The 72,089-nt window shown below is 39.7% G+C and overlaps 2 protein-coding genes and 1 long non-coding RNA gene across 3 annotated transcripts in view; 1 reads left to right on the top strand and 2 right to left on the bottom strand.

The window, feature by feature from the left end:
• The window catches only part of CCDC88C (coiled-coil domain containing 88C), an 87,555-nt gene extending 60,157 nt beyond the window's left edge, over window positions 1-27,398 (bottom strand). Inside the window, exons 1-3 of the mRNA XM_026046588.1 lie at window positions 27,339-27,398; window positions 26,890-26,990; window positions 20,217-20,325 (exon numbers count right to left, since the gene is read on the bottom strand). Of these exons, the coding sequence (XP_025902373.1) occupies window positions 20,217-20,325; window positions 26,890-26,990; window positions 27,339-27,398 (270 nt within the window). The remainder of the gene's footprint in view (window positions 1-20,216; window positions 20,326-26,889; window positions 26,991-27,338) is intronic.
• A 622-nt stretch (window positions 27,399-28,020) lies between these two features.
• Window positions 28,021-29,098, top strand: LOC112953826. Its single transcript, XR_003250624.1, has 3 exons — window positions 28,021-28,150; window positions 28,304-28,451; window positions 29,073-29,098. It is a non-coding gene; the product is annotated as an uncharacterized LOC112953826 (long non-coding RNA).
• Window positions 29,099-34,843: 5,745 nt separating this feature from the next.
• PPP4R3A (protein phosphatase 4 regulatory subunit 3A) lies at window positions 34,844-71,676 on the bottom strand. The gene is made up of 15 exons (XM_026046623.1): window positions 71,535-71,676; window positions 64,217-64,272; window positions 54,806-54,904; window positions 52,495-53,112; window positions 45,192-45,269; window positions 44,974-45,090; window positions 44,524-44,640; window positions 43,500-43,631; window positions 43,295-43,397; window positions 42,426-42,584; window positions 41,277-41,446; window positions 39,565-39,707; window positions 37,158-37,348; window positions 36,529-36,755; window positions 34,844-35,627 (listed from the first exon to the last, which is right to left on the bottom strand). Exons 1-15 carry the CDS (start codon window positions 71,674-71,676, stop codon window positions 35,514-35,516), a joined length of 2,466 nt encoding a protein of 821 aa, XP_025902408.1. The 3' UTR covers window positions 34,844-35,513.
• Between the last annotated feature and the right edge of the window lie 413 nt (window positions 71,677-72,089).

Below are 72,089 nucleotides of genomic sequence, written 5' to 3'. Positions count from 1 at the left end.
TTTTGTTTTTACCTTTAAGTCTGTAAGAGACAGAAAGGAAAAAAAAAAAAGAAAAAAAAAGTCACAGAAACTAACAGCAGCAAAACTAGTACTAAACAGAACAGAATAAGGTAGCATAAGGACATGGATGCGATGCTCTTGGGGAAAACCTTTGGTATCTCACCACTCCTTGTCTGGAGAAATTTTTTCTATGCTCATTCGTTTCCAAGAGCAAAACAACTTGTCTGCAGAGTAACTGTGCACCCTTCAGCAGAGGCAGAACTTGCCTACAGGCAGCGCATACAGTCACTTACAATTGACACTTAGCTATTCATAGTTTACAGCCAATAATTTGGATTTTTGCAGAGTCAGGCATAACCCACACCCAGCGAGCAGGTTAGATTGCCAAGAAAACAGATTCCTGTTTTCCCAACTTGTTGCCATCAGAACAGCTGCAGGAGAAGCCTCCCTGCCTTAGTCTCACTCCAAGGAAACCTTTTCCTAGCATCTGGTCACTCTGTTCATTAGCAGCTTCAAGTTACCATGACAAAAGTGACGGTGCTTCACCATGGATAGCCCTCAGCAGCCAGTAAATGCAGCCGGGGTCCAACTGGATACTCTGGGCCACACAGAATCAGCCCCAGGCCTGTACTAAGAGCTACCTGTTCTAGTTCCCCAGCTGCCCTCCCCTTTAGGGAAATGGGAGTATAACAAAAACTACTGTGCTTTAGAAATAAGGGAGACATACAGAAGCCAGCGTTGTTCTGAGAAAGATTCTTCTCTGCCTATTCTCAAAACCAAATGCAGAGTGGAAAGCTGAAGTGAAACAAGCCTATTTCTCCCTCAAAAGCTTAAGGAAATAACTGGCAATATATAGACTAACCCTACCATGCTTCGTATCACACATGCATAAAGAAAGGAGAGATAACCATGACAAGAGTAATGTGTTAGCAATAGGACTTCTCTAATTTGCTTTCTCTTTCTAAGTATCATCACAAACTGCACAGGCAGCCTGCAGCCAACTCAATTAACTGCAGATGGCAAAGGGAAATTCTTGAGACAACAAAACGCAGGAGGAAGTGTAGACAAGGAGTAAAAGAGTAAATCATTAACAGTTAGTATTTGATTTCTTATCCGAGTTAGTCTGACTGGAAACTAGTGGCTGCAAGCTGCAATTCTGGCACTGAAATTGTGAAAATAAAAGTCCCTGTAAATGTCAGGACTAGAACTTCTGATGGCTCAAACCAAAACTTGGTTTAAACGGGTGATACTGCACTGACAGTGGCGGGTACTTCCTGCCACCCGGAACTCGCACCCACAGCAAAACGTCCTGTTCGGAAGCGCCCTGGCCAGCGAAGCTCACATCTCCTACAAAATTAATGCATCAGCTCTGGCAGACAGCACCCTCAGGAATCTCCTTCCACAGACCCCTCTTTAAGGCTGCCAGCAGCACTGATGGCTACAACAACCTACATAAAACCATTTAAAACATTCTTTATTTCCGATATCCCCCAAAAGAAATTCAGGGAAAACAGACAGTAAGAACAAAGTGTTAATTCCCTACGGAGAAGACAAGATTTTAGAGTTCTGTCAGATATGCCATGCAACTACTGCAATCATCAGTTTGTCTTTCATTAGCCTGTTACTTTGGCCTTTTGCTAACAGCAATGAACTGCATTTCTTCTGGGTTAATCCACATTAAAAGTATTTTTAATAACTGCCTCTTCTACTCTTTACAGTCTTGCTAGTCACTAACAGTGCCCCTTTAAATATTTGAAGTGATCAGCCTCACTTAATGCAATTTGTGTAATCTAGTGTAAATCTTGCAAATAACTCATAACTGCTAACATTAATTAAACTCAGCAGAGCTTTACCCTTTTTGCTCCCTACAGCCTCATACCACAGACCTCAACATAAGTGGTCTCTTTCAGAACAGCACCAGCAGACAGCTTAGGGGCAGTTAAGCACCAACAGTGCTACTGGTACACAAAATCCCTAAGTAATTTATGTGCACTTTTAAAGGAGATTTTTCTCTCTTTAATTTTGACTTTTTTTTTTTTTTTTTAAATCAATACATGCTGGTAGTTACAACATGCTAAATAGATACAGATCTTGAGACTAACCACGATGCTGCGAGGAACGTGAAGGTTGCAGTTCCATCCTAGAAGGTCCTTTCTTTGCACCATCTGTCACAGAGACAGAGGTAAGCTGGAGTACTATGCAATTATCAACATCCATGAGAGATTAACTATCTAATATTCCTGCTAGGCCAGTTCTAAGGGTTTAGGGCATGGGATTTTCCATGTCAGTAAAACAAAATTTCATCTTATGTTGTGATGTTTAGTGTTTAACTGAAAGTGAAGCTCAAACATTAGGCACTCGTGTTAACTGCGCCAACCACTGAAATTTTGACCCGAGATTTGATAACGTAGCCCTAAACAAAAAGAGCTGCCCTAGCTACAGGCAGAAAAAGATAAGCATGTAACTTTATGCATACTACCGAAAGCCTTCCGCATTATAAGAATTATTTTTCAATTATACTAAATATTCTAGGTCTCTCAGTGCTCAGAAGTGGCAGGAATATAGTTTCCTTACCTACCTACTCTACCTCACCAGAGCTCCACTTTACTGCTTAAACATGATCAACAGAAACAGAATACAACGTATCAAGTGACCTGCGCTCTCCATCAAGGAGATCACAGGACAACAGAAGCATAACCGTGATGGGGTGACCTCTCGGCTAGCTCAGAAAAGAGGGAGGATTAATTCCCCGGGAGAACGCTTCAGGCAAGAGGGATTCAAGACTGCGTGGGTCAGCTCCTAGGTGCTCTGTGATGGAGGATTTCAAACACACAAGCTGCAATGCTGTGCAACAGCAACAAGAACCATGCAATGAGAATCAAAATGTTTTCACACAGATCCCTTGCGTTAAGCCAGAAGAATTATACATGTGCTGCTGAGCCCTTATCAAAACCACTGGTCCTTTGATAATGAGGACATGCAAAAAGTTGCTTGGGTGCCTTCTGGCTATAAAGATGCAACTTTACACACAAACTAGCACATTTAGACTCTAATTCTTTGTAAAGATTCCTAGAATTTAAAGAGAAATAGATTACATGGAAGTTTGCACTGTTGCCATAACTCCCGAGCAGCACATCCAAGGCTACGGCATTCAGGGCCCACCAAACAGCCTCCCTCCTTAGTCTGGAGTTCTGGAGGAAGTCTGACTCCTAGGGGAAGTCTCAGCGCAAGATTTCAGGGGCACTGCAACCACAGAAACACGGTAAGAGCAACAAAGAGAGCCTGACACCTTTTACCTCAGTGAGGCACAAAAGATCCCACCCTACAAGAGGGTAACAAGAGCAATGCTAAGCCCACTAGGAACTCCCACATGCTGACAAGGTAAGTGGGGGAGGATTGCTTTGTTCCCATTTACAAACGGCTTTTCACATAACTTATTAAAACTGCTCTGCAGCACTGTCTAAATATCCTCTGGTGGAGGTGTCAAGTTACTTGGTCAAACCTGTTTCTTGCCCAGAGCATCCTGAATTGGTTGACTGATGAATGGCTGATCAGAAACTGGAGCTCTATGGGAATTAGCTTAGCCATTCACCAGAAGAAATGCCCCACTAAAATAACCTGTGTATTCTTCAAACCAACAGCATAAAATAAACTGTGTATTCTTCAAACCAACAGTATGAGGTGACTTTTTCAAGCACGCATGCTTTAAGTCAGGCATCTGAACTAACAGCCTTACTTTTCAGTGCTCAGGACACATCCAACTAATTCTAAAAGACAGAAGCAGAGGTTCATCTGGACAAAATTAAAGAAAATAAAAATCAGGAGCTACAATGAGGTACCTGAATGTGAATCTGGATGCTGATGCCTCAGGAACATTAGCTGAAGTTCCAATTGCCTCTACCTCTCAGCTGAGACTGTAGATTTTTGGCATCTCAACAGCATTAAGGCTTCTAATCCATCTGTAAATACAGCGTCCTAAAAATCAGGTACTTAAGTTTAAATTTTTCATCCCAGAGCTAAGGAGTTTTTACTCACAGTGTACCTATGGGGAAAATCTGCAAAGCCTCCAAAATTCACTACTGAATTGTTACCAGAAAACGTTAAGAAAAAAAGCACAATCACAGATGCCTTTTTCTAAGCAGTCCCACAGAAACAGGCATGACATAGAAGATGAGAGAGTTTCGTTTCCTGCATTCCACTAGTAGACACATGATTCCTTGGGAGCTTTGACAGAAAGTCAGTCTCACGAGGCAGCAAGAACAGCCCTTTGAAATGGACTCAGCACAAGGCAGGCAGCACTAAGCAAACTCCAGCAGCTCTGCCAAGGTAACTCGGGCACAAGCTGCACAGCTCCCGGAACCTCCCTCCAAGGGGGAGGCTGCCCGTTCCTCAAGGCTGTCGCAGGCAAGTCTGAAACATGCACAGGGCAGAAGAATGAGACAAACCTCACAAGTCAAATTATATAAGGTTTGACAGCACCCTGAAAAGAAGTGACCTATTCATGCTCTTTCTTGACTCTCAATAAGCAGAAGGTATCCTGCATTATACTACACATGAATTCCCTATCATGTACAAACCTGAGCACCATGTGAAACGCTATGGGCAGATGGACAGCACAAGGCACCCATCTCCCCTCTAATGCAGGGGAAGCAGCACATCAGAAATGTGGCTGTGCTGAAAGCCACAGCTCTGGCACATTTAATCTCTTCCTGTTCCCCATTCTACCTCTGTAACAGAGAGCATGTGGATCAGTCAGGAAAGAAACAAGAGCAACTCCAGGTATTTTTTTGCACTAACATATCCCCCTTCAAGTAGCACCCTCATTTTTACAAGAAAAGCACAACAGGTCAGTAGCTAATGCTCCACTAGCAGAGCAAACTAGACAGGTATTGACTCTGCTCTAAGGGCACCGTTCAAACAAAGGCCCCATCTTGCAAGCTGTGGTTTTAAAATAGCCTGTTCTTCTAAAATGGTTCTCAAGATGTTAAAGCTCTTCTCAATCCATTCAATTTACCCTAGGGCAAAAACCATCAGAAATGCTAAATTTGCACCAATTCTGTGTGGGACAGGGACTGTTCTGGCAGGCGGGTCAGCAGCCACCCACTCCAGACTCCGACACATGCTTGCTCTCAGGTGAGACACAGGAGAAAGCAGAGTTACTTTCATGGAAGGGAAGGAAAGCAACACAAGGGTGCAGAAAACTAGGCTTTATTAGTTCCCCCAACTAAGCTTTTATTTATTGCTTTGAACAAGGAGGTTCTTGTTAGCAACTCATGTATTCCCCAAGCCTTGTGGTATCCTTGCCACACCACAGATGTGAGCTTCCTAATTGCATCTTTGGTGCATAAAAGCTATAAAATCATCATGAAAAGATGGCATGAAAGCCTTTGGTCATAAATATGGAACAGCCTTTCCTTGGGGAATGGCTAGTAAAGTGCACGTTCACAACGTATTTCTGTCCATATGGTTCAAAGCACCGAATAATAAATACACTTTGGAAACAAGCGACAAGAAAGACCCAGCCCCAGTGCTGACAGTGCCTGTGTACTGACACATCATACAGAACAAATAACAGGTGGTGACTGGAAATGCATTTTTAATGACAGCCTCTTCCTTCATAAAGGCCCCAGCGCAAAGTGGTTTCCAGTGCTACAACTCCCTGCTAGGGATTCGAAGTGTAGAACTAGAAGTGTAAACTATTCACTTACCACAAGGACATTTTGGAGACTTTTTTTGGAAGAAAAAAAATATATTTGATAGTGAAACAAACTTGAAATTCGGAAAGAACACTTAGGTTCGCTAATTAAGTTAGTATTAATTAAATCAGTAACTAAAACACATACTTTGATGTGTTTAATGCATGTGCCTTCTAACGCCTCATCAGAATTGCTACTTCACACATGCACACTAGTAACTGAGGAAGGCAGTGCAGAAGACAGTGTTTGGGCTCTTGGCATGAAGAGGCATGAAGCCCAGACTGAGAACAGTTCTTCAAAGGGAATCACAGCTGCTCCCGAGTTCTTCGCAAACTTGCCTGCATAAAGTCCTGTGGCCAAGAATAAGACATTGCACTAGAACAGGACATACTCCCATAGCCCAGGGTATTAAAGCACAGTAAGAACTATTCACCAGAGTTACTTGTCCAGCTAAGGGAAAGCTGAGGTTGGAGAAAGATGCTAGAGAACAGTTAGCTTGACCTATGCAGAAAGCAAGGCTGCTCTTCTAGGCAAAGTCTCAGGCAGTTAACGTAGCCAGGATGTGACATATCTACATCGGAACTATAGCATAATTAGAGTACGTTAGACTAAACCTGTACCATGTGCTGCCTCAAGGGAAGGGCTGCACTATCTCAGAGGACAGCGACAACAAATTAAGTGGCTATTCAAGTTTGAATCTTTTCGCAGGAAGCTCAATGCGAGAGAACATGAAATAAATGTAGTTCTCCAGTGCTGGAAGATTCTCATTAATCAGAGATGACACTCCTCATATTTCAGTCACCACTTTAAAGTCCAATTTACAGAGGAAGGCTTAGAAGCACACAGCAGGTTATTACTTTAGCAGGTTGCTTATTTCTACTATGTATAATACTCCCAACAATTCGTAACTACTTTCTCCCTTGAGGGCACACAGCATGTGCCCTGAGAACTGGAACAGACTTGCTCTGAATCTCAAAGGCAAACTAATGACTTGTTTTTAAAAAGGTGAGAGGTAGTGGTTAAACCCTACCCTCTCCTATCTGGTCCTTTGGAAGGATAGTAACTAAAAAACAAAGTATTTTCCTCTGCTAAATGATTTTTGAGATGGTACTTTGAAAGAGATGTTTGTCCCTGCAGAGATGATTTTGGGCTGCTGTGTATTTAGTTCTCTACTGCATTAGAGAGTCTGGCTGCCCTTTTAAGTCAATGCATTACAAGCTTTTTACAGCTTCCAAGTGCTAGGAAACCAGTTCACTCCATTCATAATTTCTCTTTGACACAGCAGCATTGTGTGCCAGAGACACGGGAGGCAAAAGGGTCTGTGTCACATGGGGTGCAGGATGATGGAACAAAATGGAAGTTTAAACACACCACACAAAACACACAACTCCCACCAAAACAATACAAGCTGCTCTCCCCTCATCCTCACAATGGGAAGTTTAGTGAGTGGATCTCAGTTAACATTTAAGGGAACTTCTGCCTTCCCTAAAGCCTTGATATTTGCATCACCAAGTGCAAAAATATTCTACATCCTTTCCAAAACTAAGGCTACCAGAAGGAGCTTTGAATACCCATTAAATAGGCTTTTCAGAGCACCCAGCAAAAAGCATTGCACTAATTCCAGTAGGACTTTTGAACATGCTTACAGAATAATTAAGCAGCAGACATTTGCTAGCAGGCTGAATAGCCACAGCACACAAGGCACAAAGTTTCACAGTTTACATACAGAGAGGGTGCCTTGCTGAAGCAGCTGGCCATGACTATAGTTCCTCACAGTCACATCCAGGAAAAAACAGCTTCCTTCTGGACTGCACAGCTGATAGCAGAAAATCAAGAGGTTAAGCACAAGAGGGAAGACTAGTCAGAGAGCTTCCTTTTGTGCTGCAAATCAGCAGGAAAACAGAACTGATAGTAAACACCCAACCTCCAGAGCCAATACGAGCACAAGTACACATGTGGGATGACCTTCCAAGAGAGCTGGCTGTATCTGATGGTCACTTTACAAGAAGGTCACTTCTTGTAAAGGCTGATTCTTTGTTGCCTGTGTCCCTGTCAGGATGATTCTGTTGGAGACACTTTACACTCACCATGCACTCACTGAGGTTACTGCACATCTGACAGATGAAACGACCTTCAGAACTGAGAGCTTACATTTCCTACTTTTCCCAAGTGAACCTCTCAACAACTGGAATATTATGGGATTAGGATGCTCAGTCTTTCCCTTGGAGAATTGCCCCATTTCATTTATTTTATAATTCACATCTGCTTCATGTAAGACACAAAAACTTCAAAATCACGTGTAAAAACTGCCCAAACAGCGACTGAGTCACATGCATGACTCTGCCCAAAATACAGGCTTAATTGATCAAAGACTTTCAACTCCCACAAGAAGCAGAGAACTCCACTGCAACACAGGGCACATTTGATGGACAGGACAAACTTCTGAGTGCTCAGATGCCCTCTTGCTAACAGAGGGAATTAAACCACAGTTTCTCACAAAACAGACAAGTGCTCTCAGACACACTACTAAAGGGAGAAGTTCCTTCTCCTTTGCTTGTTTCTCCTTGTCTTGTAGCTTAAGAAACTTAAGAAAGCTTCCTTTGTTTTTCTTACTGCATCCCAAACACTTCAAGCCAGTTTAAACATTCTGTCTAGAGCCTGGGAAAGTAGGACAAGGCAAATCACAGCCCCATCTGAAAGTGGAATTAGACAAGAGTTACATTAGTAAAATCACCAGGTTTAAAGTCTCATAGAACTTTCTTCTCATCACAGTATGTGAAAAGAGGTAATAAAAAAACTATATCTTTGCTTTTCTGTAGAATCATGAATTGGTATCCCAAACATAAAACAACTGCTGCACTAAATGCCCAAATATCTTCTCACATCTGAGCTGATCTTCATGAAATATTTCACTTCTGTATTGTCCCCTCTCAGACTAACTCAACAGAAGTTCAGTGAACCTCCATAGCAAAAACAAACAAACAAGTTTAAACTACCTCCAGACTTGCACGCGTGCCCATTTCACAATTTGCTGGTATTACATAGGCCTGAAATCATTCCTCATCATTGCAAGGAAACAAAACTCATGGTTGTATATACCAGAGAACATTATGGTTGTCAACCACACCCCATCCCTGCCACTAGCAGACAGAGAAGACAAACAAGGAAGCAACTGTAAGGTCACAGCACGGAGCTACAGTGTATTGACTCCTACGTGAAGGAAATGCCTCCCTGCACAGTGATTTTGGATATGTCTTTGCCTTGACTTCAGTGTGATGTGTTTCAGGAATTTTTACCTCTCTACCAGTTACACTGCACCAAACCACAATCTGCCAGAAGGGCAGTGAAAAAGGGACACTACTATAAAAAGACTATGCTGACCTAAACTTTGTGCCAATCTGATAACTCACTTTGGCACGCTTTCCATAGCGTTTGGCACGCTACGCAAAACCGATGCAACTGGAAAGCTATGGCCTCTGGTTTTGTGGTACTGAAGCTCATTAAGAGCTGTCATATTAAAAAGCTTATTTAAATTGAAATACTCTAACATATCTCCTCCTCCTTATAGAGCCATATATTTAATACAGCTGGCAGCAGCAAAGTTATGGCTTACAGTAAGTGTTAATTCAGAATCATGTGTAACCTGTTCCTAAAAAGGGGAAACCCAGAACTTGTTTGCATTTTGAGTATCATTTTTCAGAGTTAATCAATTAAAATCAAGTTCTTCACTATCTTTCTAAAGTTACAATGAACTTTAGAAAGGATTTTAGATTAATGCAGCCTAAGGAGAAAGGCTCCCATATGACTAAGATGAAGGTTTTCTCTTTTAATGGATTTGATACTGAAGATAAACTCGAGATTCATAAAGTCTCTGGTTAGAAATTTATTTCTACTTACAGGGATGCCAGAAAAAGCTCAAGTGATCTGCCTTTTTAAGTGGGTGTCAGAGCACAGGCTTGACTGCAAGGTCTGTGAGCTTGGAAAGAACAGGTCAAATTTTATAAAGACAACGACATACCATCTTGCCCATTCATCTCTCCTCTGAACTACCTCTCCTGCCAGGGAGCTCTGACTCTTGAATACCAGATACGCTGCTGGACTCAACACTGGGAACGCAAGTAAGGATGGTTCTACTACAGGTATTCAAACGGTTGCTATAAACACTGAAAAAACTCCAAGTTCTGATAAAGTGTGATAAATACCTTGACACTGGCAAAGGCTGCAATACACTGTCAAGGAGAAGAGCCAAAACAAACCATGCCCTGGCAAGCAGCTCCAATTTCACAATATTTGAGGATGTCAAAGCAGAACTGCTTAAAGACCTTGCCATGCAATATGCTCAGGATCTCATACTCCATTAAATCAGTCTGAAGAAGTCAGTATCACTTCTAATCGGGCCCTACACTGGGAAAAGAAAGTGCAATTGCAAGTTGAGACACTTTAAGAATACAGAAGCCCAAGCACTGCTAGCACATCTTACATAGGTTAGTCTGCAAGAAATAACAAGATCCAGCAAATTATAAAGAAGTAAAGTTAAGTGAAAAGGGGAAGTCAAAAATCACCTCTCAGACCAAAATCTTGAATTAAGCTACAAAGGAAATATTTACCCAGAGAAATGGAGGGCAGCTTGAAGTTTGAGAGTTAAAACAGAGCACTCAAGTTTTGTTTCTTCTGCATGACTGGGATCTGGGAACCGAATTAAACGCCAAAGCATTGAAGTGTTAAGGAAGGCTTCTAATAACAGCAGCTTCTGTGGTCCTCTAACGTCAACTCCCACTTTTTGCACATAAAACCAGGAAGACACATCCACATGTGTTCAGATAACCACTAGTCTCCAATCCCCCAAAGACAAAAACGTGATGTACTAACAGGGCTTTTCCACATTCAGGAAAAGCAAAGCAATGTTTTGTTTCCTTCCTCTGAAGGCTCAAAATCTAAAAAGTGACCTAAAAACATATATGAAAGCACAACTTTTTGTACTTGCACTATATTTTTCCATTTGAAGAACAACTATACAATTTTAAAGAGACTTGAGGATTTTTATTTCTCACTTACCATTCCAAGTCTACTCTCTCTACAATATCTTTTTTTTCTCCTCATTCTCCACTCTGCAAACTCCATGTAGCATCCAGAAGTTAATTTGTTTGATTTCTGCCTTGGATTTCAGCACTATAAGAACCAGCCGGATGGGGAGGGTAGTTATACTTTCTCCAGTTTCAAACACAGCTACATCTCAGAATTGATCCTGTTCTTTTGCAATCTATTTTGACAAACAGTCCTCTACAAATATGTAGTAACATTGCATTTAATACCTAAATTGAAGAAGAAATTCACTTTCTTCCACTTTCTACCGGTAATCCTTAGGCCCCTCTGGGACTGCAGCCACTTAGTTTTACCATAACACAGCTGTTTCAAAATAAACTAGTCATTAACCCCAGTAAGACCCTATCCCTTTTCTTCTAGCACACTGCACATGGAGGGATTCAAAGGAGCAGATCATTCTATGACAGAAGCTTGATGCTGGACTCCCTTCCAATTGCCTTTCAGGTAAGAAGTGTATATTATACATGGGGTCACTATTTTTTTCCTAAGAATCTTCAAGGTGACACAGAACTAGCTTTTTTTTTGCTTTTAGGCTTCACTGCAATTTAGATATCTTTGAGAATAGTTCTTCAATGTCAGGTACTTAAAGGCAACATTTTTCCAGAAGAAAGATTAAATCCTTTAACCTACAGTAGGTATTAAGACACCAGTATATTGCCATTTTCACAAGATATTTAAAAGGGAATCTATATACAGATCTTACTTGTGCAGAGACCAGCAGTCTTTTCCCCAAGCTCAGCAAAGGAACAGATGTCCATCACACTTACCCTGATCACCTAACGGGCTCTATCAATGCCATTCTAAGTCTAAATAAATAAATACCTAGAGACTTCTAATAAATGCCAATTATGAAAGAGAACAGACAGTGACAGCTCCACAGGGACCCATTCAGTCAGAGTAGATTTTTATTTGGACACTTCTACTGGCCACATGAGGACCCTGCAGAATTTAAAAGCTTAACTCCTTCAGCACTCTCTTGATTATGAAGGGAAACAGCAGAGGCACCACCTCACACAGAACCTCTTCAAACAACCCATCTAAATAGCTGCTCAATCTCCCTGTGCTTGCTTAAAGTACACACACAATTTCCTGCTTTATTTGCTCTTTAGAACAAGAGCCCATTTTAAAAATCCTTCCTTAAATACATATTTACAAAATCAACCTACTTGCAAATGCAAAATGTACGCATGCATCAGCAGTGACAGCATCTCCATTTTGGTGCTTTTTTAAGTCCTCCCTAATTTGCGCTGGTGCAAGACACACTGCGTATTGTTAAATGAACAAAGGAAAAAACCCAAAAAAGGCAAAACAAAACACCCTTTCCTGTGATTTGTCTCAGGCAAAGAAAAAACCATTGAAGTTTCAGTTGAAGATTCCTCACGCAGCCAATTCTGCACCCTTATCACTTTTAGAGCCACACTCTCAAAAGTAAATCCAATCTTTCTTAACCAGGATGGGCAAGTGTGCAATCTATACACCTATTTCTTTGAACAAAAAGATTCATATTTGCCCAAAGTATTGGGTAGTTACAATAAAGCTCTACCACCCAGTCACCATGAAAATTGTATTTTATTTTCAGAAGATGTTTCATCTGAGATCTTACATACAACTCAAGTTGATAATCACTCCTTTAAAAGGACTGCAATCACTCTTTTAAAAAGATAGCCTCAGATTTTATCTGCCTCAGATAAAATATGATAAAGTTACTATACACTGGTTTAATAAATCATTAAAAAAGTATATGATAAATTGAGAGTTCTGTAACAAGCCTTTATAAGGAATGCTATTCACAACATCACTAGAATAGAAAGTCTAGGTCTACTGCATTAGATGTGTTAGGTGCCAAGAGACACCTTCACTCATACAGTGCACAGCTCAGTCACACCTGTCTCTGGGACTGGTGGAAACAAGCCATCACACTAAGCCTTAAATCAGAGGCCGAGACGTAGAATTTGGAAAAGAGTCAGTGTGCCAATACTCTCAAAGAAAGCTATCCTGGATTAAGTGTTGTTATTTTTTCCACCTCCCACAGGCAAAATATGCAAATAAAATAAGAAAATAAGCCATCTTAATTTTTCATCTGACATTATAAACAGAAATCTCTTGCTTAGGGAAGGGCTATGCAGTCGGAGGATTTGTTTTATTAATAAAACTTAGACATTTATAGAACTCATCTTTCCCTCTTTTTAAAAGATTTTTCATGAGGAACAGCAAATTAAGCAGAACACATTAAAGACTGCTTTATTGCTTACGGTTCTGTCACTTACACATGCTATTACCTCTTAGCAAGAGAGCAGCTCATAATAGCTTTGAGATTCATGTGGTATGAAGACTACGTAAGCTTATTACTTATTAAGGCAGGGGGAAAAAAAAAGGAGGAAACATAGACCCACGCTTGCCAGTTTATTCTCTCCTCTCCCATATTCCAGCTCCATGAAATTACAGGCTAAGGCCATTAAGAAGTTTAAAAGACAGCCTATTCTTACCCATCTGTTTGAGGTCACTGTTTCACACAGTATTAAAATGCACGTTGAGCCTCAGGGGAGAGCACTGACTCTTGAAGCTCTGTCTTCCATTAAACTTGAAAACAATTCCGTACATCAGCTAAAACGTATCCTAGAATCACAGCCAGCAACCTCAGCGACGTGCTTGATGGCAGGCTTGTAACCACCTGCAAGGGCAGCTCTCACCGCACAGGCAACTTTTCGAGGGAGCCTCCACAGAAACTTACCTTGACCCAGGGAAAAAACAAGTTATTCTGTCTACTTTCCTTGGAAAGAAACCAGACATTTCTCACCAAAAAGCAACAGCCTGTGTCTCTGGTAGCGATAAGGCACCTGGCTCAGCGTCTTCCTTACTGAAATGCTTAATAATGGAATCTACAGTGGGACCACTATTTTCAGTGAAGAAACTAAATCAGTACTTCATAGGAACTCGGTGCCAAGGTAGCAATTCATTTAGCTGGCACCCACTACCATGTTATCCAAGTGTCCTCAGTCTATTCGTCTTGCATGCAATTCTCCTGTTTAATGATTGTGCTACAGAAAATTTAACTAAAAATGTTTTATAATTAAGCCTTGTTGAGCTAGGTACTGCATAAATCCATAAAGAGATGGTGTCTACCTTTCAGCAAGTTAGGTGCTTCACCTAAAACAATACAGGTGAATATAAATATGGGATTAATAAGGCCATATTATAGGTCATGCAGTAAGTCAGTGGCTGAACAGCAGTATCTCCTCAATCTTCCTGAAACACACCTTCACAATACTATCTTAGTACTAACTCCATTGTACAGTAGTAAAAAAAATCCTGGATTAAAAACACACACATACACACACCACACACCCAGCAGCTGCTGCTCACTTATTTCAAAATGCAGCTGCAACACAAGGCCACAGAAACCTGTATGCTACCTCTGGTAGGTGCAATGACAGAACTGCAACTGCTGAAACAAGTGACTGAGCATACAGTTCACTCAGCTGCCCAGGAAAGGGAGAAAACACACTCAGGAGCATGTGAAATCAGCAAAATATTTGAATTGATAGATTACCTGTTAAAAATCTGAGACCTTGTTCTTGATAAAGTAGACATTCTGCATAACAACCTACAGAATTTAAATCTCCGGAGGAGGAAAGGTTCACCTCTACGCAAGTTCCTAAATGAGGATATGTAGGGAACAGCAATCCAAGGAAAACAGTCATTCTGGCATGCTGTAGCTTAACACACCAAACAGGCAATACCAGTCGAAAAAGAAATCCAATGAAATATTGTATTTATCATCTAATTCAATAGGGCATTGTAGGCAAGATTTCTGGCTCTTAAAACAGAGATGCTTTTCAACCTCGGAGTATGTTTATGCATGTTTCTACAATTTTGGCATTTTCTCTGCTAAAGATTGGCTTGCTAGTACACTAGAATTATCCTGCCTAGTAGGGAAAGATTTCAACTCACAGAAGAGAACATTGCTACTTTCAGAACTTTATTTATAGCTTGAATACAGCTGCCAATTCATAACTTGTGCCCAAATGTGGAGATTGGAGTTTGAATTCCTGCTTGCAATCTATTCAAGAACTTTTAAGTCTGACTGGATGCTTCAGCTACAGGAGCAAGAGTGGTTATTAATTTGTAAGCTACTGATATTTCAAAACCTCAGCTACAAAAGATTTCAACCCCTGCCTGAGCAATTGGAAAGACCAGATTCTGCCCCAGGCTGAGGACAAAACTGTTCCTCTTTCTCAGGTTGAAATCACAGTTGTGGAGCCTCAGTACTTCATGGCAACAACCAGTTCATTGCATTGAAACAAAATACAGTCAGCTCCTGTACAAAGTTAGCTGAGCAGCTGATAAAAAAAAAAAACACTCTTGATTGTCCTTGCTTTATACAAATATAAAGTAACTGAGTAAAAAGCATAAGGACACAAGTCTATTGAAATATACCTTAAATAAGGCACCTCATTCACCTTTATCTCTAAAGCCTGCTAAGTGATTTTAGGGAGAGGTAGTAGAATTAGCAGTGATCTCTCTCATTTCTTCATTTGAAGAAATAAATGCTAATGAGAGATGATTCTAAAACCAGTTATGGCTGTGTGGCTAGTGCAGTGCGGCTTGTGCAGCTTTGGTGAGAAACTTGTAACCTTTAGCATTTCCATTAAATTAGCATGCAGGGATGTAAACGTGGAAGCCTTCACAGAAAGGGGAAAAAGTGTTTATTTCCAGCATATTTAAAAATATGAAGCCATCTGTTAAGCATTTAGAGGACACAACTATGGGAACTACAGGCAACAAAAACACAGCTATGACCACACTTCCAACAGCATTTCTCATCCACATTCTCCGGATGTGGCCTAAGTATACATCCAGCGGCTAGACAAGTGGTGATAACATTTGTTTTCTCCTCTTCTCCACCAGTCCCAAGATTTTATGCAAACATGAGCATTTTTTTTGTTAGAGTGCAAAATAGGCATTTTGTGTTATTACTGGTATTTTTAAATATTAATAATCTACTTGACATCAGTATGGATTCATATCTTCATCTAGCTCTTTATAAATTTGAAGTGAGGGTTTTTTTAAAAAAATCACCTTTAAAAAAAAAATCAAAGTAAGGACTGACAGGAGTGGAGGAAGTACAAAGCCACTCCAAGCTTCCCCTGCCAACCTGCCTTAAATCTCTTCTAAAAACTGCACAGCTGAACAGGCACTGGGGAGACCAGGGGCAGTTGCTCCAATACTGACATTTCAAAAGCACCCACAGGATTTAAACATCTTCTACAGCATGGCAAGTAGATAGGCCAACATTCCAGATTTTCTGGCTTTCTCCTTCCATTCCCAGTAGAAAGAGCAGCAACAGCAACTTTTGTACATGTCTCGGTGTTAAGCAGACACCGCCAGAAACAGAGCTACTGGGACATCACCACAGAGATTTGCCAAAGCCGAGATTAATGAGCACCATATTTGAAAAAGCAGTATAAGGGCCCAGGGCAATGAAGACCAGAACATTTTTACTTCATTGACACGGAATATTATCTGGCCTTGCCAACCCTCACACCTCAATGCTTTCAAGCTGACTGACTTAGGACGGTGCCATTCATTAGTGAAGAGCACACCAGGATCATTTAAAGTGGAAGCAGAATTCAGGATAGCAAGGTAACATTTTCTGCCATCACTCGAGCTGACAGCCTAAGGACCAACGTTCCCAACTACGTTATCAATCGATAGGCAGCAGCTTGAGGTCAGTTAGCTCCACAAAGGCCGTTTAGCTACAGTACTTGGCAAAGACATCATCCTTTAAGAGAAAGCACATCTGCCCAGAGAGAAGTGAATGAGTTCCCTTCTCTGATCCATTCACTTCTCTCTAGATTTCTTTAACAGCCCTTTAGAGGCACAACAGAGCACAGTCAAATCTCCCTGCGCTAAGTTATATATGCAAACTCAGAGCAAGAAAAAACATGAACTCGCAATGAGCAATCAGCGCATTCTGCTTCACTTGGTACTTCACAAAGATGTGGTAGGAACTCTAAAATATTTTTTACGACCAGGCACTTCTACAGCTAACCAGTGCTGTAACAGTTATTAAATGCAATTAATGACAGATTCTCCTTAATGTCCAAGAAATCCCACAGCAAAATGACGCATTTGCCTGATTTAAGAGGAGCCTCTCAGCCTCAGAGATGCTCTCTCTCCCTCTTCTCCAGGGACCTGCAAAGGTGTGGCTGCTCAAACAGTGGGAAATGTCAGATGTTACTGCAGCATGACTAACTTTTTATAGACATTATTAAAAATTAAAAAAGATCCTGCAGTAATCACTTTTGTCTTCCATTTTACTTAAGTCTCAACACCACCGGCTCTTTTAGCAGCCATCAGCAAGAACATTTTTGCAATTGTAAGACTTGCCAGAACTTAACCCTTTGAATATTAATGGAAAAAAAAGTGAGCAAATTTCTAAAAACACAAGCAATTCTACCTAGAAAAAGGCTTTCCCACTACATTCACCCTTACCAAATTACACCTCCTGAATCAATGATAGAAAGTGAACTTCATGGCTTGACCCAAGTGTTTAAAAAAGGGACTCATGCCTCTGGATCAGGCCTATACCTGTTTTAAGCAAAATAATCTGTATTAAGAATAATTGTTTTAAGAAAGAGATGTGTTATACAGATATATTTATGCTAGACAATTATATCTTAAATGTCATTAGGCTTCTGAATATCAGATTCAATTTTAGTAGCTACTGAGGTCACATTCCTCAGACACAGGGATTAGAATAGCACAAACTCAAGTCACAGGCTTAGTTGTTCCTGTCCAGTTCAAACAGGCAGAAGTTTTTCATAATATCTATCAGTATCCCTCAGTAAAATATGAGGGCACATCTCCCTTGCTCTAGGAAACCCAACCCATCTCTCTCTGTGACTAAGCCATGAACTTGAAATTTCCTTTCTCTTTCACTGCATGTATCCAAGCCAAGGCCAACACTATTTCTGAAGCTTTTGTTTCTCTTGAGGAAGCTGCAAATTCATGTTGCTATTGTTTGTCAGGAACTTTCCCTCCCACTTCCAGCCTGACCTTAAATTGATCAGGTGTTTTCTGACAGGAAGACACTACCCTGACCTCAAGCTGAGTTATAGGATTAGTATTACGTACACACGCCCACAACTTCAAGCCATTTAAATTCTCCAAAAATGTTTTTAATCCAGAAGAGATTAGATCTTCAATATATTCCAGAATTAACCTAATATGAATATTTTAAAAGCTAGTTAAAATTACGTATCTCAGATCTTAGATAAAGTTTTCTTTGCAATTTAAGAGACACATACAGATATGACATTATACTAAGTAATGAGGTACAGAACTCAGTTACTGCATAGGTGACATGCCATACTGCTCCCAAACTGCTGGGTCAAACGTTGCACAGCTTTATATGAAAGAGGAGATTATCATCAAGATCCTGAATTTGCCCTGAACGCAGGGCTGTGACAAGCATAAACAAATTCTTCACACAGTATCATCATAAAAACATGACTTTAAGCTTGGTCACATTGAACATTTTCAGGACCAAAACTAAAGAATGATCAATTCCCATAACCGTTCTACTTAGGTACAGTACATACAGTCAGATTCAGTTCACATATGCAAGCACACAGTTACAGAATATATAACAAGACTTACAGCATAGTTCTGGGACTAAAAAACCCCACACACATGACTTAAGCCCACTATGGAAGGTCTCAACTATGATTTCCTAATGAAATCCATCCCTGTGTATTTTAGTTCTGCCTTGCTTTATGAGATTGGTTAAAAACAACAGTTAGGTCAACAAGTCTAAAAAAAAAAATGACAATTCTAAATCACTTTTTCCCCATTCCCACCCCCTTCCCAAGTCTTATCTCTTCTTGTATGTAGTTAGAAGTTATGTAATAATCTCCAAGATAAAGAAGTCTCCTGAATCAAATTTTGCTTCCAACACCTGAAGGACAAGGGTGTTGCAGAAAGTATAGGAAATAACATAGGCTCATCTCCTGCCCTCCCACAGGCCATTTTCTTGCAGACTTCTCATATGGTCATCGGAAAACAAAAAAACCCCAAAACAATTATGATCAAATTAAGCTTCTTCTTTGAAATCCCAAGTCGCAGAAATCCTATTAGCATCTCCAATCCCATCAGCAACTCCCATGCTCAACACCCGAGACATAGGTCAGCTGTGTTTAGATAAACCTCTTGCACATCCTCTCAAAGCTAAACTATGGCAGACAGCTACAAACCGTAGACATTAATTCCACATTACTTTCAGAAATTCATCTCTTTTAAACTTTCCTGAGCAAATCCAGAAGTAGAAGCAACAGTGGCAGTAACGCTATCAGTACACAGCTCTAAGACAACAAATGACATCAAGAGACACTACTGCAGTTGTATCTCTTATGCATCCTTACATCTCTGCTGTATTTTGAAGGCAAGAATAATACATAATCTCTTCTATGCATGCAGGAGATGAAGTGCCCAGGATAAGTAAAGACTATTTATATCAACTACTACACCTTAAATTTCAAGACCACATTTGACATACAAAACCATTTCAATAGACAAGTGTTTAAAGTCTAGTTTATACTGCACTGCAGTTAAATTTGGCAAAAACTGTGTAAAAGGAAACAAAAGGACAACTATCCCTTTCAGTAAGGGGTACCAATATACACCAAGGTGCTCATACAGAAGTTATTTATGCAACTGAGTCACTCCCTATGGCTTTTCAGCAGAACCCAATATGTATGCAGGCCTATCAAAGCGCTCAGCTGTCCCTAAAGCCATTTCAAGGGAGCTATTACAACCCTGAAACATCGAGAGGTCAGCTCAAGGACATTATTTAGGAGCACTGTTTGCCAGGCTCCAAAGCCATTCCCGCACTTGAGTCTGTTATAAAGGAAAATGATCAAAACAAACAACTAACACCAGAAGGAGGTGCCTTGAAGATATGTACAAATTTGTTTTTTCTTAATTAATACTACTTTGTTTTGTGGTTGGTTTGACAGCACTAAAAGTAGTTCCTTATAATTTTCTAAAGGCAGCCCCTTTGAGAGAGGGTAACCTGTTTTAAACAAGTTCTATACCCCAAAAGACTATTCTAATTTCAGTAACCCTAGAGGGGTCGGGATGCACAGCCTTTTTGCTACACAAACCTTCATCTGCTATCACTGCCTTCAAACACAATTTCCTCCCATTTTCTAAGAGAGAAAAAGCAGCCTCTGGCCATGAGGGATAGAAAAGGTAGCTGCACTGTTTCATAAAGAAAGCATGGCTGAAAGTGCTTTTATACAGACACAACCGCCTTTCCATTTCCTGTGGCAAATTTAACAAAGTCACCAGCTTCTGCACTATCTGGAACAACGTAACGATCACCATAAACCAACTACTAGGGAGCAGAAATCTTACCTGATAATAGGTCTTAATGCTTCTGACCAAGATGGTCAAGTTTTGAACGCGAAGATAAATGTCATTATTTACATGCTTGTTAACACGTTGGTTGGTTGGCCGAGGATCTCTATAAAAAAAATATATATATATATATATATTTAGTTCCCTTGGTAGTAAGAGTTAATATCCTGACAATGCACCATTAGGAAGACTTTTAACCATTTGTGTATTAAATGCACTGACATAATTACACACAGTGCACATTAATTCCAAACCCAAAAAGCACATTACCTTTATATCTATATACAACTTGAAAATCTTTCCAGTGTACCACCAGACAACTAGTTCGGGTAACCCACACAGTAAATCATGGCAGCTTCCCTCCTTATTTCCTTGAACCAAGAAGTATATTTAGTTTGTGTGCACTAGACCATGTTCAGTCTCTGAGAACAAAGATTTTATCTTATTGGAATAAACGGAAGCCTAGGAAAGATTACCATATACTGGCTTTAAGGAGCGCTTATCACTTACTTGTGATAAGTCCATTATTCAAACGGCAAAAAAACCCCAGATACACTCTGTACTTAAGTGGTGAAGGGAAGACTGCACTTCATCATACCTATATCATGTTATCACACAACTCTCATATGCCGAGTATTTACTGAAGAACAGTTCTCACTCTACAAATAGAATATAAGCATGGGTGCACGTACACCCATTAGAAATAAAGTGCAAAGATTAGGGAGACGGAAGGCAACTAATATTTAAAATGAAACTAAGCAAACCAAAACTGTACTCAAAGAAACTTTATTTCCTAGGAAGGGAGAAGGTGGAAGTCAACGGCAAAAAGCTGCAAATGATTAATATGAACATGTACCTTTAGATTCCACGTATGCCCTGCAACATGCTGCAAAAGTAGTTGTCTGAAAACCTTATCTGCTAGTATCATAGATCAAAGCCATGCATTTCCTCTATAATAAACTCTATCAAAAGACTCCTACGCAATCCAAACACTTGCCTCCCAGAGCTCTCCTCTTGTTGTTAATTAAGCCATTCACAGCTCTTTCGAGGCCAAATGCTGAACTTGAGTGTTGACAGCGAAATAAAAGAGGAAATGATCCAGTATTTCATTTAAAAATGTATCTGACAAAGTTTACAGAAGTATGCCAAGGTTTTTTTTTTTTTTTTTTTTTTAAATGCAGAATCATCCCAAAGCATCTAATGAAAGCAATGGTATGTACATAAATACGACGGTGTATGTAGATATTCCCCAGAGATAGTGAGAGAAGTGGGCAGAAGATAACATGAGACACTATCTATGGAGTAAGGCTTCAAGCAAACAGAAGCACAGAAGTGATCACACAAACAGCAGTGATCAAAACTCTCCCAACAGAAGCCAGTAGGACTCTCCCCGGCTTTTGGAGCAGCAGTGGATTTTGTATACCACTTATCACATCCCGAAGAGGCAACTGCAAGAAGCTTTTAGAGTACAGATAGTAACAGGTATGTAAAGTTTCTGATGTCTGCTTTTACATTAAAAATTCTGTCTTACTGATGCACAGATACGACAAAGTGGAAGCTACACATACCAATGCAGTTTGATGACACGGCTCTACAGCAACACAGCAAACAGCGTAAAGGGCACCTGGGCTTGAACTTTGAGATCCTGGAGTACCCTCCTCCAAGCAGATGGTGACAAGCCTCAGTGCTGCAGCAAGGCAAATCTTAGCCTCTGTAGGCAAACTCATCCCAATGAGCTGGGAAGCTAAGAGGGAAGGAACTTGCAATAAAAAGCTGACTGAACAGTTGGGGCAACTTAAAACTCCTTTTTACACACAAATGAGCTTCTACACCCAGCAAGCAGCCATAACACTGTCACACACTGACTCTGCTCTAGAGCCGGGAAGAAAAAGGCTTTAACTGCTTGGCAGTGGCTGCTTTAAATGATGAGGGGGATATATTATATTTTATACATTATATATATAAAGCTATTTCTACACATACAACCTACACATTGCCTGTTAAAAACTAAGCCACTGCTATGTAGTAGCAGTTCCACTTAACCTCCTCATACTGCATGCAGTGTGGAGATAACTCAAAATCCCCTTTCCCTCGCAGCTCCTCTGCCTCCTGACCCTTGCCAGCTTGCTTCCTTTTCCCCAGAAGCTTTCCTACCCTTGAAACCCATCCTTCCTACTTAATTCACTGCCTCCAAAACCCTTTGCCTCTGCCCCTGAGTGCAGAGTGAGGCTGTGCGCACAAAGCCCTTCTACGGGTCACAGCACCACTGCAACCACCATTCAAACTGTGAGATGTACCAGAAGCAGGACTGGGAAAAACGAGGCAGGACTGGGAAACCTGCCAAGTTCCCAGTTCCCCAAGAGCTTGCTTAAAAACCCAACATACCATTACCCTCCCCCCAAGCTCACACAAAACAGAGCACAAATACACAAAGTACAGCCTGGCCAAAGCAAAGTGGAGGCAGCTTCTTCAATACTTCTAGACAGACCTTGGATGAGGGTGTATTTTTTTTTGTTCGTTTTTGTTTTTAAAGTACATAGGCCATGAAGCAAGTCCTGTCTTGCAAGAAGGGTTTTTCTGTCTTTTGCCACAACAAAGTCATAAGTTATCTGTTCAAGGGCACAAGCATTTACATGGAAGGACTCCTAGAAACAGTTCTGAAATTTTTTCATTAAAGGTAATTGATTGCTCTAGTACCTTCAATTCCATTGACCGCAAGTTCCTGTTAACCTGGAGCCAACCTGCCATGCCACATTATCCTATAAAGCCTGCCTTCTCCTCACAGGCATAGAAGAGAGCCTTCCTAAAAACATTATCCAGCCTGAGAAATGACACATCAAATTGATGCACCTTAGGTTACTTCAGGGAACACCCTTTGCAACAGTAAACAAGTAATCCACCACAATCTCTGCCCGAATCCAACTAAAAATAACTGAACACAACCTTACTGTGATTTTTTTTGGTCTATTGATGGTTCATCTTTCTCTTAAAAATAAATATATAAAAATTGCACATTTTTTTTAAAGTAAATGTCTCTTATGATCAAAGAATTTCTCTAAAAAGAACTAAGGTGTAACTGAGGGCAGTCTTCCACAAACAAGCAAAAAATAGCCAGACCAAATGGCCAGAAGTCTCAAACTTTACTATACATAGCCATTTTAAAGAGTATCCCGATTTGTACGCCATCCTTATGGGCTTGGGGGTTGAAGGCAGGGGAAAGAAAAGTGTGTTTAATAAATAAAGCTGAGTCACAAGTTTAGAATGCAGAGGGCAAGAAGCACAACTGCTTGCATCAATTAATAAAATAAAAATTAAAAAAAGCAGAAAAAATAAGTTTTCTAAATTCAAATTGACAATCCTATTTAAGCAATTTCAGACAACTAACATAGACAAATAATGGGGAAGCCCTTGAAGTGGCCCAAGGATGATTGTGTGTCAGAATAAATCAGTTTTACTAGGTGTTTCTAACACTTCATGGCCCTTGGCTACTGCCTGCCCTCTGTGCTGCAGGTAACTCACTAACTGAAAAATGTACCACTAAAGAGACCTTGATCACTCTGCCTTATTCATCCTCCTCCTCCTCTCATATTAAAGGGAGTGAAGCCATTTAAGGTGAATTTAAGAAGGATTGCATTTTAAACTGCCTCAAAAATGGTAAAAAATAGATACTTATATGTAGTTTTAAGCAACAGTATATTTAAACAAATACATATCTTTAAATCTCCATTACTCATGATGTTTGCTGCAGCCCAGAAGCAACAGAGATGAACAGCTCAGCAAATCCTGCCAAATGCTCTAAATCAAAGATGAAAGACTGAAAATACCACAAACTATGACAACTGTCTTCAAAACTGGAAAACCTTCATTTGTGATTTCTTATTGTGTGGCTTAGGTGCAAGTTGTCATTCTTGTATTTGCAGAATGTTTTAACAGAAATTCAAAATCCACAGAGGCCAACATGAACAGTTGTCTGCATGTATATAGTCCTATCACTTTCAGAATAATCTCTCTCTATAGAAAGAGAAGCAAGTAAATATTTGCCTACAGTAATAAATACTATACCCCAGCTGCAACTGTAATGCTGAAAGCAGTCAAGTGTCACCACGTGTTAGTTTCATACCAGGAAGTGACACACAACCATCTAAAAACTTCTTCAAAGTTTTCCCACAGAAAAGCACATAATTTCCCATGAAACACAGAAGCTCAGAACACAACAGTTGCACCGTGAAGATGACTAAACGCTGTTGTATGCAGAACATCAAGACATAACTGCAAATCTGCAAGTGCTATCAGGTTAAGGTGTCTACAGAACACACAGGAAACGACTCATTTACACCAAAATAAGTTGAAGAGAGTTGTCAATTTTGTTTAAATTGAGTAGGAATATAATGCTGTTGTCTGCCTCTTCCTTTTGGACTTAGCTAGCTAAGCACCACAATTCAGAGACAAGTAATCCCTAAATATCTTAAAAACAAATAAACAAAGCCACAGTTTCTTAGGTATCACCTAAAAAGCTGTGCAGCAAATCCCAGCAGCTAGTTATCCAGTGACCAGACCATGGCATTTCCCTCTTCTGCCCTTTAACAGCAGCCACATTTGTTGTGCCCAAACAACACATATTTTGTTCACTGCTACAGTTCCTACGAGCATTTCTTTTCTAGAAAGGGGAGAGGAAAGACAGCACCCCCTCACACACACCTCCTTTCACATAGCCTACAAGGGACCCAACATCCTGCGCAAACGATACACACTACATGCATCTCAGGAGGACGGGATCTTGCTTCCATCAACATGGCTATTTAAAATACATTCACACCATCGAGCAACAGAGAACCTCTGCACCCATTCTAATTTGTCAGGGAGCATTGAACAAAATCCAATTATTACTATGGGAACTAGAGACTCAACTAAGCAAAGTCCATTCGACATCTCAAAAAGTTAAAGCTTTACTTTTATCCCGCAATCTCAGCATAGGTCTATCCGGATTCCTTCACAGGTAAGACACTGCTTTATAGTCATGTCTTTAACTTTAAAAGATTTTCAAGTAGTTTACACACTTTATGTTTAATAACAGCATTTTAGCCACTTCTTTTGAAAACTTTGTCAAGAGAAAACTGTTCATCTCAAGCCAAGTATTGCATCACATGGTAGCACAAAAGATTTTCAAAATCTGACCTGCTGTTTCAGTGTAAAGTCACATATCTGGCTATTTGTGCTCAAATAAGCAGGCAAACACATTATTTACCCTGAAAAGCTAAGAAGGAAATAACAAGTGAGTAATAAGGCAGCCATCCACAAAGGGGATCCAACCACTTTACTCCATTACCCCTACTTACTGCCTGTGTGTGCATGCACACGTGTGGCTTTCGGCCATCGCCTTTCCTGCAGCGTGGCACGTCAAATTCTATAGAGTTGCCAAAAGCCTTCGTTAATAAGACTTCAGGAGGAAGAGATCTTAAGACAAGCATTGAAAGACAGCTTTAAGGACCAGGACTTGGAGAACTGATGAGTAAGCACTTTTGAAACATTTATTTTTCTTTTCAGAAGGCTTTGTTGGGCAGAAATACCCTGTGAAAGGCTTTCACAATTTACATATACACAATAATTGCATTGCAAGTTCTAAAGGCTGACTCAACTGAAGCTTGTAGACAGCACCTCTCCCAAGCACCCTGCTGAGCTGGAATACACAAATACAACTGTGATCTTAAACAGTTTCAAGCTCTCTGCAGAAAGGTCTTCGTTTCAAGCTCCTAAGACACCATCAGAAGCACTGCCACAGCTGCCCAAAAACAGAAAAAAGCCACATGTGACTACTCTAATGGGGCAGTTTCTGACTTCACTAAACTTGTGCTTCTCCCACCTATGCTTTCTGGGTCTTTTTTTTTTTTTTTTTTTTTTCACAAAAAATTGCATAAGAGAAACAATAGTCACCGATTCAAAAGTTGTCTTTTTCGGATCAGCAGTGTATTTTTTTTTTTTTTAAAAAAAAAGGAAAAAAAGAGAGAGAGAGAGAAGACAAAAAAAAAAAGGAGGGGTTAAATTTTTTAGAAAACATTTGCATCTAAACCATTTACCATTAAGTTTATGGAAGCACTCCGACTTGGCCAAACACTGCAAATCGCCAGTGAAGCCTCAGTTAGATCAATGCAAAGAGAGGGCAGTACCACAACTGAGTTTAAGATCGTCTCCATAGCAAACCAAAGACTCATCCACGCTAATTCTTTATCAGATGCATTTCAAATTCTTAAAAGCAAATACAGAGATGATGCAATGGAGTCAGAAACTGCATGCAGCAGAGCAGTAACAGGAAAGGATGTGGTTAAACATCCTTTAGAAAAGTTTTGGTAACAAAGCATTTTAATACTAAAAAGAAAAATTAATTTCAATGCTTGTTCTTTGAAGTTTAGATGCATCTCTACAGTGTTTTCTGAAAAATACACCAACAAAGCTCCCTATTCACCAACTTGCATCTTCAGTACCAAAGTTCACAAGTAAGTGGAGACACTCCAGCAGCAAACCCTCACCGAAGCTTCATACGATGAAGTGCTTTCATTCCCTTATTTACACTGCAACATATCTTCCCCCAAAACGCATAGGAAAGGAACAAAACTCTCGGGGGGGTTGGGAGGGACCGCCGCGGTGCCCCTTCCTTCCCGCCACGGCCACTTACATCTGCAGCATGATCTTGTTGAGGAAGACGCCGTCCACCAGCTCCATGTACACGCCGAGCCGGTCCTCGCTCTCGCTCCCCAGGGGCCCAAACGTTTTCACCTGCCGGCAGAGGGGCGTTAGAGGCGCCTCGCGAGGCCGGGCTGCCGAGCGCCCCCCGCCCCTTGTCTCCCGCGGACGGCGGCGCCTCGTGCGTTAACGGCCGTTAACGGCCGCCAACGGCCGGCGCAGGTGCCGCGGCGCGGCCAGGCGGCCCCGGAGACGCTCGCAGCCCCCGGGGGCAGCTCGGGCCGTTCTCGGTCGCGGAGGGGAGCCCGGCTCTCCGCCGCTGCCCCCCGCTGCGGCCGCGGGCTCTCCCGACGGCTTCTCCTCAAGCACCAGCCCGGACCGGCGGCTGGTGCCGACCCCGCGCGGGGGCGGCCGCCTCCCTGCCCGCCGCCCCGCACTCACCCAGGTCACGAGCGGGCTCTGCAGGAAGAGCTCCAGCAGCTCCGAGATGGTCACGTCCATGCTGGCTGCCGGGGCGGCGGGGCGCGCGGGGCTCGCTCACTCGGGAGACAAAGGCGCGGGGCCCATGGCCCGCGGCGCCGGTGCCCGGGGCAGCTGCCTACCAGGGAAACAATGCGCAGCGCATGGCGCCCTCCTCCCCCCGCGCCCGCGGGCAGGGGCTGCGCGCCCGCCCGCCCGCCGCTTCCTCCTCCTCCGTCGAGCCCTCCCGCGGCAGCAACAGGGCCGCGCGGCCCCCGCCGGCTGCGGCTGCTGCGGGCGGCGCGTCCCGGTCCCCGCGCCCCGGCGTGAGCGTCGCTACCTGTGGCGAGCAGCGCCCGCGCCCCGGCAATTAGAGCGGGGCCGCGGCCGCCGCGTGACGGGCACCGCCCGCCGCGAATGGGAGGCGGGCAGGGCGGCGGCACTGGCCAATGGGGGCAGCGGGGGCGGGGTCTCCGCGGAGCCCTCGAGGAGCCGCCCGCGGCGGGTGGCGGCTCCGCGGGGCTGCGCGCGGCCCAGGCGGCGCCCGCGGCGGCGGAAGGTTCGAGAGGGCGCCGGGCGCGCGGCGCGAGACGGGCCGGGCCGGGCCCCGCGTCCCGAGCCGGGTCCCGCGGCCCGCCGCTGCTGAGGAGCGCGTCCCGGCCAGCACGGGAATCCCCGCCGCGCTCGAGCGGGCGACGCTCCAAACGGGCTGAAAAAACTGCTCTTTCGGCGTGAAAACGCGAAGGGGGAAAAGCGATAAAAAAAGTGCAAGGACTTGTTGAACTTTTTAAACGGTTAGAAAGACACGTGCATTTTTTAGACGAAATACAGAAAGGGGCAGTTCTGCCAGGGCTGCAGCTGCAAATAGGCACAGTTCAACAGGCGAGCCGTGAGGGATGGAATTGTTTTCCTTTGGGCAGAATCCATTCAACCTCTCTCCCAAACAGGAAAATGCCCCAGGGACACGGACGTGGCTGTTTCTGGATCGTGTCTGGGTGATGCCGGCACCCACGTGCAGATGCTCGTGCAGCGTAACTGTGTGACGAGGCTGAACCTGCAGCTACAGCGTCACACACGTAGGTGCGGTGTTCCTAGGTTGGTGTTTCATGGCTTGCTCTGTTTTTCATGTCTGCATCTCCTTTAACTCGGGTATTTAACTCAGGTCTTTCCATCAGCCACTTCTCAATTCATTCTGCCTATACCTACACTTTTGTTCAGTCACACTGAGCTCACAAAATGAATTTTGGGTAAGTCCAGGCCTACTATATGTGAAGTTCTATTTTATTATTAACCACATATTTGCAGCTGACAGACATTTCTAGCAGAAGAGGAAAAAGGAAAACGCTCCCCATGTTAGACAGTGCCGAGATGACCCGGAATGGATCATCTTTCCTCACCAGTCATTTCAAGGCTAGGGCAGCGAGGTGGAGGATAACTCCCTGTTTGCACGACCCTTGCTCATTCCCTCATTCCATCAGCCCTGGAGGGAAAACACGCATGGAGGCAAATGTCTGTGTTCTTATTAAAAATCAAGAGCAGCCCAAGCTTCAGTCTGTGTTTGGATCATTTTGTTATTGCATAGAAATAGCCCTAAATTACGCAGCGAACCAGGTCGCAAAGGCTGCTGGTGTGTTCCCTGCGTGTTCCCTAGGCTGCTGGAGAGGAATGTGCCAGGCGGCGAGGGGGGTTAAACTGCACCTCGCTGTGTCAATGCAGGAGTTACTGACCCCACGGAGACGGACGCGGCTGCGGCTGGAGGGAGCATCACGTATCCCGTGCGCCCCAACAACCCCTGCTCGGGAACGGGGAGAAAATTCAGTCGGGTTAATAATTTCTTAGCCCTTCAGCGGCCTGGACTATCAGCATGTAGCTTACTGAAACCTTGCAGGCTCCTGTTTTGTGAACAAATGTGTTGGTTAAATAAAATTTTAAAGCAGTTACCGCAGTACTGAAGATGAATGTGTGGTGAGCTGCTCACATCTAGTGGTTAATGAATAAGACAAAAGAAACCCTAATAATATTTTACAAATATACTGCTCTTTAGAGAAGACCATGTGCAAGAAGACAAATGCAAGAATATTTTTTCTACTTCGCCCAAACTGAATGCAACTCCTCTATAGGAGTGTGTCCTGAAATAAAGCAATATTTGGATAGTCAAGATTTTGGTGTTATCTCTTGTGGAATAACTGAAAGGGAGAATGCATTGCAGTTCAGAATTATAAAGAAACAAACTTCTTACCTGCTCAGGTCAAACTTTCTTTCTTTCTGGCCAACCTGAAAATGAATGTCAGATTGCTCTTAGTTGCAAAATTCTGCCAGCTCAAATTTTATTGAAGGTTATCATATATATTACAGAAAATATTTGTCCTCTCACAGTACCATACTCCATAGATTAAATTCTGGCTTACTTGGTCAATAACTAAGCTCAAACATAGACGAAATCCAAGCTTGCTTGGTTAATAACTAAACTCAAGTTAAATGGGGTCAGGGTTTCGCCGCCTTTCTCTGCCTCCATGGTTAGGGATGGGCTCCATCTCCTGGAAGCCACAGGCAGCGCAAACGGCCTCCCTGGACCTGCCAGGTGCTCTTAACCCAGCAGCAGGACAAACGCAGGTAAAGCAAAGGGAATTGATTTTGAAAAATACTTGCATTCCAAATTGTGATGTTAAAGTGAGGGTCATGCTGGACAACACAGTTTTCCTTGCTTTCAAAGACAGTACAGCTATATATATATATATATGATATATGAAACGCCGAACACACATAGCAAGGGAGAACTGAATGGCCATGAGAGTTTACAGTTCTCAGCTGGAAAGTAAAGAGCGAAAGGGCTCCTGGAGACACGCTTAGAAACTCTGAATCATGACTGAACCTTCTCTAGTTCCCAACTGTAACTGCTCCCTGGAGCGGGTCTCCTAGGGGCGCCGGTGGCAACCGGATTCAACTCCTCTTGGGAGTCCAGGTAAAAGGCCCTAGTGCTCTCAGGAGCCACAAGACCAAGCACAGCCCCAGAAAACTGGAAAATTCAGCAGACTGCCTTGGCCATAAAACATCCCCTTGTTATTAGGTCCCAAATCCCAACATATTTTCTCATCTCAGTAAGTCTGTGTCATATCTGTCATCTCCACCTGTGGCTGTACTGCTTTCATCCATGTTTTATTCATCCTGTAACTCTGCATTTACAGTATAAACACTTTTTTACTTACCTTATGTTTCACTGAAAATCTCTTAATACTTAACTTAGGTATTATGTGCAGCCAAGAGGTCACCTCTGGTAGTAGATGAAGCTGCTGCCTTCAGAAAAGAAACAAACGAAATGCCTTTGAATACATGGGAGAAAGTTCGGATCCAGGTATGTGCAACTATATTTGGAACTGCTTATAGTAAAATGAGGAGGAGAATATCTGTACATTTTTATTATTTGTTTTTTAAGTGATTTTTGACAACTACTATTCATCCCCTGCCATTTGCACACAGTCAGCTTTTAATTAAAAATGAAATTATCATAGAAGTGAGAAGCACCAGAGCAAAATTTTAAAATGCCTGTAAGAAAACAGTCAAATAAGGCCGTGAACATTGTGCCCGTCTGTGCTTCGTGCTGCACTGGTGCGCTCCTCACGGCACAAAGGAGCTCGGGGACCGGCGCGTCCCCTGGCGCTGCTGCGGGTCCCTGGGCCTGGCCTAGGCCTGGCAACCGCTGCAGCCGCTGTCCAGATCCACATCCCGGTGCCCTCGGAGGGATGGCAGTCACGGCATTGACAAGGCCTCGACACCGCAGTTCAACTCACAGGGAGCAGAAAAGCGCCTTGCTGTCCCTCTGCTCTCCCTCTGCTCGGGACTGTCATTAAGGAGCTTTCCTGTAACTGTGACTCTGCTGTTTGTCAAGCAGCTTCTCAGCTGCGATGCAGGTTGCGTTCAGTGCCTCTGTAGCTGTCAGCACTGGTGCCAGGGGAAGAAAAAGAGGCTGTGCAGAAGAGAGCTTTGCTCCTTACAGCATCTGATTCTGAAACACTCCCTTCAGTATTTTGCATTTTGTTCGGTAAAGAAGACATAAGAGAAATCTGAATAAGAAGCAGAGCAATATGGCTTAGCAAAATGTATAGAAACATAAAAACATAGATAATGTTGTCTCTGTGCCTTTGAATAGTCTTAATTGGAATGAGGGGTTAACTGAGTTTCTGGAAAGGAGTGTGATTGTGATGGGTATCTGGAACAAAGCATTCAAAAGGCCCCCAGAAAGCTCAGCATTAACCTTTGAGATAGTATGTCAAGCAAAGTCTCCCCTTTGTTCAGTGCCGAAACTGAGGCAAACTGCACAGCTTTCCTACAAGATTAACATAATACAGAATCAAAAATGCTAGGGAAAAAAGACTTTGGGAAGAATCTCCCATAAACATCTGAGGCCATAGAAAATAGAGACAAATATAAAAGGCAATCTGCAAAAATAGTACTGAGCAAAAGATAAGGGACAAGATGAACAGTAGTAATTTATACTCCTTTGCAAGACCTTGAAAGTAACAGGAGGAGTCACATCCAAGACAAAGACAGAGGTGAGGGCTCCAGCTCCCTGGCTTGAACTTTCAGGGGAGCCAAAACAGCGGGTGACAGTTAGAGAGGTTGGTAGTGGTGAGCTGGAGAGGTGACCTAGTGTGCAGGGTGTGTGACCCAGACACCCAGCAAACTGTGGAAAGTGACATTTGTGGCAGCAGCAGAAGGGGAGAATGGGTTTTAAATGCATACCATTTCTATGTTTTAAATGCATAACTTTAAATGCATAAGAACGTGACTGAGGGATAAAAGTTTAATATTTTTAAAAAGTCAGTGTGATCAGAAACTGACTTTAAATCATGTAAGTCTGACAAACACCTTTTAGAAGTAAGATTATTTTTCAACCTTGAGTGCGTGAAAGAATCATTACTTCTGCTACATCACCTGCATTTCACAGGTCTGGTAGTCACTTTAAAACTCCCTGCAGAGCGTGTGTGTGCTCCAGTCTGGTGAGACTGCTGTCCAAAGGAAAGCCCTTCCTGGCCCCTCGTTCACAGAGCCACACGCAAGACCTGCTGGCAGGTTAGCAGTCAGTGTCCCTCCGTTTCCTCACTTCTTGATGTGAGCGTAGCTGAGGCATCCAAAAAGCACGGACACATCAGACAAGATATCTGCAGTCATTACAGCTTGTAAAACATATCTGAACAGCTTCATCCGTGGTATGATAAAGACTTACCTCACACTTAAATCCACATCAACTGATACAGGTAGGATGTGAGAGAGATAGAAGCAGGCTGTTGTTTATCAAGTAGGTATATTACATAATTATTAGAAGGAACTCGTTGTCAGAAATACCAGTTTTCAGACACTGCCACCCTCCTGACATAGACGTCATCATGAAGAGAGATTTACAAGAGTATTGATGGTTAACATTACTTTTGAATACCTGTTAATTAATATTCACTGTTTTATATACCCATTTCTTCTCAAGATCCCATGATTTTTTTCAGAGAAGTATTTCATTTTCAAGCGTGTCATGCATATCAAAGTGAAAATCGCTGGACAAGACCGTAACTACCCCCGGAATCACCTCCTTTCTGACTACTCCCAACTGACCGCAAGTGCAGATCTGTCTTGTCAGGCCTCAAGTGTTAGAAAGGCAACTTACGTCTAACTACAGGTGAGACATTAACAGAAGTGCAGCTTAATATTTTACCAGTCTTTCAGATCTTTGTAAAAAAAAATGAAAATATTTCTTCTTCATTTAATCAAAATCCAATGGTGTAAGGATGGTATTTACTCTGTTAAATGCAACGATGAAAGATCCCTACAAACATTAATTACGGAAGTACCTGAGACCTAACAGATTGAAGTATCAATAATGACCAGATGGAGCACCATAAAGCTTAAGGAACATACACGCTTGCATATGCACACACACACATAGTGTAATAAAACAGTAATAAAAAAATATTCCCATCAAATACTACTTGGAAGAACCGCATGTGATGTAAATTAGAAGTCATGAAGAAAGCTGCAAAAACAAAATTTGGGGGCTTTGTGCACACGTCTGACAGATGCAAAGGATTTAAATTCAAACTAATCAAAAAATCCTGTAAAATTATAGTTCTCCTTCCTTACTACTGCTCTGATACCACAGCTGCAATAATGAAGTTCCAGGCAGGTCACTCAGATAGCATGGGGACAGCTTACACAGCCACAGAAGACTGAACCTAGACTTTTCTTGACCAGTTGCTCAACTCTTTAACATTTCTTGCTTGGAAATACCCTGTCACAGACACTCCCAATACACTGCAAAAACTTAACCTTATCAAGTCATTTCACATCAACTTTCTAAGGAGAAAATGGCTGATTATTTGTCCCCAATATGTATTCTCATTTAAATATGGAATTATTCATGTATGTATTATTTAAAATTTTGATCACAAAGGTTCTGACATCGGCAGTTACCACAAAATCTGCCATGCAAAACACCAACGTCACCAACAAAACGTTTATGCTTGTGTGTGGTCACCTGTGACATAGTCCTGGACTCTCCCTTATCTTATTTCTGTTCTCCCTTCTGTTAAGTGGTTGTTGCAACTTTGGGGGTTTTAATGTCCAAGAGGGAGTCAATTCCTGAAAACAGATGCAAGAAGCTCTTGCAACTGCTGAGGAAATCTCTACTCTTATGAAGTACTGTTCTCTAAGCCAAGTCATCTGAAAAGCAGTAAGGAAGCAGCATGTAATATTTAGTTTCAATTAGTAACTAATATCTTTTACATTTCTTAAAAAGTGGAAAGAATATAGTCATTCAGTTAGACCTAAAGCTTAATTGCTGTTTCACAACAAAGTACTGAAATAAATTTCAAAAGATAGTATCCTCATAAAGAAGTTATTCTGCAACCATCTTTGATTCACTAAAACAGGTATCCAAAGGAATCAAAGGGTTTTAAAAAATACCACTAATGCAGTTTTCCTTCAGCATTAATTATTCCTTTTTTATTTTTGTAAGTCAAGCGAGTGAATATACTGGTACTCCTAAATCATCCCTCTTGCTTTTTGATGAGTTAATCTATCATCGTTGTTCTCAGTTATGAAATTTCAAAGTCTCTTTGGAATACTAATTTCATACGTGCAGTATTCATCTTTTTTTTTTTTTTTATTCCATCCTATTTCCCTGAATTGTTTCTCACGACAGTTGGTGTAAAATTTAATATAAAATATTTAGTCACAAAATAGTATTGCTTTTTATGCACACTGTGGCAAGATTATTTTTTCCAATAAAAACTATACCATCTTCCATAAAATCCTAAACATATTAGGAACCGTGATGCAAAACAAAATTACACAGGGTGAAACAGGTACCAGCACAACAGTGAGATTATATTACATCAAAAAATTTTAATGGTCCCAAATATATACTCAACAACTAAGCATACACTCGGGGGGAGGGGGAGGGAGAAGGGGGCAAAGAAAATTATGACACAAAAGTGACCACATCTAGAATTCCACTCAATCTTTAATCAAGAAGGGACAGACAAATCCCCCCACCTCCAAAAAAAAAAAATTAAAAAAAAAATCTGCAGTTTAAAGGGCAAAGGGAACAGATTTAAAAAAAAAAAAAAAAAGAGGAAACTTTATATTCAGCCCTCCCCCACAGAGGTTTTTAAAACCTGTTGTAGCTTGACTAAAATGTTCAGAATGTACGATTTCAAAGGCAGGTCTCTTTTATACAAAGAAACTGCTGGCATTCTTAACTAGTGAAGAATTATGGCAAAAAACGCCTCTTCTTCAGAAGTCTCATACATGGTCCAAGAAAGCAGATTCCAATTGTAGCAACTGACCAGCCAATCCAGAGTTCTACTAACAAAACTCCTGCCCTGTTGGCTTTTTTTTTTTTTTTTTTTCTTTTTCCATTTCCTTCCCTGAGAAAAGGGCAACATGTGGTCCAAGCTGGAGAGCTCAAAGGCATTAAGTCTTTCCCCTAAACAAAGTATTTCCCCTTCTTCTGCTCCTTTGAATTGGCACTTGATTGGCAGAAATCCATGTGTTTATGTTGAGCTGTGTCACACACAGTAATTCACAAAAGATTGCTGCTTTGTTGTGGTTTTGTTTTTTGGATAAAGAATTCTTCTCTCAACTAGTAATGTTCTTCAGCAGTTGCCATTATGATGATTCGAGCTTTGCTTTCTTTGACAATGGTAAAGTTTCCTCCTTATCTTCATCTTCATCATCCTCTTCATCATCATCAGGATAATCTACAAGTCCCACAAGGCCTCCCTACAGGGAAAGACAGGCACAATTACTATAATTAAGAAAACGTAATGCACATTGCTTTTTCCAAAGCACCGGAAAACGCCCTTTGTACAGTGTATCACCATAAGAATAGTGATATATGAAGTTTTGAAAAAAAAAAATGGAAAAATCCTTCAGCATGTCATTCAGTAAAAATGTCATTTGTTTGGAAGATAAAAAAGAAAAAAGAAACTAAATAAGTAAATCCAAAATGGAGCTTTGGCCATCAAGTAGACCTACTAGAGGCAGTATTTCCAGAGAAATTAAAAGAAAATCAAAAATCTACCTAGTTTTGCTAACGATCACTTGCATCACTGCAGCTCTGTCTATACAAGGACTTCCTTCACCCCGCACGGACAACAGCAGCAAAGAGGGATCTGGCAGCACTTCAGAAACAGGCATGGAACATCCTTCCAATTGAATTTTGAATGAGGATACTTTTATAACACAGTCACTCATCAAAAATTTAGTTTAAACGTTCAATAATTTAAGTATTTCATGACTGAACTGTGAAGGTTACAACAATTAAAACATTCGGCAAATAAAAAAAAAAAAAGCATCTTTAAAAACATTAAAACTTCCCTGTACTGTAAAACCCAACAAAAATTAAGATTAGGCACCTCTAAGCCCATGAGGAAGTGCTGGGATTTTCAAAACTTCCCCCAATTACTGTACATTACATTTTATGAAACTTAACCAGCACTTGACTACAATGGCTTCAAGGACTGTTTCACTTAAGTAGGTATCTGAAAACTGAGATACAAACCTGACACCTCAGAAATAAAGACACTCACTATGAAAGCAGCATCTCATATTCTAACAGTCCTAAATGCCAATCCGAGACAATAAAGTCACCCTATGTGGCTCTGTGCCTGTTCAAAATTACCTTTGTTGTAATAGCTGCCATCTGGGATGTGCTTTTAGAGACAGATCCTGGAGAGCCAGGAGACCCTGGGGATCCAGGAGACCCTGGGGAGCCAGGTAAGTTACTTGCAGATGACTGGCTGGTAAGGTTGGATTTTGTACCACTGGAAAAGGAAAGTTTGAAACTTGGGCTCTGACGTCCTGACAGATTCGTTTTCAGAAGAACTTCCTTTTCTTCACTTTCTTTTACTGGGAGTGGAAAAAAAGCAAAAAACAAAGGAACATTAGTGAGCAAAATACTTGATTACAGATCATTTTGTGTGGGGAAAAATGCTTAAGACTTGCTTATCATGCTATAGCTTGGTAAGGGAAAAGGTCATAGAATTCTTCTCATATGTAAAATGATGAATTATAAACCCAAATAAAACACAAGAAAATGACTGCCAGCTAAGACTGTCTTTTAAATGTTTTAAGAATTAAATGTTATTTTGTTCCACTGTGTTTTACAGACAACAAACCGACTGTCCAGTGTCACAAGTTTTGATAGTTATGAATTAAAATATCAATGCAAGCAAATTCTTAATGCAATAGAACTAAAAAGTACAAGCTGGGTCTTCTGCACAAGCCATATATCATCACCTCATCACTTACATTTTTTCCTCTCCATGAATTTACTGATAGGGTCCATAATATCTTCATCATTTTTAGTCTTGTCAGAAGGGGGCACCACTGCCTCTCCATCTTCCATATCATCTTCATCAGTATTAAACCACATTTCCTCCTCATCCTCCAGGGTTCTAGCATCCCTCCGGTATCGGTGGTTCCTCAAAATGGAGCGCATACTGCAAACAACAGATTGAAAAACTTCTGAACCAACAACTTACCCATGTTAATAAAACACAGCATTCATATTTGACGTTTACACGGACTTGTTACAGATACAAATATTGCAAAACAATAAAAGTATCAGCATCTACAATATAGCAAATTATCATGAAACATGCACCTTTATGTTTTCAACATAAATGACGCTTTTTTTCTTTTTAAAGCACTTTCTAAAAGTATCTCTGCAGAACCATGTAGTATTATATCCACCTAAAATTTCTGTACATTACTAACAACTTAATTAAATGTCTTTTTCATAAATGTCATTTATGTGTTTCATTCAGGTGTGGTACAATAGTTTGCACAGATAAATAAAATGCTATAAAAAGAGTTTGAAACTACAGATTAATTTTTTTAATTACACTTCATAAGCCATCAGTACTTGGGGTCCAAAGTGCTGTTAGTTTTAGTAACGTTTAGTAATGTTAGTTTTTGTAACTTTTGTTCTAACTTTACTGAAAACAGCGTTAATCTCGAATTCAGTGTTTTTCATAAAGTTCCTGTTACTGGATTAAAGATACGAATACGACAGTCTGAGTTTATTCTGTTTAAGGAAGGGGTCTTGCACTGCAGACTGCAGGAAAAGCCCAAGGTAAAAATTAAGAAACTGAAAGGCAAAAAATAATTCTAAGCTTTTTTTTTTTTTTTTTAAATAAACCTAATTCTGAATAAATTGGTTGCCAATGCCATCATCTGTATCTATATAACGCATATCCTTTCAAACAGGATGTAAACTGAAGTTCTGCTAGCACTTAAGCAGCATTCCTCTGATACTCCTTTGGCCCATGCCACCAAAATTGTTGGCCTCTTTCCTTAGTCAATTATTCATCACTAAAATGTGTGAACAGATTTGGGTTATTTTTCACATTTTTCTTAATTCTCTTTCTTCACTTAGGACCAGACTGTGCCATGGCTTGCAGAGCCACTTGGTAACACGCAGGAAGAAAAAAAGAAAAGCCAGGCCAGATACAAACCTCTTCAAGTTGTAGTTTCTTTCATACACTTAGTAGGTAAAACTATACACCATTAGTTTCACTTATACCAAAAAAGACCATTTTTATTTATCCTCAGCTGAAATTACTCAAGAATATTCTAAAACATGCACTGATGTCAGAACCACTGGGCTTGGATTTCACAGCTGTTCTAGGGACAAGCTCATCGGACACAAGCGAGAAACATCCCACCTGTAACCCACCAATGCTCCTAACTGCAGACCCAGCAAAAGCTCTTACAAGTGCTTCAGTACTTGAAACCACATTTACGACTATACTCTCATTTTATTTCTGCAGATCTTGACATATTCTGCTGAATATGCTGCAGATTTTAACATATTGCTTAAGAAAACTTGTGGCATGAAATGTAATATCCTAGAAGTTTGAAAATTCATCTTGTCCAAGCATGGCTAATCAGAATTTGTATTTTTTCACGCGTTTGCGAATCAGTTCAAACTAATAGCATAAGATTAAGATCATGTTAATGATTATGAAGAGTAGGATGTTTACTCACATCTATTTGTTTGCACCAAGTAAAACCATTCACCAAACACAAATGCAGTTATGCAGTACTATTTTTTTTACTTTTACACACTTTTATACACCCTACCACTGTGGGGAACTGTGTACGACGTGGAAGGGAACTTCTGCTCTGGCACCACAGAAGGAATGATTTAAGTGCGATAGCACATTCTGTGGCACTCTGTCAGCAAGTGTAACAGTCACAAAAAGTATTGCTGAAAATTTCTTCACAAATTCTATTTCTCAGTGACTTTTAGCAGAGGTTATCTAGATATCTGCATGTCTACTCCTGTCACTGACTAAAATGAGAAGAAACCTGCCACATGAATTTTTGAAAGAAAAATCCACGCAATAATTCATGAAAGAGCAATCTTTCAACTTAAAGGTGGTAATCCAATATCCATCAAATGAGTTTCAGATACTGATAGGCTCCCATCCTCATTACAATAGTGCACGTACATTTAGGATACTATCACTTGCCATTACTCCTGGAGAAGTGGGAAGGGGGGGAACAATGTTATTTAAAATTCAACAATGCTGGAGATGCAAACAGCAGCCAATGTTATTTATACTTCTCACAATCACACAAAGAACAACCGATGTTCCCGAAACAGAATTTGAGCACTGAAATACTAATGAGAGCAGATAAGTGCATTTACCTGTCAAGTTTTGGATTATCTTGTCTTTCTCTTTGTTGCTCAAATCGTAGTTTCAACCCTTTGAATGTCTGCACATAGTCAACATCTTCCAGTGCTTTCCAGTAATTTTCAATCACGTGGGCGGTTAATGATTTTATATCTTCCTATAGGAAGAAAGAGTCATAAAGTGATTCATTCTGGTTCAAATCAATGCATTTTTTAATACAATATAAGAAATTTTATCACGCTGTAAATGAAATGCTGGATTATTTTAAGTATTTCATAGGTAATTATCTCAGAAAAAATACTATTAGACATACAGGTGCAGTTAAAAGCCTAAATCTAGGTATTTTCCTTCAGGAAGAAGTATCAAGGCTTTCCACTGTGACTGCACAAGTCAGGCATATTGAAGGTCCTCCAGGAAAAGCTCCAGACCCTTTTGCTGCAGGAAGGGAGGGCAGTGGCTGCTCAAAGGTGTGTGCAGGTCTGCATCTCACTGGGATAAGAGAGCTGCTCCTGCACATGATTTGGTTCCTGTCACACTGCTCAGTCCCTGAAAAGCCCTGGAGACTAAATTTGGGAGCTGCCATCATCTAGGGACAAGCAAAGAGACAGGAATCGATGCACTGATTGCCTTCTGTTTGGGTTGCTTGCTCAAGGGTCACCTCTTATGATTGATAATACATCAGTAACAATAGAAAGACAGATTTTTCTTCTTTTTTTTCTCCTTAAAAATAACCACAGAGAAAATTTTTAAAAGACAGAAATTATTTACAAAGGCTCAAAAGTGTTCTGGAAATGTGATCTTGGTATGTAAGTGGAAAAAGGATGGGAAAATAAAACATGACTTATTTTCAAATTAAAATAAAATGCGAAATCATCTCCATTTCCTACAGATGACTGAGAAAACACACCACAGAAGTCATGGCCACCTATATGGATTTAATTTTTTTTTTTTTTAAGCTCCAAATCCTTTTCTCACCAACTCTTCCACTAAGATCAATTTATCTCAGTTTATCTTCATTTATATATGAATATATAAAATATATATCAGTTTATCTCCATTTACCTCGGGAACTCCATCTCAAAAGAGGAGATCCTCACCTTGGAAGATTTCAATAGGTGACAAAACCTTTTTTTTCCCCATCCACGTGCTTCTTCACAACCTGCCCACTGCACTACCTAGCTTGTCCTTCTCCATACCACATTTAGGGTCTGTACAGCACCTTGTCAGCACCTCCATGAAGACAACATTGAGGAACCAGCACTCTACTGACAACCAAACCAGTCTCTTTATCTTCACAAAGCTCCCCACAGAGGGATTTTTATGCACTTCATTAACAGAATTAGAAAAGACGGATCTCTTGCCTGTATGTTTCCATATTCTGTAGAATTGAAGTCATTATAGGGCATAACTAAATTTGAAGATTTCATAGCAGTAGTTTCAAACGACATACCTATCCTAAGCAGATCATCCAATCTGCATGATGAAATGTGATTAGGATTGCTTTTCACTCTGGGCACTTCGACTACAGATGCAACACTCAGTATCAACTCAACTCGATTTTCAAATCACGGTATAGTTTGAACATAAAGAATTACCAGTGGTACAAAATAACGGTAGTTTAAATACAGATATCGTAAGATCACATCTTCATTGTTACTTAATTTAGGGCATAAATGTTTGTTTGAACCACAAGTTTAAACAATACAGAACTGACTTTAGCACTCACCACTCTGATAAATTCAAACATCTCTATTATGGCAGAGTTCATTAAGTTATAACGGGAACCATTATTTAGAAATGCTTTGACCACAGGTTCAAACAAAAAACTTTTCATTATGTAACGGTTGTAGAATTCATCCTTTAGTCCAATAATCTTTCTCTTGAAACGAAGGGCACCTGAAACAGAAATGGTTTTAATAGCTATGCTTTTTAAATGCAAAAGAAAAAAAAATGAGAAATGATTTCGCATTATTCATGGAAATCTGCAAACTAAAACACACTCAGATATACTCTGCTTCATAAAGATCTAGACTATACTGCTCAAGTTTCATTATTCCTTTTTTCATAAAGAAATCCTCCATCATAATTCTGCAAGTAAGACAACCTCTGACCACTGAAGAAGTAACATACTAATGTTCAGCTAGATTATTACTAACACAGAGGTGTATTGCTCTTTAATTTGAAAAGCTCTATCATAAGGGATTTTCCTTTTCCTCGGTGAGACCAGGGAAATTTGCTCATTTGAGTGGGCTTGATTACATTTAATTAAGTAATGCTTGATTAGAATGTGAACTATCTCATTTTCAAATTGGTAAATGACTTTTTCTTCATACACACAACAAAGCAAAGACTAGTTTACATCTTTTTAAAGCTCTTTCTGAAACACCAGAGCACATCCACATTGGTGAATGCCCATGCATGTACAGCAGGCAGAATAATAGTTCTCTCAAGGCAGATACATTTTGGTTAGCAACTAGTGTTACATGAAACATGACTAGTGAAGGGCTCCAAATTCAAAATCTTAGGTGACTTTTGGTTATTTCTACTCAATAAATATCAAAAAGTTATGAAGTTTCTCTTTGGACATTTAATTTTGAGAGATCATCTTTTCAATTCATGACTCTACAAAAAAAACCTTATGTATTTTAGAAAAGTCATTTGTAAATCCAAAATTATTTGCTAATTCTAGCTGCCCGCTATAAAATGGTAAAAAAATTGATCTACACAATGGAAAAAAAAAATAAGATATGGTAGAATTTCTGTAATTAGTCAAAATTTGTCAAGAAATTTTTAACAGTCTTCTTCGGGGAGAATGAAGATATATCAAAATTCATTCTCCTAAAATACCAGTTTTATCTTGAGCTTTCAGACTTACACAACGCCAGGAAAGCGTGCTTTGAGGCCATGAGAACAAGCACCCTCCGCAGGATGTCTTTGTTGATAATGTAGTTCTTTATGTGGTAAGTGTGATGCTCTACACAGAACGTTAGCAACTCCAGTATTAATGCCAAGAGCTGGGCTGTCTGAAAATCATCTGTAATAAAAACAAACAAAAAACCACTATTACACATATTTTAGAATATGATATTTGAACAGTAGCTTCAAATATGCAAGTGCAGTCTGGCAAACACTTTCAAGCTGTTGTGTACTCCCACAGCTAGCTTAGGAAATATGCTGGAAGGTTAATGTTTAAAGTAGAAAACAAACAAGCCTGTTGGAGACTGGAGTTTTTTTCTAGCATACGGGTATGGCAGAAAATACGCTTAAAATATAGAAACTGTTATACCTGGAAAATGTTTCAAGTGTCTAAAATGTTCATGAAATAAAGCACTTACACTACACAAGTTGTCAGGCTTGCTTGACCAAATCTTATTCTGATGCCTGCCTGTCTACATATCTACACATACACACATACATATACATATGTACAATAAAATCTGGCCTGATACACAGCATCCTGACTGCATTTGCATCAGTAATATGACCCATTATGCCTTTTAACAAAAGCACTGTACAAGAAACCAAAAGGCTCAGGTTCTTAACAATTCTAGTATACAATGATATCAATATATAAAATGTAATTACATCAATATTTACTCTAGCCTTTTAAGTGGAGAGAAAAAAGGAATATCAAAATATCAAAAATAGGCCAGATTTAGCCTTTTTAAAAATCCTTTGACAGTTGTTCCATTTTAAACATTGACATTCAGTAGCCTCTGATGTGTCCATACAGAGCAGTATTACCTTTGCTAGGCTTGTCCTCTGTAGTATTGGCCAATAACGGGGCTGTGAGCACGTGCATACAATGTTTGTAGAAGAAACCCAAGAACTCTGTCTTTTCTGTTTTCTAAAGAATTAAGAAGCTTAATGTTAATATTATATATGTAACATACATCACCAAACACTTCAGAAACCCAAACTGCAATTTCACTTGAGGGTATTTACTTACATTGGCAGTGGCAAGCATGTTTTCTGGATCAACTAAAGTACGAAGCAAACCCATTAGTAGCACTGCCCCTCCAAGTTCTGGATCCGTGTCACAAATCATGTGTTCTATAATGAGGTTAATGAGTAATATATCCTAATGGGAAAAAGAAAAGAAGCAAAAATCAACTCTAATGGCACTCCCTTGCCCAAAGTCTGAAAATCTCTCCTACAAGGAATGCTGCCTGGTCAAAAATGGGGCTATATCAGATTAAAAAAAAACCCCACTAAGGGAAACAAATGAATTTTGCCTGCCAAAGACAAATTCTGCAGCTAGTGGCACCAAGAATCTTTCAAAGCACCTAAAAATGCTTCTTAAAGTAAGAATCTTCAATTAGACTTCAGTTTGAACTGAAAATAAAAAATGTGCAATGAACAGAGGGTGATACTCAACAGTCTCCTAAGGGACTTAGTTTGTAGAAATCTTTCAATACGACAGAACTTTCAATCAGGATCTTCCTTTGCATACATAGCTAAGTCTTCTTTCTGCAAAAGTACAGCAGCAAACTTTACAGGTCTGATTAATGCCACTGAATTTAATTAATTAATTTACCTCAGTAATTGATGAGATTATCCTCACGTACAAACTTGTTTTTTACACACACACTTTGGACTAATAATAGGTAAAAACAGTAAATAGTATTTGCATTTAGGAATCTCTATATGCTTGCTATCACTTTCTACATCTGTGATCAATAAACGAAACACAGTAGATGCAGTAAATTAGAAACATGTCCATGCTAAGATCAAAATTCATATTGTATATCATATATTTAGGAGTCCATCATTGAAAAATATATTTGGTTTTCTTACAACTCGAAAGCAGATGAGAACGTCTAAGATGGATCTAAATATTTGCTGTTTTCAAGGCTGTATTTTTAGGGCTGTAGGGCTCTTTTTAAGGCTATAACAATACAATAATATGAAAATATGACATAGGAACCGAGTAAAACAACGCTAATACTATTATCTGGAGACCTTCTACTTACATCATCATTCTGCTGTGCTTCCTGCATGACGAACTCTCGTACCATAGATGGGTTGTATTCAACCAAATATGAGAATATGTCAGTGGCTGCACTTCGTACTTGTGCATCATCCATACCCTAAAAGAGCCAGGTAAAACATTGCTGTTTACTTAAAATAAAAGTTTTTAAAATGAATGACAAAGAACTCACATACTTCTAAACTACTATTTACACGTCATACTTAAATATTACTAAAGTAAGTTAAAATATATTTTATAGTTTCCCTGTCCTTGGGAACAGGGTCTGTTTCCCTATTTTCTTAGTCAACAGCACACCACACAGTACATAAAGATGGGAAATTTTAAGATAAATGAAGTAAAAACCACATGACTAAAGTTTGGCTTGCTTACTTTTTAAACCATTTTCTGGAGAAAAATAATTGTTATGACAAAGAAAAGTGAGCTAACTTACCAATATTACTTCTAGTGCTGGCAGGATGCCCATATTTGACAAAGTTTTAAAAAATGCATCTCGGTTTTGAGGTTGCAATGTTTGAGAGAATGCACAAAACTCTTTAAGAAAATTTACCTGAAATACAAGATTAACATATTAGTTGATAACGAAAAACAGGATGCAAGTATCACTTTGTAGTAACTGTCCCTTTCATGTGTATTTTACGGATTTCTTACCAATTCCTGTCTTTTCTCCTCATCTGTGGCTTCATCTGTTAGCTGTGCAAACAAGTCTGTCAGAAACTTTTCATCTTCCTACAAAGGCAAAACAATACCATTTGTTTATTTGACAATGCCAAAAGGCATCCAAGCATAATATAAAGTTCTTGCAAGCCATGCCTCCTGCAATTAAGAGAGAGAACACCATTGTGTGCTGTCTATAGTCATAGAAGCAGCAACCGTCTAGTGCCATTTTCAAGTACATTAAAACAAATGGAGTTTTGCTGGATCTTGGAGCTTTCCTCATGACCAGCTGGCTCCCCCCTCGGCCCTTCCGTCCCTGCTCAAGTTTCATCCTTAGTTGTGATTTATCTTGTATCACCTTTGGTTGCCCTCTTTCTGCTGCCACCTTCATCTTTTTGCCTATGCCTTCTTCTTTACCTCCTTTCCCCCTCAGCCCGTGTCCTTGCCCCTAAATCATGCTGCAAAACCTTTGCCCCAAACATTTTGGCCTTACGAGAACCACGTTCTCTCCACGCAGCCCTGTCCATGTGTATTCAGCTTTGCAATGTTATGAGAGCGTAGCAACAGGAGCAAAACACATGCACGGTGACAGGAGTGATGAGGGAGATTCCATCTCCCCCTGTTGTGAATAGGGTGGCTCTGGAAACCACATTAAAATAAGTGTTGCTACTAGCTGCAGCGCTCATTGAGCCTTCTGGCTGGCAGCAATTAAAAACCACTTAGTTATTTTTCTTGCTGCTGTAGCTTAGCAAAACCACAAACAGTGGCCAAAACATTACTGATATGTATCAACAGGCCTGAGCAAAAAGCAGGGCTTACCCTCCCCCTAAGCTTTACTAGTCTAACAGCTACATTAAAAAACAGAAGCAAAGCCCTCCTCAACCTCTCCCAAATACGATATAGTACTTGACAGCATTTGCTTTAAAAAGAAAAACATATGCCAAAAATGAAGCGATTTTCCAAAAAGGGCCCAGAATGTCAGGCTGCAAGGTACTTCTGCAAAGGTACCGACACTGCAAGCATCACCCCCTCATCGAAAATGAGGTGGGGTTTTACCACCTCATTTAGGTCCTGCTTCTGTGCGCAGAGCCTAATGCAGAATCAGGCAGGCACTACAGCTACACCCGAACAAACTTTCTTGCATTTTCTTACACTTTGATTTTAAGACACTTAAGCTGCAAGGAAAGATTATAAGGATATGTGACCACTTGGTATCCAGCTGTTTAGTTCCAACATTTAACTCAATAGACATTACAGGTAACATAAATACAGGAGAGAGACTGACATACATGTTTACTCAAATAAAACATTATAGATGGCAACCTCTAAAACCAAAACCAGTTCCTTTGAAGAACATGCAAGTTATTGCCCACTATTAACAGTACAGTTTAGAAAAGACTAAAATGCTTGATGTTCTATCTAGGTGAATCCAGGAAAAAGAGCAATGAAAGCCACCTGACCTAACAAACTTAAGAGAAAAGCTGCCTGCTTATTTCCCCTTGGGCAGTGGGACTGGTTGCTCTGTGGAAGTTTTCACCTCTAATACAAGGCCTGAGGTTAAGGTGCAGCCAACGCCCCAGAAACATCTCAGAATGGTCATGGGGAAAAACAGCTCAAGGCTGAGCACAGCCGTGATTAGGGTCCTACTGCACTGCAAGGAACACAGGATTTCCCAAGGTATCAGCAACAAAAACAAACAAAACAAAACAACAATAGCAGCAAAAGCAAAAACAAAAAACTTTTTAAAGTTAAAATGTGGAAGGCCATGAGGAGAGAAAAGGAAGCAAAAACAAGCGACTCCTAATAGCCCTTTCCCCCAAACTGTGCGCAACGTTCGCTGCTGGTGATTTGTGGGACTCACTTATGTCCCACTGGAGCCGCCCCAGGGAAGGGACATTTGCAGGGGGACACTGCGGAGTCCTAAGGGGCAGCGCCTGCCTGGCCGGGCCGCCTCAGCCCTGCCCTGCTGCAGGGCACCCGTCCTGCCCCACCAACATCACCCGGTGAAGAATTCAGTGCGGACGCTTAAGGTTTCAGGAGGAATGTGCCAAAGGTGTGAACGTAACTGGTTTCAACACTCCAAATGTGTAACATAATATGGCATTCTACAATTCTTTTCTAAATATAATACTGAAAGGTTTTCCACACCATTAGCATCTCTTCCCCCAATTTTTTATAAATATATTGTAATTTAAGTTATCAGTATTTTCTGGAATCTCTCATCCTCAACATATATCTGATCCCCTTAAAAGCAGTAGAGTAACCGAGTGATTCACAATACTCCACCCCAGAAATTCCTTTCATGGGAAATAAGCAATTTCTTTTGCAGTCATTTGAAGAAAATAAAAGCAACCAGGAAATAAAAGTCCCCTGAACTATGTTTCAAGTCAGTCTTGTTCCAGGCGCTTGGTAAAAGGCAGACTGGTTGTTATTAACATAAAAAGGTCTCTCCCATCTATAGAAAACTTGTGACTGCAATGAAAATGCTAGATACAATAACCTATGTATTTATCTGTATATAAAAGGTTGTAAAATTACTGACAAGATAGTCTATTTAAAGATGCATTCTTGAGCTACACTACCAGAACGGATGAAAACGCCCGAGACAGCAGAGTTCAGGTATTTCAGAAGTTAAAAAGCACCAACGCTGAACATGAGAATTATACAAATGTACTCTGATTTTGGTTTTGTTTTTTTCTTTTTGCATCTTGGAAAATTTTGAAAAGATCTATGCCTGTGAAATAAATACAGAGTAAATAATTCTCTCTAACATCTGGTCTCTCAATACAGACAGGTATCCATATCCACCTGGGTATATCCCAGACACTGTGAAGGTCATAAAGTTCTTCCAAGCAAAACCAAAAATGTTAAAAGACAGTTTACAGAATCATCTCAAAATTAAGCTATATGATTTCTCCATGCTAGAAATGATTAAACATTCAATGCCAAAAATATGCATATGCCAAACACCAAGTATACTTATTTACACTTCAGCATGCTCTAAGTAGATGCTTCTATGTTTTGAACATCTTTCAAAGCTGATGAAGATGGAATTTAACCAGGCTGTCCTCTCACTCAAACATTTTGATGTTTAAAAACAAGAAAACCCACAGACAAAGCAGAATTTTGAAACTGTGAATCAATTTTCAAAGCAACTCCTTCTCCTTCCAAAACGCGCTTAAAATGCTCTTCAAAAGTAGGTCATTTTCCACTGAACACTGCTAACTTTCAGCCATTGGACACTGCACGTTTGATTGTAAATAAATGAAGAAAAAATCCCTTCTCAAAAACTGCCCAAGAAACTCAGTTGAAACTAAATGCAAAAAGAGAATAGTTTTGATCCTGTTTTCCACTTGCATGTTCATTTTAGGCTATCATTTATGGATATTTCAGCCCAGAAAGCGAATGTTTTATAAAATATTACCAGCAAATAGAGAACTACAGTTTCAAACAAGCATTCCTTCCCACAACCACAATAAAAGATCTCATGGTTTAAAAGGTTTTGATCTTCTTTATCTCAGCCTGTCTTCCTACACATGCCTTTCACTCGCTATCAATGAGCTGTTTCCACGTCAGACAACATACTGGAGTAGCAGCACCATTTCAAAATCACTTTCGACAACAACGAAATCAATACAGAAACCATCACCATGCAACTCTTGCAAACTTCTTTCATCAAGCACTTTCCCACAGAAAGTGTTCTTCTACACTTCACAGTAAATTATGCTGTCAAATAGATCTCAAATTAGAATTATTCCTAAATCAGCTAGTACTATGAAACAGCTCACCTGCTGCAGACGTCCTAATCCTCCTCTATCTGGGCAACACTCTTTATGTGACACAGCTCTTACCCCAAATCCTTTAAGGATAGAGGATTCATATTTGATTTCTAGAAACTTTGGTAAGGATAATTTACTATCTGTAAAAGGCAATTCCATATTTAAAATGAAGAATGGCTTATTTCCACTCCTATATCTAGTAAAATGTACATGCCCACAAACTTCAGTTATTAGAAGGAGGCAGAGGAACTATCAGTAAAACAAGTTCAGTATCTTAAAAAATCTGATTTACCAGTAATGCCACGTTATCACTGTTCCACTAAGCACTAACTACTTAAATGTGTATTTCCCCTTCCCTTTCCACTCTCCAGTTTCCTGAAAATCCAAGATAACAAACTCTGCAGTAATCCTAACAACAATCTGTATTCTCCAAGTTATAAACACCACAGGATCTTGCTGGCAAAAAGAACACGCCAATGAGAAAGGGGGTAGAGAATAGAAGGAAACAGTGTTTGCTCACTCTATGGCGCAGTTTTGCAAATTTTTGGTTGTTTTTTTAAGAACTAGTTTGTAATACAAAGGGAAAAAAAAAACTGGTGGCCTCCAGTGTGAACATTAGTATGTATTTTTAAATTGCAAAAGAGCGTCATATAAAGTAAGAAACACTACTTACCTGTCCCACCCCCTCTCTCAAGCTTGGTGAGCTCCGTGTCTCAGCAAGGCTCCCGGGTGGCTATCACATCCCAAGGCTACAATGGGCTGGACCCCAAGCTCTGAGAGCATAATAGGAAGGGCTGAAATTGGAAAAAAATGTCATATATCTCTTTCTTTGTACCTGCTGTACAAGCTGATCATAAAACCTGTAAGTGAGCAAGTTTCTACAGCTGTTAATTCTGGAGACTGGAAATGCGGCTCTCCTGGGTTTATTATACAGAGCACAGTGAGCACTTGATGAACATGACAGCCTTTACCACAAATAAACTTAACTCCACACAGAGGCAATCAGTTTAAGCATTTTAGGAAAAAAAAATAAGGGAAATCAAAACTTAATGAAGAGGAATTAACATAGTTGTTAAATCCGAAGTGCCAAAGGTGACCTACTCTCCATTCCTGCTTTTACCCCAGAAGAGGCAAAAGCTACTTGCTCACCGGACAAGGCAAAACCAGGGATGTGGGTATCTTGTGGGCCTTCTTTTCCAAAGGTCCAACATCTTTCCTAACCTTTTTGAAAGCCATAATGCCAAGAACCAGCACATCCTTCAATTCCCTAGTCTGGCCTCCATGCAGAAGTTAGTCCAAGTTACAGAATTAACTAGTTATAACTGAAAAGCTGACTTTACATGGACTTTATCTGGACAGAAAACAGCTGAAATAGAACACAGCTGTAATCTCAGGTCAAGTCAGTTGGCCTGTCATAAAGCAAAGGACACAAGCAGCACAGCCCAACCAGGGAGCTGTTAACAAACATTCACATACAGATTTCCAATCACTTTTCTCTAGGTGTGTTTGAGTTAAGGTGAGGTGAGGCCACGACAGGGTCTCACTTTAGTCTGATACACGGATTCCTTCAGAGCTCATCTTTTTATCAAAACATATTTTCTTCTTCTACTCCTCAGAGTCAGTCACACAAAACAACAGAATTGCAGGCACGGGAATTGCGGGATACCAGTTGCTCACAGGTAAGTTTACTCGAACCTTTCTGAGATCATTTACTAAAATCCTAACTCTTCTATTGTAGGCCGCCTGGTCTACGGAGAGAACCTGAAGTTACCCACACCAGCACGGCTGCCTATATTGCACATTCCCTGCAGAAACAAAGGACTCGAGACGTATGTGTGACTCGCAATAAATTACCATGAAGCATCCCAGAAACTCTTCACTTAATAATAACTCAAAAAAGAAACAGTTTTGCAAACACATTGGTAAGATGAGTAAAAAAGCAGGATCTGGAAGGTTTAAAGCAATGAATGCCAGGGACTCCCCTGACTGGGGTGTAGTTACAGTCAATTTTAAACATTTCATGACCTAAGTCCTGAAGAAAGTACTGTGATATGACCAGCTAAAAAATGAATGTCAAACCACACTGAAGGAAGAACTATAATAAGAACCAGTCATAACAGTGAACTGAAATAAAGCAGTCTTTCAACTTTGATCTCAGTATTATTTATTCTACAAAAAGAAATGAGAAGAACATTATCACACATTTTATTTATGGATAGCAGGAATGAGGTAAAAAAGAAGGGGTAGAATGCAACTTTAGAAGGTAGAAACGTAGACCAGTGCAATCTGAAACACTTCTGTATAAAGAAATGAAAAAAACTCCAGATAAGTAGTTTAAATCTTTGCTTTGAGCTACATTACGAGAATTGGAAAAATATACAAATTTATCCAGCCTTTTAATCTCATAAGCACAATGAGCACATGATGTGCCAGATCCAACTTGAATTCCCTCAAAACCAAGAACTGACGATGCTTCCCAACAAAATCTTACACATTCAGGGAGTTTGCCCTCCATGCCAGAGGGCTGCCCTCTGAAAGGCCCAGGAATTACAGTACAGCACAGAACGTATAGTCTGACTTGTGTGGTACTCCTGTGTGAAGCTGTACAAAGCATTTCAACAACCTGAAATATTTATCTTATTTGGAAAGTTAGGCAATGCTAGCTATCCTGGCTCCACTACCCAGAAACTAAACTTTATTCCCCCCAAATCACAGCCAATAGCAGCAGAAGGAAGGGAAGGTTCAGAGATGTAGATCACTGAAGCTCTGGGCCTTCAGTTCACCTGTCAACTGCAACTAAGTCTGCAACCATACTAAGCAGTGCTATTCTCACCCAGACACCCTTACAAATCTAACACAGCTTATAAGAGATAAAAAACAAACGGAAGCTAATTAGCCACTAGTTCTTTATCAAATTACCTTCTTGGTTGATGGCAAATGCATTCTTGATGATTTTGCAGTACTAGGTCTTCCTCTTCAATTTCCCTTCCAAAGCTCCCCAAGTTCAAGATCTCTCCCAGTATTAACCACTGACACCAATATTACTAAACAGCTCTTCCCTCTGCCTCTCAAGACAACATCTACCGCACTCACAACTCGAGTCAATGCTTGCAAAGAGGCCAAGATCCTTCAGAGAGACTCGCCTGGATACACAAGCCTTTCTTGAGTGTTTTTCAGTCCTCTCTTAAAGTCAGGTTTGTGAGGCTTCTCAGACTGGTTACTTCATGATGATTAAAGCCTTCTGTTTAGGATATACATGCTGTGATCTTGTTTATCAAGGTTAAGGTTATCAAAGTTATCAGTTATAAAGTATCTAGTGCAAAATCTGAAATTTATCTATGATCAATTAAACAGTTCAATGCTCAGATTTCTTTCTTTTCTTTTTATATATCACTTCTATAAAACTCGAATTCGTTTTGAAGGGATGGCTCCAAGGAAGGAACCCAGTCTTTCCAAGAAATATTGTCCAATGTTATTTGTCAACACTCAAATTAAAAGTCTGAAATTGTCAAACTTACCTGTAACATACCAACTATTTCCACTTTATTAAAAAAGATGAAAGAATGAAGAGTTGATAGCATATTTTCCTCAAATACTGAGGGAGTGGGTAGAACCATATCTTGAATATATTGTACTCTGTATGTCTGATGTATTTTTTGCTTCAGCTCTGGGTCAGATATAGGAATCACCTCTTTAAATTTTGCTGTTTTAGTCAGAAATTCCCTGTGTTTCCGTGACTGTGATAAAGATGGATCATATTCTAGGCATCCAATTACGTCCATTATACATTCCTCAGAAAACATGACTTCAAAAAGTGCAGTTCTGTTCAAAAGGAAGATTCCCTTGATAATTTCATATAAGTGGTGTAGTCCTTCAATGTTCTCCAAGTCCTCACACACGTGAAAAATTTCTAAGAGCTTCTTAATATAGCCCTCATTTTCCAGTGCTAGTGCGAGCTTTTCACGACGCAATGGTGAAGGCAGGGAAGATGCCACAAGTTCTGCAATTTCTTCTAGGCGACTTAATTCACAGGATGGCAATTCTAGACCTGGTGATGACATATCATCAAAACGTTCTTCCTCAGATTCATCCACGAGGTCCTGAGTAATGTCGACAGAAGGGTCTTTGCCTTGGACCTACAAAATAAGATGTTTGCAGAAAAGTGAAGTTTTAATGTTTAATGATTTTTTAACGTTTTTCTTAAAACATCATTTCAACTGCCATACATTTTCTTGCCAAAATACAAATGCAAGTTTCAGACTGCCATTTGCTGGTTTAGAAGATACGAGATTCAAATAATTTCTTCCAAAAGAAGAAATAACTTTTTTTTCTGTATTAGATATTTAATTGTATTTATTCCCTATAAAAAGAGAAGCTAGCAACAAAGAATAAAAAAAGAAGTAAAAGATATATTTTTGAATACTCCATATACAAATGGAAATTCATAATTACTAGCAGACTGTCGATGCTCCTGCTTAAACCAAATAAAGAGGCTAGTCTTGTTAGTTTTACTGTTTTTCAGGTCTGGAAAGTTGCAAGCCTACATGTTTTACAGTGTGCTTTCTAAATACTCAATAGAGGCACAGAATCCACAGCGAAGTCTACAAAACTCTTCAAGTACAGACAACAGGAACCCAACATTAATAAAGAATACAGGAAATCTGAAACTGTCAGAAAAACAAGGCACAGGATCTGTAGAGATCTCCAGAGATGTAACCAGTAAACTGCAGAAAGTACAAATTAGAGAAAAAGATTAACAAAGATGTTTGCATGCCAGTATTTCAGTCTGTTACATCTTAACTGTGGTATTTGTTTGATGATGCATCAGATCCAAAAAGGTACTGCCACGTAGAAAAACAGAAGCCACAGGGCTTTTCAAATCTTAAAATTTAACAACAACAAAAAAAAATCTTGGAGAAATAATTCTCCACGGACAACATAAATTCCATATGCACATAGATTCAAATGTAGAAGGCTTTTAAATTCATTTACTGTTCCCTATCAGCAGCCACATCTACTATCGAGCAGTATCAGAGATTTTCTTTTAAAAGAAGGCTTTAATGTCTAAAGAAGGTAAAAATGTTTAAAGTATACTAGACCACTACACAGTAGCAGGTCTCAAAATAGGATGTAAAAACACTAGATTCTTGCAAAAATGTTACTGCTTTAAGCAAAGTCCAAAGAATGAAACCGTGTTTCTTTTGCTTCACTTTTGAAAAAGTAAATGTATTCAGTAAAACAAAATACTGAAGGCAGTTGAGAGAAGTATATTCTTATTAAGAGCAAGAAGTATTCAAGGAAAGAATTGACAAATTTAAAGAGAAAACCCACATAACTGAAATAATTGGTAATGAACTAAGTAATAACTATGATAATCACATCAGTGATAGGACACACTGACTAAACTCTCTGGGTTTTAGCTAGTATCTTACAAATATCAGTTAAGTCAGAGCTCCTATGCATTCTTCCATCTAAAAAAAACCTTAGAAAGATAAACTATACACTCTAGCCAAGAAGTAAAAAGTTACTTATGAACACTGCTTTATTTCAAAATGCTTTAAGCACTTGTTTTACAGCTAAATTTCCTTGGTAGGAAATGAATCTAAAAAGTGACCTAAAACAACCTGAAAAGGCTCTGTGAAAATCACAGGAGAACTTCATACTAGATTTCTAGGTAGAGAGGGAAGCTTTCACATCCAAAAAGGCAAAAATTGGGGAGAGGCTGTTGTTTTGTTTTTCTTTGGCTCTAATTAACTACTTAAGACAGCCTAAAACTCACAAACACAAAGACTAAGATTACTGGGTGTCTTGAACAAACATTAAACTTACCTGGCATATCTTTTCCCATATTTCATCACATCCTGCTTTTTCTTGAAAGCTAAGTGCCAAATCATAATTTTCAGCTTCAGACCACACAATCAAGGTATCCTTTAAAGAAAAGTAGAAAAGTTTTTAGTCAATGTATTTCAGATTTTACAAACCTGAATAATGTTAAAAGACTTGTACATGAGTTATTTTAACATAGCTCTGACATCTAATTATGACAGCACAGAGCTGCAATTCAAATTTAATTATCATACTTTGAAAGATTTTGTAAGAGAGATTACACTCTGAGATTCTTGGGGGTGAAAATTGAAACACACTTCAACATAAATCAGAACAAACAAGTTAAAGTGTTTTCAGTCTCCATTTATGTGACCATAAATTTTTAAATGTCAAAAGCTATATTTATAACATCTAATTTTATCTCACTTAATCCTCTGATAAAACACAGTAATAGAGGAAACCAGCATGAGTTTTGGGGTTTTTTTTTTTAATTTCTTGTAATCCTTTGCGTAGCAGGGAGTTGGACTAGACGATCTCTAGAGGTCCCTTCCAACCTCAACTATTCCGTGATTCTGTAATCTCTTTCAAAAGGAGTTCAAATAACGGCAACTATTTTGCAGGACGCAAGTTACAATTACTTTTTTTTTGGAAGGCCTCTAAACCCTGCTAATGCACAGAACAGCAGCTTAAAAAGATGCATCAAGAGGCCCACGAAGCTTAGAAAGAACAGATCTGACAATACGCATACAGTGAGCTGCCTTAAACATGCATACCTTTTATATTGAACCATTCACTGCACTTTTAGTCAGACCAAACTGCCGTTCTGAAAGGATAGCAATTTCACTCTAGATTTAGAGAATCTAGTTAAAATACTGCTTAGCTTTCTACCCAGAAACTTTAGCTCCCATCTACTTATTAAAACAGTTCAAGAGTTTATGAGAACCCTCATATTGCATCCAAAACGGAAATACAGAAGTGGCAGGCAATAGTGCAAAGGCCAGTACAGCACACTGGTAAGCTAGGTGATGCAGCAGTTTACAAACAAGCTGCTAAATCATAATTACTGAGAGAATGAAGGTAAAAAAAAAAAAAAAAAAGAGAGAGAGAGAGAATCACAAAATGACTTAGAGAAGAAAATCTAATCCAGGAAAGAAAAGGAAATGAAAGGAAAGTCTAGTGGAAATATGATCCACACTAAATATACGCTGCCAAATGAACGAGTGTTATTTCAATTAAATATTAAACCAAGCATTTAATCACTAGTGCAAAAAAAAAAAAAAAAAAAAGAGAACTTTTCTAGTTATATCTCACTGAGAACCATAAAGCAGAGTATCTGTGCTTACTAAATATAGACTATGCTTGCAGTGATTATTTCTAGAGGAATTCATTTAGAAGAAGTGCAAAAATTTGCTGGACCTGTATCAAACTTAAAACAGCTTTATTTAAGCTGAAGTTACTTCAAATATTAAGATGAGCACTGACAATAAAGATAAATCTAATGCCTAGATTTCAGTGTGCACTTACCAGAAAACACCTTAACTAACCTGTCACATTAAAAACACGATGCAACTAGCTCCATTAGGAGTTAGCCAAGCAACACAGTATAATCAATTTGCCATTACCAGAGCAGCTATACTGCTTGGGATGCACTCCTGGGTTTACCTTGCAAATGGCAAATAGTTTACCTTTTCCTTTTCCAAAGGGTTGAGGAAGAGGTGGTAGACAGAAGAAAGGGATTTAGGAAGACCACCTCCAAAATACAAAAGGAAGAAAGAAAGTCACAATTAATAGTCTGTCCTCTACAAAGCAGAATACAGTGCAAATACTCTGGTAATAACAGATTGACAGCACCTAGTACAGCTCACACCTATCCAGGAAGAAAAACAGCAGCTTACAGTAACTCTGAAACGGAAGGCCCAAAGGAAAAAAAGAACCCAAATTAAAGACTACGAGAAGAATGAGAATAAAACTGAAGTTGCCTCAGTCACTAAACGTTAATGTGTCTTCAACTTCCATTTCTGTAACCATTATAATAACCAGAATAAATTTTACTGCAATGTGCACTGTATTCACCACGGCAAAATCAAATACAATTTACAATCAATCCGTGTCTTTGGTATATATAGTGCCATATATGTTAAAGCTATTGTCTGATCACCTTCCTGCTGAGCCGTGTTTTGTTAGCTTAACAAAAATAAATAAGTACGTAAGTAGATTTAAAGCAGGCAAGATCTCTGAGATATTCCTCCCTACAGCGAAAGTTGCTCGGTTTCTGAGCAAGCCACTCGCAGAGGCATTTCAAAGTGCTTTTTCTTCTGTACCAAGAACATGACTAAGAAGTAGGGAAATGACAAAAGGAATGCAAACGATGACAGCACTATTCACATGAACAAGTCAATAAACGCAAGTCAAATAAACGCAAGTCAAATAAACGATGTTCCCACATCTATCTCTGTGGACAAGTTAGCACCTGACCAACGCAGGCTGGTCTGGCTTTCTTCCTCTGGGGAAGAGGGCAAAGGAGGGAGGAAGACAGGCACAGGAGAGATGAAAGGGAAGACTCAACAGCAAGTCTGCTTTTGCTAACTGCAGTCATGCACGTGTAAAGTGTATTTGGCCATAGTACAGCAACTGTTCTTGTCAACAAGATAATCCACTGTCACACACGGAAGTTCAGAGATTATTTTTTATCTTTTATCTTTACAAATGCTGTTTCTTTTTTTTTTTTTTTTTTTTTTAAATTGTTCCTGCTTTGGAAAGCAAAATAAAAAAACCTGCTGAAAGACTTTGAAATATTTTGAATGACAGAACAGTAATTTTCAAGTTCACTTCATTAATATTAGAAAAGTATTTTGCAACTGCCAACACAAACAACTTTAAAGCATGAGAGTTCTCAGTCTGTCTTATCATCACAGAGGGATTTCATCTTATCCATTCATGTCAGTACCTCAATATAAATATAGCCCTTTCTGTTCTCTGGACCTTTAGTAAGAGAATATCTGTTTGTATAAACCCTCCTGGCCTCAAAGGGCATTTGAAAAGAGACAGTGAAAAAAGGGGATAAAACAATTCACTGTTGCATAATACCCTCTTCAGTTAAAGTTTAAATTCACTGTTAAACTAAGACTAGTTTAGTCTAATTTAGACTAAACTAAACTAGAGAGATATTAGCTATAGAGAGGTATGGAAATAAGTCTTGCACACTGGTCTTCTGCTCTTCATTCCCAGATATCTCTTAGATGCAGCTCCTGCTCAATTCTCTTAGAAAAATCACCCTTTTTCTGCACTACAGACTAAAATTATTCTCCAAACAAGAACTGCACAGATAGATCTAAATGAAGATGTTAAGTTTGTTCTCAACTAGCTCTTCTTTAAATGCAATTAAAAGCATGTGACCTTTTTACTTACGTTATACTAAAGGGAGATGTTTCCAAAATGAACCTGTTAATACTTGCTTTGTCTGTTGACTGGTTTTGATGTGCAAAACAGCATTGTATGAACTACATCGTATGAATTAAGGCAAAAACTTGGACAAATGTTTCATTGGTGAAGGATTTTATACATTTTTAAATAAAAGATGTATTTTTTATTTTATATTCTCTCTGGGAATCTTTGTATTCTAGGTTCTCATATTTTTGAAGGCACACGAGTTTTTGGAAAGACCTTTTTAAAACATGAAGGTAATAATCATAAAACTACTAATACATAGCTTGCTTTCTGAACTTGAGTAGGAAAATCACTGACTGCTTTGCAAAAATATTTTGACAGTAGTGCTTCTTGAATGTGTTAACATTTCTTATCTTATAGAAGGTAACTGTGCTGTTTCCCTGAGATAGTTGATATAAATTTGTCTTCTTTCATTATGACTGCTTAGAAATATCAAGGAGTTCTTAATTTCAGCAAGGATTCCGAGCATGAGTTCTTCCTAGAGGACTTATGTACTCAGTCTTACCATAAATAAATATTTATCACATCAACCAGAAGAGGATAATTTTTGCACTCTTTATTTTTAAGAGTAAACACACAGCCTAAGTTGAAACTTCTTCAGGGTTCGGTTGGCTTTCAATGAACAACTATGAAATATCACATTTTTGTCCGAAACTTCATTCTTAAGAAGCTAATTTAAAAAAAAAAACCTCACAACTGCATCAGTTTAAACCAGCAAGCATTGCTAGTTACACATAGGTGGAAAGGGCTTAGTCTATCAAATGCTATCTACTGCAGTCTCTCCTCACGCTTTGAAACAACTTCTCCAGGCTTAGTTTTCCCTAACAGAAGGGTAGATGGAGGCATAGTATTAGTCTCAAATATTGGTGTCATCCCCCTAAAGCCCATCAGAAGTCACACTTTTTATTGGATATTAAACCAGTTTTATTTAACTTTTTGGGAAGCAGAGCAGCAGGCATGTTGTACATTTCTATTATTTCAAAAGCCCTTGGATTTCATAAAGAGAAATTTTAAGCAATTCATCAGGATTTGACTCTGTAGTAGAACTGATTTACATTTTTTTTTCCTAATGTGAGAAAATGAAGTGATCTGGTAGTTGTCAGTCTCTTCTGGTTGGTGTTAGCATCCAGAGAGAACATTGCTCTTCCCTGCAGACATTTATTGCCAGACCAGAAGAAAAATCCAAAACAAAACATGTTACTCAAAATCATCTAGTACCTAAAGGCTTCTCTAGCACACAGTATTCTGATAACTTATCAACATACTGCAGGACAACTTGCTGAATTCCAAAATACTCTTTCAGCATTCCTGTAAGATTTAAGATACTCCCAAGAGGTCGAAGTTTTGATCTGTTAAAATAGACAGGTCTTTCACAAAATCTCACTTGCACTAAGTTGTTTCCATTCAGTTCCAACTGAATAATTCCTTCTTACTAGCATTCAAGTGACACAGACCATGACAGGTCCCCTCCTGTCACTGGAAGTGCAGCTGAGTAAGCTAATCTCAGACTGTATTGCTCACACCCCTACTTCAAGCCTTGACCTTGCTTATACTTAAAGACACTTCCTTGGAAACATCAGACTACCTTTCAGAACTTGCTGGTGTATTATTTACATTGGAAAGTAAAATCACTAGGTTTCTTCTTACAAAATGTTCTTTGATAGCACCAGTATTTTATTAAGCAAAGCATACAGAGTCAATGGGTTTCAGCAGAATGTTCAGGATACAAAACAGGTGCCCTCACAGTGTCACATAAAGTCTCAGTTCTGTTTGTGGTTCTGTGCAGCTGCTCACCTGGAACCTATGCATTTAGATATGCTAAGAAGTTACTCTAAACCTGAGTAACATCTAAGACATACTTGGTCTTCTAGCAGAATGTATTCTACTCGCTTCCTTGGAAGCTCAGCAATCACACTTCACTTCAATGCTGCAGTTCAGTGGATCCCATAGAAGAAAAATCCAGAAGCAGCAGAAAAGAGAGGTTTCACAGGAAAATTCGGGTGGGGAAGAAAAGGAATCCTTCAGTCAAACAGAAGCAGAATCCTTCGGCTACTAAACAGAAAACTGCACACACAGCCAGCTGCAGTCACCCTGCTTGTTCCCCTCACATAGCCCCTTTTCCTTACTGTCTTAGCTACAACAGGCACAAATTTTATTGTAACAGCTTCCATGTTGACACCCTTGTTCCAATAACAAATACAGGAAGTTTATCTTATCTGAATGCTCTGCCAGTATCTGCTTGGACCTTTTCATATTTTAGCTATGTTGTTAACAGGCCTGATTTTCACCATTCATTCCACCTTTGAGCTATTTGGCTAGTAGATGGCACTGTGGATAAAATCATGAATTGTGTTCTTGTGGGGACCCGGAGAGGAGGCAAAGAGACTGCCAAAGTAGAGGATACTGAAGTTTTTAGTACAGACAGTGTAGCTGAAAGCTGTTAACAACTTAAGTCTTCTTGTGTCAAGCACAAAAAGGGATGTAATGCATACTTCATCACTGGTCTACATCCTGTTATCTAAAATAAAGTTGAGGATATAAGTGTTTATGGTTCCACTGCTGCACCATTGTCACAAATGCATTTGAAAAATATATTTGAGTCCACACCCAGATCAGCTTTCTCCCCAGATAAGCTCTGTAGACGCAGTGCTATTTGGTCCTTCAAGGTCGTGTAAGAGGTGCATTGTCCTAAAATACTACTGCAATTGTTGACTTCTGGAATAACAATTATCTGTTCTTAACAAGAGCACCTTTATTACTAGGATTCTGTGACTGTCTCATTATGATGTCTTCCAAAATAAACACAGCATGGATTGAAGTGTGTAAATTGACTACTTCGGTGTCACATGCATTAACTTCTACATTTATTAATATATTAAGAAAAAAATCAACAATGGAATAAACTGTCTTCTATACATGCGGTCCAGCAGCATAAATTACATTTACTAAGCGGAATTTAGTTTTAAACTGTACACATTTTACCCACCATTCAATACAGTATAATTCACACCTAAATTATAGTACAATCATTGAAGCATTTAAGAAGTATCAATAAAACCTAACATATAGCCCTAAACAAAAATACAATACAGAGGGAAAAGTCATCACTCGATCAACTCATTATGCTTTATTAGAAGTCTTCTGCATACAAATATTACCTTAACATAGGAAATTAGTCACTTTTCTGAGTTTGAGATTAGTTTCTCAAGTTTTTATTTACTAGCACATTATTCTCCTACATTTTATTTTTTTTTTTAATTAAAGCACTAAGTAAAGATGAGTTTGCTAGGAAGTTCACTGTTTAGAACACTTAAAATCTTCCATAATAGTAACTGTGTTATGAAATCAGGTGTATCGGCACATCTATGTCTTTTAAGGCATTGCAGAAAATGACTCTTCATTGTGACAGAAAGATTATAACTCGTTCATCCAACTAGTGAAAAGACAGCTAAAAATACCTATGTGCTTCTTGGCGTAAAGAACTGTAACAAGAATGTAGATGGGAGGTAAGTCTGGGACAACTGGGGAACAGATTGTCATAGATGAAGCACATGAAAAATGTGCACCACAAGATCTGCTAAGCATTCTTCCTCTTCAAGTAGAAGAGTATCCCACGACAGCAACATCTATGCACGTAGCGATCTGATTTATCCAAAATAAACAGCCAGCTTTGCTTTCAATCCTAATGCAAACAAAGCAAAACAAACAGAAAATCCCCACGCTCTAGAGTAGAAAGCTTGACTTAAAACTCAGATTCACAGGATTTTTTGGTAATCTCCATACATATTTCAGAGATCAACAGACCAGAGAAAGCAAGACAAGCTTATACTCAGATCTGCACACTAACATACTGACAAATAATCACCTGAGCTGTGATAATCATCACTGAAATATATCTTACACTCTAAGATGGCATAATTTGTGGTATCAGCAATTAGTAAGACATCTGTTTGAGTATTTAAAACTGGCACCAGTAATGCTGAATAGGCAGAACAGGGCAGAACTGCCATTCATTCATCAATGGAATAAGATCAGCACTTACTACAGAGGTGGTTACAGGCTTGTTGGATTCAAAGCAAATAGTAGAGCACACTCCCCAGGCGCTTTTCTGTTAGGCACCTCTCCTTCCTTTCTGCCCCAAACCTTATCAGCTGGTCCAATAAAACACTGTTTCTCCTTACAAACCTCACAGCAACCTGGACAAATGCCAGAACTCATCCACTTACTCCATTAGATACCCAAGGAGCTTATAAGCCACACAAGGTATGTCACGATAAAAACAGCTTCAGTGTACCACTATAATAACCCCCTTGAAAACTAAATGCATGGTTCCTTCCCTCTTTTTTTTTTTGAATTCTGAGATAAAAGGCTGATAGGAGTAACTTGCATTGTGATGTTCTTAAGTTGTAAGTCCTTAAACTCTGAAAGATTTTTATTGAAATTTTAAGACAACTGACAACCGCAGACTGAGGAACAAATTTTTCTGACCTCTGGCAAATAGTGAATTAAGTGGCATCCTAAGCCAAACTGTCACACTTTCACAAGTGGATCTTGCAGGAGCTGCCTTTAAATTTTTGCTGAGCTTGAGTTACTGTTTTTTTTTGTAATTCTGAGGAGGGGTTTGTGCTCTGCTGGATTACAATACACGCTAGACCCAGAGCAGGAAGGAGCTCACAGCTCAACTGCTGTTGAGCTGACAAGTACGTATGGCGGCTTGCACTAAATTTTATGATTTTACTTTTATTCTAAGGCTGTTCAGTACTTGATCTGGCAGAAACCCTGTCAATGCAAAGTTAGCCCCTCAATACATTTTGAACGTATTCAAACTAGCAAGGCAAATTTATACTAGAACAGCATCTTATGCTGTTTATACAAAACATATGGTGTCATTTCAGTAGTCCTAAAGCTGGAATTACCTCAGTGAGGTCATTCCCACAAGCTCAAGCGAGCAAGGACTACAACTTGCAGCTAGTTTACTTGGTATTTTTGCTAGTCAAGTTAAAGAGTTTTCCTTTCTTATTCCATGCAATTGACTCTGCATCTCAGCACTACCCTCCATAGTTGTTCAGTTTGCATAGTGCATGATGAATTCTATCAAGGAGCAGATACAGGATAAAATTAAGTGCTGCTAAGAGGGTATTTTTAAAACATACTCATTCTTGCCAATCATTTTGACATGTAGCCTTATAAACAGCTGCATTCAAAGAACCACTGGGCCTGCCTGTGAGCAGCACTACAGAAGCCTATGTTTGTAATAAAACACTCTTCAGCTTAAACAGTTTAAACACACTGAGTGTATCTGACAGGATTTTAGCAAGCCAGAGCTGACCAGACAGGCATTAAAATGCAATCTGGTCCAGCATTTCTCAGCCTCTAGGGCATTTCTCACTAATCATGAGGTAAGAGCAACAGTTTGCTCCTCCTCGTGCAGAGTAGCTCTCCTGAGGGCTCCCAATGCAAGTGAAGTGTGGACTTGAGAGCTGAGAATTTGTTCTTATGTATATGGAAAGTTTTGAAGCAGTAGCAACCTACATCCTCCTTCCAACTAAAAGTCAAGCAAAGATAAAGACATAAAAAGCTTTAAAGACATCTAATCCTCTCTTTTCAATAAAAATACACTATAATAATTGATATGGAAATAAGAAAAATCCAATTATATTGTTTCAGTTACTGTGATCTGTAGAAACCTCAAATAATTTGTGATTTTTGCAGCTCTGCACTGCCCGTCTCTCCCACAGCATTTCTTGAGCTGTGTAAGACAGAAGCACGAGTAGGATAGATCATTTTACAAAGAAAGCAGTGAAATCACACAGATATCGAGAGAAACACAAAAACCTCACAACACCATCATCTTTTGCCTCCTCGTACAAGAGTCTAAAAGATAATTTGCAAAAAGAGGCAGTAAAAAATGACAATATTTCTGAAGAATGTGCTTTTAAAAATGTGTGGAAAAAAAAGTATATTTACCTGTTGTTTCTGATACGCAGTGTTTGGGTTAATTTTTGACTCCAAAAGAAGAGAACCTAGAAGAAAAAAATCCATTTATTTACATTTGTACTACAGTTACATATCCCAACATAAATATTCTGGTAATTAATTCCTCAATTATTAAAATAATTTTCCTCTGCAAAACACACAGAACAAAACCCATATTTTTCATTTTTCCTCAAAATTACTACTCACATAGCAAAAAATATTTAAAAATATTTTGGAGACTGAATTTTTAACCTGTTGTTCTTAGTAGATCATTTTTCAATAAGAAATGGTTAGAACTGAACAGATTAGCAAGTCACCATTACGGATGGCGATTAATGAACACCAGCAAACAGATTAATCACCATTAATCCCACAAATACCTTCTGTAGGGCACTTACTGTTTTGTTTAAAACTTGCCAACTACGGCTCAAATGTAAGCTAAAAACACATATTTAGCTTATTAAAAAGCACATCAAAAAACTAATGCTGATTGTGGCAATCACTATGACTGCAAACACCAAAAACTTTAGACATGAAGAACGGAGGAAATGTGGTTTCACAGCAGTTTACAGAAATTCAAAAATCACTACATCAATTTCCTTCCCAACTCTCTTCTTCACCTTCCTTATCCCTTTGTGTAAGCCCATCCCTTTGTGTAAGCCCTTTGTGTTGATACATATTTAGAGTTGAGCTAGCAAAAAAAGAAAAAAAAAAACACCCACACACATTTAAAATTGTTTTTATTTTAGGGCAGATCACTCCTCTTACCCAAGCTCACTGCTCAGCTGCACAAACACCAGTACATGACTGGGACCCTGACCGCTGCAACTTCAACGTTTGCCTCTGCAGAGTTCCACTCAAAATTTATGAGAAAAAAATGATAAATTAACTTATACAGTTGAAAAGATAAGACTGGAAGTATCCTTTAAAGAAATGTTTTTCTATTTGTTTAAACTTACTTGTTAAGTACAAATTCTTAGTTTCTTGATTTTGTAACTATGGTTTTTAAAGTTGTCTTGTACTTATCAGAGCATCTGACAAATTAACTGCGCTTAAATGTGGTCTTAAATTCTTTGGCAATTTGTGCATTAAAGAAAAATTAAATTTTTTGAACTTCTCGAGTAGAAAGGCCTGAAAATTCAAAGGCTTGACAAAAAATATTTTTTAGATTTAAAAATCATATTTGGAACTGAAAATTGTAATTCCAAATGCCACAGCAGAATCACCCTGCTGAACTGATTATGAATAACGTTTTTAATTCCTTAACAGTACAGACGTTATGAAATCCACATCTAAAACTTCCCATACCTAAGTCTGCTTACTGTATGTCATCATACACGATCTCATGACCTACACATCCCTTCCTGAAAAATGACTAACAGGACATGGTAGTCTGTGGGGAGGAGAGGGAGAAAAAGGATTAAGATTCAGACCACAGTGCTTCACTTGGTGAAAGAGCACATCACTGAAGAAACACAAATATCAATACATTTCTCTCCCCATAGGGTAAAAAAAAAGCTATTACTTCATGAACTGAGAATTTTTAAGGGTTTTAATATTAAACAGCTTACAATGCAAATACAATTGTAAAAGATCTAATTCATGCATTTGTAAACAGCAACTAACCTGTGATGCCTGCTTCTTCCTAATCCCTAAGTCTGTTCTTTACCAAAGGCAGCCTTCAGTAGCGAAGCTGGCTTGAGAAGCTACCACTCTGTCTCACTGCTGCTCTTGCCAGCAGAGCTGTTTACAAACTCTGATATTACAAACTCTGATATAAGCCAGCAACAAAAATCTTATATAGACTCGCTCCCCCCCCAAAAAAATCCCCCCAAACACATACTCTTGCTTCATTTTTTTAGTTTTTACTTTTTTCAATCTACATCACTTAAGCAAGTAACTGCAAGTAACTGCGTTGCTGACAGCTGAATTGTGTGATAGCTTAACTAAAATAAAATAATCAACTACAGAATAGGACTGCAGAAGGCCAGGGAGTGAGAACTCCTAAACTAAGCTTTGTTGATGAGGCCAACGCACTATGGTTCTTATGCCATGGTTTCCAAGTTGCCGAGTGGTCTTCTAGAAACAATATTCCCCTTTCTAACTATCATTTACAGGCCATAAGCAATTTACTACTTTCACTTTCAAAACAGTAGCCTCACCTATATGAAGTTCACAGTGTAATTTAGTGCTATTAAATCTGCTGCCTAGCTTCTATAAAGTCTTTACTATTCAGAAATATTTAATAGCGGTAAGTATAGAACAGTACCTCATAAAAATTAAAAACAACTGATAATTTCAACATTATGTAATTTAACTACTGAACAAAGATCTACAGACTTGGAAATTCTTAAACAAGAAATTAGCAAAATATCACAAAACTTGAATGCCATATCTGACATACAGTATTAAAAAATGTAAAACATCCAAACACAGAGAGTATATGGACCATACATCTTCTAATCTAGAAGCAGAAACTAGAGGCTGACATCTTTATTAGACTTAAAAGGTCAGTTCTTCCCTTCTGAATCTGATGTCTGCAGTAAAGTCAAATAAAACCTTCTTAGGCTTGAGTTGCTTCCTACTACCACATGAGTCAATGTATTCCTAACCATTCAGGACAATAACTACAAGACAGCAGGAATTCAGAGAGAGAGAAATCCACCAAAATATAAACAGAGCTCTGTAATGCTGAGCTGCCCCATTAACAAGCTGATACTCCATTTGTGCAGAGCTTGTCCCCCACCAAGGGTTCAACAACTCAGACTGTTACTAGAAATCGGTGACTGCTCTAGTAGTTAGCCCAGTGAGTTTACTTTCATACAGCAGACTTTACAGGAGCAGGACCTTTTGTGGCAAGAACTAGTCCTGAGTTGCTGTTACACGCTTCTAGGAACCGGGCAACAGTAACAGATGTAACACAAATATGCTCCTTACAAAAACGTTACAGATATGTAATATACCACAAATAAAGCTCTTAGCCACTCGTAGTCATGATTAGCATTGATTTCTGAATACAAACAAATCAAGATATTTTTTCTTTCATCACGAACAACTGTGCATGTGAAATGTTTTCTATATTCTTATTTTGTCTCTTAGTACTGTCCTAGAACACATTAAGATTATGTAGCCTTTATAAAAATACACAACAGAATTTCATCTTCCTTGGCTCTATTCAAAAATCACATAAAATCCCAAATCCACCTACACTCAAGCTTCATTTTTAATAAGCTGAAGAAATATGCAGATCTAGTTATTTCCCAAACTACAACCTCAAATTAATGTTTCCTGAAAAGGGGAAAAAGAAAAAATCTATAGTTTACTTCTCACTTCCCATCAGAGTAGACATTTCTCATGCTTAAAATCAAACCTTCGATTCAAGAGAATGGTTTTGCAAGAAACGGACACGGGTTTAATGAAGAGGTGTCCTTTCCTGTATTTTTTTTCTTGGTCCATAATTCTTTTAAAGTCTTATGTGTTTCCATCAAAGATTTGTTCAACAGTCTCCTGCTTGCCAGTTCAGCTGCTTCCTCGAGGAGCTCCCCAAGGAAGTCCTTGTCACACTCCAGCATGGGGTCACACTTAGGCTTTAATACCATCAGGCTACTTTAAAAAAAAAAAAAAAAAAAATCCAGGAAAACCATGACACTTCCAGGCACCTATCAACAGCTTCTATGTAATGTTTAGCTCTTCTTAAAAAAAGAAATAATCCTTGGGAGTCTGAGCAAGGGAAAACCAACCTAAACCAAATTCTGGCAATTCTTCCACCACTGTTGCAGCATTACTAATACCAAGCTTGAAGAAACAACAGGATAGACACCACCCAACACAGAAGTGTCAGAGAAGTCACTAAAATAAAGGTGTTAAAAGGGACAAACCAGGACTTCTCAACAGCAGTGACTAGATATTGCCTCAGCTGACTAGGTGGCAGGGCCTCCGATCAGGAAGATCAATTTTGGCCTGTCAAGAAGTTTAGTAGGAAGACTTTATTTGAAGACTTAAACTTTTAACAAATAAGTTAGCTGCACAAAAAAAAAAGTTTATTTTAGGGGCCAATTCAGCCATTCTTTGAAGAAAAACAAAACAATGTGAAAACAGGCAGGAAAAATATAAAAGCACAAAGTGGTTTTGAGAATGAGACAAGGCAGAGCAGTCTAAAATACTATGTGAAAAAGACAGGAAATCAAAGCTCCTGATGATACAAAACTCACACAGAAGTCAGTCATTTGTAAGGAAGAAAAGTTCACAACGGCACTTCAGCCAGTAGAACACACTGCAACTGGAAAACACATGGATATCCTTGAAAATCTTTGCATTACAAAAAAAACCCATTTAAGTGTAGAAAATGCAAGTCCCTCTGCTTCAAAGCATAATGTATCTGAACTGAAAACAGTTTTAAAGATATTTTTCTTTGATAGCAGATCAGTCCAAATTCCTTGCAATGACTCAAAGCTTAGTGCAGGGAGCATTAAAAGCATACCAGATAGGAACACAAATCACTTGCTGGCTCTAAATTCTTTCATTTTAAGCATGTGTTAAAGCAAACAAACAACTCCACCAGCAACAACAACCACCTACATGTAACAACAGAGTGAAAAGCGCCTTTTTTTTTTTTTTTTTAATTGCTCTCAATCACACTAACTTACCTTGGACTTGCAGAAAGTCACTCCAGCTCCCTTATCTAAACACCCCAACCCTGTCATATAAACTTGGCTGCTTGCAAAGCAGCCACTGCACAGCAGCAAGTTACAGCCTGGTGATTAAAAAAGGCAGAACTACATGCAAGTGCACACAGAAAGACAAACAAACTGCAACACTTCTGCTGCTGCTGTGCCCAGCTGAGGCAGCCCTTCAGCAGGAGGGGAATTTCCAAGACTCCAAGGAGAAGTGTTTCTGACATCCCCCACCACTTCCTGCACTCAGAGACCAAGAGCTCTGAGCTCTAGGCAGTCCCTAAGTTTTCAGTCCGCTTCCTGGAGTAAATCAACAACAGGCCAGTAAGCACAGCATGGATCTCAGGTCAAACGTGAGGAAAAACTAGCTTAGAAAAGGAGGAAGGAAGAACTGCTGCTGTGGAAAGAGGAGTAACTGACAAAGAACAACCTAACAATCAAATGAGAACATGGAAGTAAGTGATATAGCGCTCAGGTTCCCAGCGCTAGAGTGCTTTGATAACTCAGAAAATGATAGTCAACTATTTCATTTGGGTGAAATAAAAGAGCTACAGAACAAAACAAATTGCATAACATCTAAAACACAAGTCTTTTTTTTTTCCAAATCATTTGCCTACATTTGTAAGATGACCACACATGCCTTCAAAATCAGCTTGCAAAACAATTAACATGAAGTAAATGAAATAAAAATCACAGATAACATTTATAAAAGCCAGTTTGAAAAGCTATGCTTATTAAGAGTGCACATTTCCTCAGGTCCAATACTACCTACAAAATCAAGAACTTTAGCTCTATAAACTGTTCAATACTGTTGAAGAAGCACATGCTGTTGAAAAAAGGCTAAAGGACTAAGTACACTTTTGGTGCATTAGCTGCTGTTACTAAGTCAGAGCACCATTGGCTGCATTATTTTAGAGCGTTTGATCTGTGCAACACAAAGTAACAAGTTCAGGTTTGTTCTGAGATCACTTGCACCTTTATATATATATATATATATAAGTGTATATATATATGTATGTCTACATATACACACACACATTGTATGTTTGTGTGTGTATACATATATACACACACACACACCCCTTTTTGTGACTAAACCCACATTTTTGTTTGAATGGAACGGGCAATTTCTTGCAAATTGAGTTGCTGACTGCAGTACTTCTGCTTTCTTACGTTCAAGTTGAAAACTTGGTTAGGGTTTAAAAATAGAACACAACAGTTTTTAAACATTTGCTAAAAAAAAAGTCCCCTGAGCACAGCAGTCATGCAGACAACAAGACTATCTCTACAGCAAAATATACTGAAAAACAGGATTAGCTTAAAAGTTTAGTGACAACCGTCCTCCTCTTTTAACCTCCCTCATTCAAGTTGAAATTAAGTCTACTTCCATTTTGAGCGTTTTCTCTTATACTAGAAAGTTAGTTAAACCAAGATAAAAAACACAACTTATTTACTAAACACAATTAAAAAAAACAAACACAGCTAGGGTTTCAAGTAATTAACAAACTACAAAATCCTGAGATTCAAGCTCATAAGAAGCTCAATTATCAAAATCCTGCTCAGATGCAAATTCAGTTCCTCTGTATAAGCTCACGATCCCTTCGCTACAGAAACTGCAGAAGAGTTTGACAGAACTTTCTCAGATAGCGAGAATTAATGATTTTAGAGCTGCTTTATGTCCCACTTTCTATAATGAAAAGGCCAAATAAAAATATTAAGAGTTTTATGGCCAGGAACAAGCCACGGTTCACAGCTGTAATACAGTAAATAGAGTGGTTATACATTTAATGGAGTAGTAGTCATGTGTTGACAGGCTTTACACACAAGGTATTGCACGATTTATTCTTTAAAATCCCTTCCGACCACAGCAGTCAAGATCTCATTCATCCAATAATCAAGACTAGTCTAAACATGTAGCCACAGGGGAAGACACTACTGCTACTGAAACAGTAGTAGAATTTGTAAAAAATGTGAAGTTGCTAATGCATCATTTGAAGTCTGTTTACAAGCAGATCCAAAACTGAAGGACTGAGAAATACTATCTCAAGGGGAAAAAAAATCATAAAAACACTGTTCTGTCCATTGTATTGTCTTTACTACTACAGCGGCACACTGATAATTATTGTTAGCTGTTAAGTCTCCTGCATAATCTTACTAATAAAGAAAATAAGGGGAAAAAAAATTTTAGCCTTACAACTACCCAGTGACTTTTTTCTTCAATCACTCTAGAAGTGGTCAAAGTTTTAAGCAACTCCTTTCACGAGGGAACTGCTTCCAGAAACATCTAAGGCAGCACTCACGATGATCAGTTTTGGGCCTAGAGCGGATTTGGTCTCTAATGACACTAAATCTTGCACAAGACTCACAAGGGGACTCAAATATATTTGTTATGCAGCCCTGTGTATTTGCTATGAGCCAAGTAAGTGCCTCTACTACAGTGCTTGCACTTGATGGCAATCTTCCAGTTCTTTCTCCCGGTCTAACAAGCACAAACCACGGCTGATGCCTCCTCGCTTTGAGGAATTATGTTTTAGCCGTGCAGCAAAAACGTTAAGGCAAGAGACAACAAAGCCAACGCCAGCTCCCCTCCTTGTGTGGGAGGAGAGGCTCGGCCACCTTCCCGCGCACACGCTTACCATCGCTCTCTGCCCTGACGAGCAGGGACATGCCCTTCAGCCTCTCCACGTAGCAGGAGGACACATGCCCCGTGCCCCGGTCGTCCCACTGGCGGTCCTCGTTGAGCGTGTAGACCTTCACGCGCCGCCGCGTGTCCGTCATGCTGCCGCCCGCCGCGCCGCGGCCGCCACCGCCGCGCCTCGCTAGGCCCGAGCGAGCGGGAGGCCGGCGGGGGGCTCGGCCCCCCTCGAAGGAGGGGAGCAGGGAGGAGGGCAGCAGCCCCACACGGGCACCCAGGCGGGCTCCTCTTGCTGCTCTTCAGGGCCCCAGCGGGTTTGGCATCACGGGCGGCGACGACTCGGGGGGCTGCAGGAGGGGCGAGCGGCTCCGGGGACGGCTCCGCGCTGCACAAAAAGCGACCAGGCGAGGCCGGGCTGAGCCGGGGGCTCCGGGAGCAGAGGCGGCTCAAGGAGGGGGCTGCCGGGCTCGGGCGGGCGGCCCGGGCTGCCGGACGAGGGGCTCGGCGCGGCCGCTCGCCCGGCCCGCGCTCGGCTCTATTGTGCGGCGGCCGCGCA

The sequence above is a fragment of the Nothoprocta perdicaria genome, unplaced genomic scaffold, assembly GCF_003342845.1.
Source record: "Nothoprocta perdicaria isolate Ctin4 unplaced genomic scaffold, notPer1 scaffold_108, whole genome shotgun sequence".
NCBI lineage: Eukaryota > Metazoa > Chordata > Aves > Tinamiformes > Tinamidae > Nothoprocta > Nothoprocta perdicaria.
Note: the sequence above shows the minus strand (reverse complement) of the source record. Positions and strands in the feature narration are given on the sequence as shown.

Bases quoted from the DNA above. Each gene is read 5' to 3' on its own strand.
- PPP4R3A (XM_026046623.1), bottom strand. From the start codon at position 71,676: ATGACGGACACGCGGCGGCGCGTGAAGGTCTACACGCTCAACGAGGAC. The intron at 41,447-42,425 runs GTAAGTCTGAAA...TTTCTGTTTCAG, and splicing joins GCACGCTTTCCTGGCGTTGT to GTGCCCTTCGTTTCAAGAGA. The intron at 36,756-37,157 runs GTAAGTGATGAG...TTCCACTCCCAG, and splicing joins ATTCATGGAGAGGAAAAAAT to TAAAAGAAAGTGAAGAAAAG.